Raw genomic sequence first — 71,808 nt, 5'->3', positions numbered from 1 at the left:
CGGCCGCTACTCCGTGGCGTGGGGCCCCCGTGCCCGGGGCAGACCTGTTTGGTGTGCGCTGTCGTTTTCCTGCCGGGACCCTGACCGACACTGGGCGCAGTGAAGTTTTGAGTGTGGAAGAGCGGCTATTAGTAATTATGCTGAGAGGACAGACGGGTTTCCCCGGGCTCTCCTGAGCGAGCTGCACACTTACCAGAGTGTTTGGTGGAGCGGCTAAGGAGAAAGAGGCCGAGGGCAGAGGCAGCAGGGAGGAGGGGGCCTTCTCGGCAGAGGCGACAGAGCGTGTGTGCAGGAAGGAAGTATTGACGCAGGACTCACAGGGAGCGGGGCAGAGGGTGAAGTAGGGCACACTGCAGGCCTGGGCGGGGTGGGGAGGGACATGGGGGGTGCGGGGAGGGAGAGAAGAGCCGAACATGGGTGCGGGCAGGTCCTTGGCGGCCCAGTGAAGGTGGGAAGATGAGGCCTTCCCTCATCCTCTTGGGAAAATATGTGATCAAATATTTACTGAGCACTTACTCTGTTCCAGGCAGGGCTAAGAATGGGGTGAGGCAAGCGAGGCTCCCAGGGCGCCAGCAAGGGTGGCGTGGGCACTGGACAGTGAGTGCCTCCTTGGGGTCTGGGGCTGGGCGCCTCATCTGCCTCACAGGCGCTGAGGCACTACTGAGATAGTTCTAGCAATGGAAGCAATCGTAGCACTGCTGTGGAGACAGGGGCCACGGGGGTTGCTGAGGGCAGGGAGAGGGAAGAGGAGGGGGAATGTGGGGGCATTTTCAGGACTTGGAGGTGTCCTGAATGATATTGCAGGGACAGATGCTGGACATTATATATCCTGCCATAACCCTCTGAATGGACTGGGGGAGAGTGTGCACTACAATGTAAACTATAATCCATGCTGTGTAGCAGTGTCCAAAGCGTATTCACCGAATGCAATGAATGTGCCATAATCATGAAAGAGGTTGCTGATGTGGGAGGAGTGGGGTGGGGTGAATGGAAGCCTTTCATACTATTTTAGTGTAACATTCTTTATGACCTATGTATCTTTAAAAAAAAAGGCAAGTAAATAAAAAAATTAAAAAAAAAGAAAGAAAGAAAGAAAGAAAAGGAGCCTGCGGTCTGGGAGAGCCACCTTGAAAGTGCAGCAGCACAGGAGGGGGCGTTCGCTGGGCTGCAAGGGTGAGATGGGTCAGGCTTCCACAGAGGGAGAGGTGCTTCTGCTTCCTCTTTAAGGATGGCCAGTTCCAGAAGGGTCCTCCAGGCTTCCTCCAGGCCCTCCTGTGCTTTGGAACCCCCCCAGCCCCTCCCACGCTCCCTCCACCCCAGCCCCTCCCACGCTCCTCCTCTGGGGAGCCTAGAGGCCCTGCCTCGGCCGGCCTCCGCCCCGCGCCCGCCCCGGGCATCGCCCTTCCGTCCGCCAGGCCCCGCACTGACGCCGCTGCCCTGGGCGTGCTCTGCTCCCCCCTCCTCGGGGACCCGGGCCTCGCTCTACTCCCTACACGTCCCTGGCACCCTGCGGTCTCAGGCCCCTTCAGACGCCGGCCCTGAGCTGCCCTGCCCCAGGCGCGCCCTTTCCTCCCTGCGCAGCCTCCCCAGGACACCGCCCTGACCTCAGGCGCCGGGCTCTCCCGGTGCGCTCACGTGCCGCGTCCTGCTCCCGGGAGGCCACGAGCGGTGACCTCGTCTGTTCTCGAGTAAACCGCCGGCGGCCGAGCGCCTGGACAGCCGCCTCCGCGGCAGCGCCCCCCTGCCCTGCCCCCGCAGCAGGGACCACCAGCCCCCGGCCCTCCCCGAGGACACTGGGCGCGCCTGGACTCGCCCTGGACGGAAGGAGGCTGGGGCTTCCCTCGGACCTTGCCCCAGGACCCTGGAGTCCACCCACAGAAACGCGCCTGGGGGGCCAGACGTACTGACACTGCACCAAGCCAGGACGTTTCTCTCCCAGCTGTTGGATGAGGACAGCTGACTGCGGAGCTGTTGTTTTGTGAGGGAATCCAAGGCATGGACAGTATCCAAAATTCCTTCTGGCCAGAACTTCTGCCTCCTATATTATTACAAAGGCGGCTCAGGGGAGGTCACCCGCTGGCTCTGCCACGTGCCCAGACGTCACATCGGCCGAAACCCCAATGTCCCTTTTGTGTAGGGGTGGCCACTTGCCCAGGACCGTGTGATCGGCCTGACCGATGTGCCTCTTTTTTTTTTAAGATTTATTTATTTATTCCCCCTGCCCCGGTTGTCTGCTCTCTGTGTCCATTCACTGTGCTTTCTCTGTGTCTGCTCGTCTTCTCTTTAGGCAGCACTGGGAACTGACCCGGGACCTTCCCGAGTGGGAGAGAGGCGCTCAGTCTCTTGTGCCCCCTCAGCTCCCTGGTCTGCTGCGCCTCTCATTGTCTCTCCTCTGTGTCTCTTTTGGTAGCATCATCTTGCTGTGCCAGCTCTCTGCATGGGCCAGCTTGCCGCATGGGCCAGCACTCCTGCGTGGGCCAGCTTGCCGCATGGGCCAGCACTCCTGCGTGGGCCAGCATGCCGCTTGGGCCAGCTCGCTGCTCAGGTCAGCACTCTGTTCTGGCCAGCACTCTGTGTGGGCCAGCTCTCCGCTCGGGTCATCTCACCACACGGGCCAGCTCGCCTTCACCAGGAAGACCCAGGAATCGAACCCTGGACCTCCCATATGGTAGATGGGAGCCCAATCGCTTGAGCCACATCCACTTCCCCTGATGCGCCATTTGCTTTGGGGTCTTCGCCTGCCTGGGACAGTGTCCTTGACCCTGACCCTGGACCCCACTTGGTCATTCACCATGTGCTCACTGTCTTTCTCCTAATTACACCGTGAGCGCCCAGAGCGGGATCTCACCCGCTTGTGGTCACCACTGCACAGGTCCCGACATACAGTGAGTGTTTGGTTAATGCTTGAAGCATGGATGGAGGAAAGTTAATCTTTATAGCTCCACAGCGGGAAGTGATGGAACCTTATCTTGGGAGTCAGTAAGCTCAAGGGTGGGAAGGGCAGGGTCAGGGCACAGCGGGCTTTAGGCCCCCTCATGCAGGGTCCAGGGGTCCTCTGGGGATGCATGGGAGGAGTCAGGTGGGAGCAACGTGACCAGATTCCATCATGGGCTCCACCAAGGCTGGATGGGGGCCGAGGGGCTTCAGGGCACCGGGCAGCTTGTGTGCCCCAGGCCCTGCGCAGACCTGCGCTGTGGAAGGGAACGAGGCGGCGAGGGAGACGGGGCTGCAGGCGGGGGGTGAGCAGCAGTGAGCACGCGATGGCAGAGAGGGAAGATGGCGGCTGCGTGGGGGAGCGCGCTGGCAGGGGGCGAGGGCTGGCCTCCGCGGGTGCAGCAGCGTGTTCCCTGAGGCTGCGTCCGGTGCCCCCAGTTCTGACGAGGACTGCAGGGGAGGTGTTGGGGTGGCGGTGGGGGACCCTGGGGACTTATACCCACTCCCCTCATTCTGATGCAAAGGACTCCCCCTAAAATGTCTGCACAAATGGCGGTCTTGTTCCTATTGACAGGGAATACTTTTTAAAAAAATTATTAACTTTAGGGAAGTGGCTGTGGCTCAATCAGTTGGGCTCCTACCACATCGGAGGCCCTGGGTTCACGTCCTGGGGCCTCCTTGTGAAGGCAGGCTCGCCCGCGTGCTGTGGAGAGCTGACACAGCAAGGTGACCCAACAAAAAGGGAGAGAAGCGAAAAACACAGAAGAGTGCACAGTGAATGGACACAGAGAGCAGACAGCAAGCAAGCTGCAAGGGGGGGTGGCGGGGATAAATAAAAAAAATTATTAACTTTATTTCAGATTCACAAAACTGAAAGAACAGAAAAAGGCAGCTCAACAAGTTACGGAAACATTACTCCAAAAAATTCTTTCAAAGGCACTTTTAGCTCATCTAATTCCAACTGCTAATTCAGTTGTTCCTCTAGTGTTCAGAAAGTTACACAGATGAACACAGATTAGTTAAATGATAGTGAAGATCTCTTTATTAATGAAAAAGAAAATGAAGAGAAAAAAATCCTTAATCATATTCATAACTCACAAAACCAAACCCCATATTCTTTTTTTTACCTTTAGAATTAAGAAAGTTCCAACTTTGCTTTTACTACAAAAAACATCACAATGTTGTTAACTATGGTCCATAAATTACATTAGTTATATTTTCCCATGTATCACCACATTCTTAACACCTGGTAGTAGAAGCACATTCTTGTTTTTATATTATTAATTGCAGAGAATGTTTTTGAGGGCTCTATTTGCTCAATTATCTTTATAAATACTTGACAGTTAATTGCTTAGTCAAATTTTTTGAAAGTTTTTTTTTTTGTCTGTAACAAAGGTCTGTGGGGGCTGCCTTTCTAAATAATATGCTTTGCCATTTAACAGAATATCTCCCCTAAGAAAAAACATCGTTGGTGACATGTCTGCTGTGGGAAGTGGTTTACTTGATGGGGGATCTGATCACCTGGCTGGCTTTGCTGACTGTTGCTTGAAGGTTGTGAAATTTAGCAAAGATGAGAGCTTTGGAAGGAATCAGATTCCTTACACTTGAAGCACAGTGTATGCTCGTCTGGGACTTAGCAAGCACTTAGAATTGGAGCCACAGGCAGCGAAGGTCCTGTTGACACCATTTCAGATGAGGAAGCAGAGACAGGGGCTCGTGGACTTGACTTCAAGCACACAGCTGTGAGTGCGCATCAAATGAGGAGGCGCCGACACTCCCCAGGCGCTTGCGCTGTTACACATCCCTGAGGGCGTCCACCACCCACAGCAGAGGTTCTTGCAATTGTGGTGCAATTGAAATATTAGAAATTGAGACTCTAGAAAATTTTCATCAAAATGGTTAAAACTAAACTTTTTGGTGCATAAGAATGCAAGGGCCAGTTGTTTGGGTATTTTTTATGTGCATCAGCATACAGACTTTTAGGCGTGAAGGTATACAGTGTGTTCTGGGTGTTGCACGGGGAACGGTGGTTAAAGCGTTTCCTGACTGGTGCTCACTTTTATAGCCTGTTCAGAACCTGGCCATCAACCTCAGGAGCTCACCGACCTCACACCCAGAAGGTTGCAAGGTCGACCGGGACTAACAAAGTTCACAGAAGAGCCTGGCTCTCAGAGGGGCCAGTTACTGGTGTGCTGTGAGGACTGCGACTACCAGATGCTCATGTCAACACGATTCGTGCGTTATCTTCTTGCAGACGAGTTATGAACAGAGTCCCAAGCGGCACTGGATGAAGGAGGCTTAGAGAGCTTGAGGCCTCATGTCACTTGGGGGCTGACAGAGGATCTCCAGGGCTGATCAAGTGTCGTGTCCCAGAGACGGCTCGTTGATGGGCACAGCCAGCATTCATCTCTGTGGCTCGGAGCAACCCTCTCGTGACAAGAGCCTTTCTACAGACTCCACTTCTGGAAAAGAGGGAGTAACAAGGACTGGGTTTATCCTCTTGGCTGGAACAACTGAAAAAAGGAACATATTATTGAAACAACGGTTCTCATAATATTGGGCACCAGGCGATGAAGGACAGTGACTCATGAAAACTGGGAAATTGCTCAGCACAACACCTGGGAAAAGGCTTCTAGCCTGTGGAGAAGGTAAGGAGAAGCCAGGTGAAGCCCAGAAGACTCCCTGAGGGGAAAGGGTGGAGCTGGAGTCCAGGGAGTCCAAGGCAGCTGGAATGTTCGAGGTAGAGGATCAGAGAAGAGAGAGCTGTGTGCAGACAGAACAATGGAGATCTGCAGAGGGTCTTCAACCAGTGTTCAGCGAGTGCTGATGAGGAGCATGTGTGTGAGGAGCGGCCTGAGGCTGGGAAGGAAGCTCCTAGTGCTTCCCTGTACATCTAACAGGCCTGGGAAAAGGGAGTGTTCTACCAGCCAGATTTAAAAAATTCATGGGGTGCTGCATAAAGCACTTAGAAGGGTTTTTGCTCAGTGGAGGACAGAATTAGTCCTGGGTAAATGCGTCTCTGATCCCAGTTAACTAAGCATAAATAAAGGTTGAACTGTGTCAGAGTAACTTGCACACACCCCAGAAAAAAGCTCAAGGATATGCACAGTAATATAAAATATCCAAAACTCAAAAAATTCAAAGTGTCTGGTACAAAATAAAAACCTACCAGGCTTGCAAACTGGCAGGAAAAAATGAATCATAATTAGAATAACTATCAACCAATTAAGAGTGATCCAGAAATGGCAAATGATAGAATTGATAAACAAGGACATTGAAACAGTTATAATAGAAGTGTTTCATATATTTCGTACAATGGAGAAAAGATTAAACACGTTAACTAGAGAAAAGGAAGATTTAAAAAAGATCCAACTTGAATTTCCAGAGATGAAAACTACAACGTGTGAGATGAAAAATATGCAGGATGAAATTAATGACATTTAGATGCTACAGAAGAAAAAAAACAGTGAAATTGAACACAGGGTGATAGAATCTATCAAAATTGCAAAACACAGAGAAGATGCAAAACAGAGAAACAAAAATTGAAAACAAATGGACAGAGTATCAATGAGCTGTAGGACTACTTCAAGTAGTTGAATATTCAAATGCAGAAAAATATTTGAAGGAATAAAATTTTCTTCAAAATTTCCAAAGGAGTTCAATAAAAACCAAGCACAAGAAACATGGAGAAAACAACACAATGGCACATCATAACCAACCTTCTCAAAAGCAGTGATAAAGGGAAAATGCTAAAAATGATCAGAGGCGGCAATTAAAAAAACAGAAATCAACAAATGTTGGAGAGGATGTGGAGGAAAGGGAACCCTCATCCACTGCTGTTGGGAATGTAGAATAGTGCAACCATTGTGGAGGATTGTTTGACGGTTCCTCAGGAAGCTAGCTATAGAACTGCCAGCAATCCCACTGCTGGGTATATACCCAGAAGAATTGAAAGCAGGGACATGAAAAGATAAATGTACACCAGTGTTGATAGAGGCATTATTTACTATTGCCGAAAGTTAGAACCAAACCAAGTGTCCTTCAACAGATGAATGGGAAAGCAAATTGTGGTAAATACATACAATGGAATATTATTCAGCTGTAAGAAGGAATGAAGTATTGACACACGGGGAAATTTGGATGAACCTTGAAGACCTTACGTTGACTGAAGTAAGCCCATCACTAAAGGACAAATATTATATGACCTCATTAATATGACCAAAGCAAATAGAGCAGACTCAGAGAGCTAGAGTCTGGAAGATGTTACCAGGAGACAGAAAGGGAGTAGAAAGTGGTGAGCTGGTGCTCCATATGTGCAAGACCTGTGATAAGGTGGAAGGTGGGTGGTGGTTTGGAGTAGATGGGGGAGATGGTGCAGAGACATGAGTGGGGTAGATGGTGCAGGAGCTTGAGGGTGAGTGGGTTTGGGGGCATTGGATCGGACTATCCATGGAACTGCAGGGAGGGCTGGAGGAAGGAACGGGTGAACTCTGGGGACTTGTAGGTCTGTGGTTAAAACTACAATGGTGGGAATGTTCTTTTAGCAAATACGGCAGGGGAGTTATTTGTGCAGGGCATCAGGGGTGGGCGTTATGTGGGAAAAGTCGCACCTGGGGCAGGCTTCTATGGAATATGAAAGGGTTCATCCTGTCATAGGGTGTTGTCTCAGTGGAAGGAGGCCCACACAATAAGCAAGAAAAAAAAAAAAACTCCCATCCTGGGAGTCCTGCTAGGTTCTCACAGAGGGGCAAGAGTCTCTAGAGAACATAGGCAGTACCTAATAAAAGAAGATGGACCAATATATCAAGCCCTCAATATTAATGCATACAATTATGAACATTATTCTTCAAAAATTGCAACCTAGTGGTTACCATGAATTCTAGGGGAGGAGGGAAGAATGGATGAAGCATGGGGGCATTTTTAGGGCATTGAAATTGTTCTGTGTGATCTGGCAATGTATTCGTATACAGGCCGTTATGCATTTTGTTAGAACTTAGAAAAGTGCTTGGTACATAATGTGAATGACAATGTAAACCATTGACCATGGTTAGTGGTAATACTTCAATGTTTGTTTGTCAATTGTAACAAATGTACCATACTAATGTAAAGTGTTATTAATAGGGGATAATGTGAGAGGGGGAAGACATAGGGTATATGGGAATCCCCTATGTTTTCTATGTGACTTTTCTGTTACCTAAAGTTTCTTTGAAAATAAAGTGTGCAAAAAAAAAAAAAAAAAAAGACACTGGAGGAACGTACCTGAGAAATTGTACATAAAAGTTAAGAGAGCTTACAGGAATGAAAGATACAATGAAACAAGATTTTAAAAAATTATATATATATATTTTAATTTTAATTATTTTTATTTATTTTTGGCTCTTTTTTGGATTGCAGAAGAGTAAAAAAAAATGGCAGAAGAGGATCACTGGTGTGGGGTGTTGGTGGTGGGGGGATGTGTGGGGAGTGCTTCATCTGGGCAAGCCCCTTTGGAATATGAATGTGTTCAAGTGGGCATGGGGTGTTGTCTCAGTGGGTGGAGGCCCACACAATAATCAAAAGAATATTGAATTCCCATCCTAGGGAGTCCTGGTACATTCTCTAATAGAGTGGCAAGAATCCCTAGAGGACATGGCAGTGCCTAGCAAAGGAGGACAGACCAATATGCCAGGCCCTTGATACTGATGCTTGTACTTATGAACGCTGTTCCTCTGAAATTAAATTTAGCCTAGCATTATTTTTTTAATATTTTTTGTCTTTATTCATTTTTTTAACATTACATTAAAAAAATATGAGGTCCCCATATACCCCCCACCCACATCACTCCACTCCTCCCCCCATAGCAACATTCTCCTCCATCATCATGAAACATTCATTGCACTTGGTGAATACATCTCTGAGCACCGCTGCACCTTATGGTCAATGGTCCACACCATAGCCCACACTCTCCCACAGTCCACCCAGTGGGCCATGGGAGAACCTACAATGTTCGGTAATTGTCCCTGCAGCACCACCCAGGACAACTCCAAGTCCCGAAAACGCCTCCACATCTCATCTCTTCCTCCCATTCCTCACACCCAGCAGCCACCATGGCCACTTTCACCACACCAATGCCACATTTTCTTCAATTACTAATCACAATAGTTCATGAATAGAATATCAGTAAGTCCACTCTAATCCATATTCTATTCCTCCATCCTGTGGACCTTGGATTGGTTGTGTCCACTCCACATCTGTATCAAGAGGGGGCTTAGATTCCACATGGATGCTGGACGCAATCCTCCTGCTTTCATTTGTAGGCACTCTTGGCTCCATGGTGTGGTGGTTGACCTTCTTCAACTCAGTATTAGCTGAGTAGGGTAAGTCCAATAAACCAGAGTGTAGGAGTTGCAAGTCTGTTGAGGCTCAGGGCCTGGCTATCATATGGTCAGTCCAGAGATTCAGATCCCCTGGGTATATCTTAAACCCCAGCACCAACTACAATTCTGGTAAAGTAGCAGGAAAGGCTTGTGAAAAAAGATCACATCTGAGTCCAGCTCCATCACACATAAACACAAACTCTAAGGAAGGGCCAACTGACATGGCACTGAACTCCATCTGTCATGACTATAGAAACTGTGGGTCTCTGTAGCCCTCAGAAGAACCAATACCCGGGGTTGTATCTACTTTATCTGTCTCTGGGACTCTGCTGAGGTGTACATAAAGGCAACCCCTCTGATAACCTCCCAGCTCTCTTTTGGAGACTCATAGCCATATAAACTTATTTGTCCTTTTCATTTCCCCCTTGATTCAGGTCAAAAAGCATTTTTAACTCCTGTTATTATATGTAGACTGAGATATTCTGCTGGCCTGAGTTGACCCTTTTATTCAAGGTCCTTTTCTAGTCACATCATCAGCTGGTACTTGGTAGTAATCCCTCGGCACCAGGGAGGCTCATCCCTGGGAGTCATGTCCCACGCTGGGGGGAAGGCAACACATTTACATGCTGAGTTTGGCTTTGAGATTGGCCACATTTGAGCAACACAGAGGCCCTCAGGTGATAACTCTTAGGCACACTGCAGCTCTAGGCCTTGTTCTTATTTCAGGTGCACAGGCTCACAAGCATAGTCATTAGTATCAAGAGCTCTTTGTTGGACCTTCATTCTTTTTTGGTCTTTGCCGTTGCACTTGGGGGATTGTTGCTGTTCACTTTTAGGGACTGTGATAGAGCTCCCCTGGCTAGGAACTCAGCACTCCCTCAGTTGTTGTTTTTAATTGTTTCCACTATGAAAATATCCAAACATTTTTATGTACCCTGGATGTATGCCCTGTAGAACTCCCTGCCAACCATGTGTCGCCTGTCAATAACATCCCACACCAGTATTTAGCCTAGCATTATATATTGCCTAAAAGTTACTTCCTGAAAACTTGCTTGTTGCTCTAATATGGCCTCTCTCTAAGCCAAACTCAGCATATAAACTCACTATGTTCTCCCTTGCATGAGACATGATTACTAGGGATGAGCCTCCCTGGCACTGAGGGATTATTACCAAACACCAAGTAGTGATGCATTTTGAAAAAGACATTGACAAAAGTGGGGAAATATTAAATACAAGTGAGTTTTTATGGTTAAGAGGTTTCAAAGTGAATTGGGAGTTCATTCCAGAGTTTACACTTGTGCACATCTTAGGAGGCTCTTACTGACTGTCACCGTAAACATTGCCTCAAGCAGGAGTGCTTCTGTGGGCTCTAGAGACATCTAGACACTGTAGGCAGGGCAGACAACCCCAGGAATTTGACACTTTGTCAGTAGACCTTACTTTGGAATACATGATAACCTATCCCACCAAAGTATTGGAGTTGGACTCATTTATAATTTTACACATGGTTCTTTTTTTTTTATACTTTATTTTATTTTATTTTATTTATTTATTTCTCTCCCCTTCCCCCTCCCTCACCTACTTGTCTGTTCTCTGTGTCTATTTACTGCATGTTCTTTTTGTCCGCTTCTGTTGTTGTCAGTGGCACAGGAATCTGTGTTTCTTTTCATTGCATCATCTTGTTGTGTCAGCTCTCTGTGTGTGGGGCGCCATTCCTGGGCAGACTGCAATTTCTTTCACGCTGGGCAGCTCTCCTTACGGGGTGCACTCCTTGCATGTGGGGCTCCCCTACGCGGGGGACACCCCTGCGTGGCACGGCACTCCTTGCGCGCATTAGCACTGCACATGGGCCAGCTGCACACGGGTCAAGGAGGCCCGGGGTTTGAACCACGGACCTCCCATGTGGTAGACAGATGCCCTAACCACTGGGCCAAGTCCGCCGCCTTTTTATACTTCTTAAGTTAAAGTTAATAGGTCACAAAGAATGTTACATTAAAAAACATAAAAAACATAAGAGGTTCCCATATACCTCACTCCCCATCCCCCACATTGTTTTTGTAAATTGTGTTTTTTTGAAGATATATAAATCACAAAAAAGTTACATTAAAAAATATAAGAGGTTCCTGTATACCCCCAACCCCTGCACTCCACTTCTCCCACACCAACAACCTCCTCCACCATTGTGGCACACTTATTGCACTCGGTGAACACAATTTGGAGCCCTGCTGCACCACAAAAATAATAGTTTACCCTATAGTTCACACTCTCCTCCAGTACATTCAGTGGGTTATGGTAAGATATAAAAAGTCCAGCATCTGACCCTGCAATATCATTTAGGACAACTCCAAGTCCCAAGAATGCCCCACATCACATCTCTTCTTCCCTCTCCCTGCCCTCAGCAACTACTGTGGCCACTTTCTCCACCTCTGTGCTACAATTTCTTCTATTACTAGTCACAATAGTTTTATAGTAGAATATCAGTAAGTCCACCCTAATCCATATTTTATTCCTCCATTCTATGGATCCTGGGATGGTAATGTCCATTCCACCTCTGGTTCAAGAGCAGGCTTAGATTCCACATGGATGATGGATGCAATTCCTCTGCTTGCAGTTGTTGGCACTCTTGATTTCCTGGTGTGGTGGTTGACCATCTTCACCTCCCTGTTAGCTGACCTGGGTAAGTCCAATGAACCAGAGAGTAGGAGTCACAACTCTTCTGAGTCTCAGGGCCCAGCTGCCACATGGGACAGTCCAGAGATTCAAGTCCACTGAGTATACACCATCCCTAGCACCAACCACAGGTTTAGTAAGTGATGAAAGAGGCATGTGTAGGAAGGGCACATCTGAGTCCAGCTCCATCACACTCAGGAGCACAAATTCCAAAGTAGGACCCTCTGATATGGCACAGAACTCAAAATCCATCTGCCATGACCATATACCCTGTGAATCTCCATAGCCTTCAGGAGAACCAGCACCTAGCATTGTATCTACTTTGTCTCTCTCTGGGGTCCTGCTGAGGTGTGCGTAAGCGTGACCCCTCTGATGATCTCCCAACTCTTTTTGGAAAACTCTTAGCCATATAAACTCATTTGTCTTTGCCATTTCCCCCTTTTATTCAAAGTTGAAAAGCAGTTTTTAACATTTGATCCAACATGTAGGCTGAGATATTCTGCTGGTCTGAGGTGACCATTTTATTCGAGGTCTCTTTCTAGTTGCATCACCAGTTAGTGATTGGTGGTAATCCCTTGGCACCAGGGAGGCTTATCCTCAGGAGTCATGTCCCATACTGGGGGGAAGGTAATGCATTTACATGCTGAGTTTGGCTTAGAGAGTGGCCGCATGTGACCAACATAGAGGCTTTCAGGAGGTAACTTTTAGGCACCCTGCAGTTCTAGGCCTAGTTTATATTTCAGGCACACAGGATCCTAAGTCATCAGTATCAAGGGCTCATTACTGGACCATCCTTCCTGTTGGTCTTTGCCATTGCACTTGGGGGATTGTTGTTGTTCCACTGGGGAATGTGACAGAGCTCCATTGGGTAGGAACTCAGTACTTTCTCAGTTGGCATTTGTAACTGTAACTACTATAAAAATACCCAACATAGTTGAACCTATAATTAACACTATACCCATTAAATATATGTCTCAGACTTAAACTTTCTGGCTGTTCACATTCCAGTTGAGCCCTGAATCTCAACAGAGTTCAAGTCAACACCTACCCCCAATTCTCTGGACTCACTCAGGACAACTAACTAAGGTATGATGATGGACAATGCCCATGCCCCCAAAACTGAGAGTATCTACAGTGTAAGCAAAACAGTTACACCTATCTGCCCCATGGGATCTAAGTCCCCTCTCAATCAGAAGCAGAGTGAGCATAATCACCCCAAAATCTTCAACATTGAGGAATAGACAAACATAAGGGGGTTTGCAACTATGGGCTAAATTAGACTTATTATTATTCTAGTCATGGAAGAATTTGTAACATTGATATAAAAGCAGTGGTCTGCAGAGGTCCTGAGGGGAGGAGGTGGGAAGAATAGATGTAGCATGGGGCATTTGTGGGACATTGGAATTGTTCTGCTTGATATTGCAGTGAAGGCTACATTTTTCCAAACCTATAAAATTGTGCAAAGTGTAAAGCATAATGTAAACTATAGACCATGGTTGGTAGCAATACTTCAATATGTGCTCACCAATTGTAACAAATGTACCACTCTAATGAAATATCTGTTAATGGGGAAAAGTGTTGGAGGGGTAGAGGATGAGGGATATGGGAATCCCCTATATTTTTGATGTGACGCTTATGTAATCTAATGCTACTTTAAAAAATAATAAAAAAATAAAAAAAGACCAAAGGAAAAAAGAGACATTCCTTACAGAAGATCAGAGATAAAGATGACATCAAATTCCTCATCAGAAATAATGCAAGTGGTATGGTATGTGACTATATCTCAATAAAACTACTTAAAAAAAGAAATAATGAAGAGAGGGGGTAATGGAACAACATCTTTAAAGCACTGAAAGAAAAAATTGTTTACTCAGAAAAAATATTTTTAAAAAATGAAGCAAAGTAAAGACTTTTTTTCCAGACATATAAACACTGAAAGAATTCATCATTAGCAGACTTGCACTCCATTCAGCTAACATGGAGTTGAAGAAGGTCAACCACCACACCATGGAGCCAAGAGTGCCTACAACTGAAAGCAGGAGGATTGCATCCAGCATCCATGTGGAATCTGAGCCACCTCTTGATATAGATGTGGAGTGGACACAACCATTCTAAGGTCCACAGGATGGAGGAATAGAGTATGGATTACAGTGGACTTACTGATATTCTATTCATGAACTATTGTGATTAGTAATTGAAGAAAATGTGGCATTGGTGTGAAGAAAGTGGCCATGGTGGCTGCTGGGTGTGGGGAATGGGAGGAAGAGATGAGATGTGGGGGCGTTTTCGGGACTTGGAGTTGTCCTGGGTGGTGCTGCAGGGACAGTTACTGGACATTGTATGTCCTCCCATGGCCCACTGGGTGGACTGTGGGAGAGTGTGGGCTATGGTGTGGACCATTGACCATGAGGTGCAGTGGTGCTCAGAGATGTATTCACCAAATGCAATGAATGTCTCATGAGGATGGAGGAGATTGTTTCTATGGGGGGAGGAGTGGGGTGAGAGGGATGGGAGGTATATGGGGACCTCATATTTTTTGAATGTAATATTAAAAAATAAATAAAGACAAAAAAAGAAATATTAAAGGAGATCCTTTGGGCAGATGGAAAATGATATCTTGATTTACACAAAAGAATGAAGAGTAACAAATGTCAAATACAAATACATTTTAAAAACTTATTTGAAATATAATAAACTGTTTATAGCAACAATAATGACACTATTTTGTGGAATTTACAACATATGCAGAAATAAAATGTATGACAATAATAATACAATGCCTAGGAGGAAAAAGTGGAAGTGTAATATAAAATTCATATACTAGAGTTGAGGTGCTGTAATAGCACATGAGGGTAGATTGTGAAAAGTTAAAGAAGCGCACTGAAAGCCCAAGTATATCCCCAGATGTCCCAGAACAACAAAAGTTGTTAATCTAACCAAAGAGCTAAAATGACAATGTAAAACATGCCCACTTAATCCAAAAGAGTGGAAAAAGATGAACTAGAAAACAAAGAGAAGATTAGATAAATATAAAACAAAAGAGAAGATGTTAGATTTAAGCCCAACTAAATCAAGAATCACATTAAATGTAAATGGTCTAAAAACCCTTATTTATTTATTTATTTTTAAAGATTTATTTTATTTCTCCCTCCCCCCATTCCCCTGTTGTCTGCCCTCTGTGTCCATTCGCTGTGTGTTCTTCTGTGTTTGCTTGCATTCTCATTAGGTGGCTCTGGGAATCAATCCAGGGATCTTCCGGAGTGGGAGAGAGGTGATTACTCTCTTGTGCCATCTCAACTCCCTGTTCTGCCTCGTCTTCTTATTTTCTCTCCTCTGTGTCTCTTGTTGCATCATCTTGCTGCACCAACTTTCTGCATCAGCTGTCTTTTCTGCGCGGGGCAGCTTTCCTGTGCTGGGTGGCATTCCCACACAGGGTGGCACCTTTGCATGGGGTGACATTCCCATGTGGGCCATACTCTGCTTTTCCATTTCTACAAACAAAGCTGTTAAAATTTTGACTGGGATTGTGTTGAATCTGTAAATTGATTTAGGTCTTCTTTGACTTTTAGAATGTTTTTTAGTTTCTGTGTACAAGTTCTGTGTTCAGATCTAACCATTCTTGGTTAGATTTATTCCCTACATATTTGATTCTTTTATTTGCTATGGTAAATGCATTTTTCTTGATTTATTCTTGTTCACTGCTTGTATATAGACACATCACTGACTTTTGAGTGTTGATCTTGTACCCTGCCACATTGCTGAGTTGTTTTACTAGCCCTAGTAGCTTAATTGTGGATTTTCGGGATATTGTATATATAGGGTCATGTCATCTGCAAATAGGTAAAATTTTGCTTCTTTCTTTCCAATTTGCATGCCTTTTGTTCTATTTCTTATCTAATTGTTCTGGTGTGAAACTCCAGTACAATGTTAAATAGCAGTGGTTACAGTGGGCATCCTTGTCTTGTTCCTGATCTTAAGGAAAAAGCATTCTGTCTTCCACCATTGAATATGATGCTACCTTTGGGTTTTTCATAAATGCCCTTTATCATGTTAAGGTTGTTTCCTTATTTCCTAGTTTTTTGAGTGTTTTTATCAAGAAGTGGTGCTGGATTTTGTCAAGTTCCTTTTCTGCATCAGTTGAGATGATCACATGGTATTGTCCTTAGTTCTGCTAATGTGGTGAATTACATTAATTGCTTTTCTTATTTTGAACCATCCTTGCATTCCTGGGATAAATCCCACTTGATCATGGTGTATAATTCTTTTAATTGCTGTTGGATTTGGTTTTGCCCGTGTTTTGTTGAGGATTTTTACATCCTCAACAACAGTCATGAGGGATATTGGTGTGCCATTTTCCTTTATCTGGCTTTGGTATTATGGGGATGCTGGTTTCCTGGTATAAGTTGAGTAGTGATCTCTCATCTTCAGTTTTTCTTTTTTGGAAGATTTTAAGCAGGATGTTGTTAATTTTTCTTGGAAGGTTTGGTAGAATTCCTCTGTGAAGCCATCTGGTCCTGGGCTTTCCTTTGTTAATAGTTTTTTGATTACTGATTTAATCTCTTTACTTGCTATTGGTCTGTTGAGATGTTCTGTTTCTTTTTGGGTCAGTGTAGGTAGTTTGTGTGTTTCTAGGAATTTTCCAGTTTCATCTAGATTATCTAATTTTTTGATAAGCAATCTCTCATAGTATCTTCTTATATTTCTTTTTGTTTCTGTGGGGTTAGTAGTAATGTCTTCCCTTCATTTCTGATTTTAGTTATTTGCATCCTCTCTCTTTGTTTCTTTTATCAGTCTAGCTAAAGTTTTGTTGATTTTATTGATCTTTTCAAAGAACCAACTTTTGGTTTTATTTATTCTCTCTATTGTTTTTCTATTCTGTATTTCATTTCTCTCTGCTTAAACTGTTGTTTCCATTTTTCCACTCAGTTTGGGTTTAATTTTTTTTCCTTTTCCTAGTTCCTCCAAGTCTGATCTGAGATCTTTTAAAAAAATTTTATAGCATTTAGAGCTATAAATTTGCCTCTGAGCACTGCTTTTTTTTTTTTAAAGATTTATTTATTTATCTATTTCTCTCCCCTTTCCCCCCTCCCCCACCCCAGTTGTCTGTTCTCTGTGTCTATTTGCTGTGTCTTCTTCTTTGTCTGCTTCTGTTGTTGTCAACGGCATGGGAATCTGTGTTTCTTCTTGTTGCATTATCTTGTTGTGTCAGCTCTCTGTGTGTGTGGCACCATTCCTGGGCAGGCTGCACTTTCTTTCGTGCTGGGCGGCTCTCCTTACGGGGTGCACTCCTTGTGCTGTGGGGCTACCCTATGCAGGGACATCCCTGCGTGGCAGGGCACTCCTTGCATGCATCAGCACTGTGCTTGGGCCAGCTACACTACACACGGGTCAAGGAGGCCTGGTGTTTGAACTGCGGACCTCCCATGTGGTAGATGGACACCCTAACCACTGGGCCAGGTCTGCTTCTCATCTGAGCACTGCTTTTGATACATCCCATTAAGTTTTATGTTGTGTTTTTAGTTTCATTCTTCTCAAGACATTTTCTGATTTCCTTTGTGATTTTTCTTTCCTATTATTTATGAATGTGTTGTTTAATTTCCATATATTAACTGCCATTCTTTACACATATATTATTTATGAATGTGTTAACGCCCATATATTTTATATATTGTGGATTTTCCAGTTCTCCCTCTGATATTGGTTTCTAGCTTCCTCCATTGTGGTTGGAGAAGATACTTTGTATAGTTTCAATGTTTTAAAATATATTGAGATTTGTTTTTTTGAGATTAGTTTTATGACATAACATGTGGTCTATCCTGAAAGATGTCATATGCCCTTGAGAAGAATGTGTATTCTCCTGTTTATGTGTGCAGTGTTCTGTATATGTCTTTTAGGTCAGTTAATTTACAGTATTATTCAAGTTCTCTGTTTCATTATTTATCTTCTGCCTAGATGTTCTATCCATTGATGAAAGTGGTGTATTGAAATCTCCAGCTATTACTTTAGAGGTGCCTTTTCTCTCCTCAGGTTTGTCAATGCTTGTCTCATGTACTTTAGGACCCAATAATATCCTTTTGAGCCTTTTCTCCTCCATTATAAGTTCCAGTGCAGCATCATGTATTGTATTTGATTGTCATTGGCTAAATAGCCATTTGGTTCTTTCTTTTGAAATTGTGGGGCATATATAAAATGTTCCTATGTCCAGTCGGTTTTGATAAACGGTCTGACGCAGGCCATGTTTAAGTTCAGATGGGGGCATCCAAAGCAGCATGAGGGGCCAGGGGAGGCTTCCCAGAGAAACGGGTACAGGACCCTCAAGGAGGAAGACCGGAGGGGAGTAGGCGTCTTAGGTATAGAAGGCAGATGAGGTTGAGGGAGGGGGTAAGATCAGAAGACGGAGCTCAGTGGGTGGAGCTGGAGGAGCCCCAGATGGGAACTAAGAAGAGAACACGCTGGGGAGAAGCTGAGCGTGGGAGTAACGTGAAATCCCAGTGGGACTTCCACACTATATTTGGGGACTATGGTTTCATTGTCAGGGCAATGGAGAGCAACTGAAGGATTTCTTTTTAAAAATTTAATTACTTGAATATGCACATGGTACAAAACTCAAGAGATGCAAAAGTACACGGTGAAAAGCGAGTTTCTCTCCATGCTCCTCTCTGAGCCATCTGGCTTCCCTTCAGAAGGCAAATGAGCATTGCCACCAGTGACTGTATTCCCATCTGGAGATACCCCATACAAATAGATAAAAGCCAGAGCACAGACCTTAACACAAGTGGCTTGTTCTACAGACTCCACCACACCGTGGGCTCACCCTTCAACAATCGGGGTGGAAACGTCCAGTTCTCAGCCCTACCAGGTTCTCTCCTCAGGGAAAATGGGAGGACTATACTTCCTGGCTGCCTTAGAGGTAGGCAGGGGCACGCGATATGTGTGAGAGATCCTTCCATACCCAAACTTAAAAACCATGCATTCTTCATTTCTTTCTGTCAAGCTCTATAATGTGAAATAAAACACATATATAGAAAAGTGCTTAAAACATAAACGTGGAACTAAGGGAATTGTTATAAAGTAAATCTTGTCCAAATATCTCCCCAGTCTAGACAAAGAACATGGACAGCTCCCCAGGGGGCCCCATGGACCCCTCTCCAACCACAATCTCTTCTTACATTGTAAAGTTGATCATTAGTCTATATTTATAGCAATTACTTCCTTGCTGTTATTTATACTTTTCCTTTTAAGAAGGCATCCCCTTACACGATGGATGTCTGTAGTGTGTCTTTGAATAAAAGAACTCATATGGTATGTTTTCTTTGTGACTAGCTTACCATGCTCAATATTACAATTGTGAGATTTGTCCACTTTGAGCGTAGTTTACTCCTTCTCTTTGCTGTTTAATAGTCCTTCAAAATCTGCATGCTGCAATCTGTCTATCCATTCCTTTCTTGACGGGTGTTGGGTGCTCCAGAGGTTTTTGCTGGTTTTTGCATCTGCTGCCATGATTGTTCTTGTGCTTAGGAAAGGGCAAGGTGGGGGCTGAGGGATGCCAGCATAGACCTGGTTGAGGCCAAGCTAGCCAGTCGTCCAGGGGGATGGCGCATCCCCAGGAGACGTTGTGTGCTTGTCTCCTGGATCCTGGAGTGTTGCCATTGCCAGGGCACCACGCCTCCCCCTATGCAGCCGGAGCCTCCAGCGCCCAGATCCTCAGAACAAGCTGGGTCTCCCAGAACTCTGAAAATTAATGACTAAGGAGAGCCTAAGTGAATAAACATTTACAACCAATCTTCCAGGGAAGGCTTGAGTCAGGGCTGTAAAATCACCATAAAACCTGGGGTTAGGTCGTTCTGGTAGGGCAATAGGTTAAAAAAGCCGTCTTTGGCCATAACTCTGGTCTTCTCTGGAAATGTAAGAATCTGGCCCACCAAAATGCTCACATAGGTGCACGAGAGTGTTTTGTAAAGACATTCACCCTCTGTTAGTGATAGCTGCAAAATCAGAAACAACCTAAATGTCCATTGTTAGGAGAATGTCTAAACAAAATCATGGCCTGCCTGTGCTATGAAACGCTACACAGTCACTGTGAAGAATGAGATAGCTCTATGGGTACACTCATGGGGACATGCTGAAGACGTGTTTGAGTGGGAAAAGCAAGTTGTTTTCATGTAATCCACACAAATTATATATGTGTACACACACACTAGTGAGCAGCTGGAAAGTTCCTTGTGGGCTGAGAAGTGGGTGGTCGTTGGGGAACGCGTTGGGAGCACCCAATGTGACGTCATTTCTTTATGTCATTTGAGCCCCAGTTACCTGGTCAGGGCCTGGGACTGGCTCCCAAATCTGGGATCCCTTCTGATGCTGGCAGTTGCCCGTTAATAGGAGGAAGACGAGGGGCTCTTTCTGCTCAGGTGGAACTGAAGTGTCTTTTTTATTTCCTGAAACTCCGTGAAAGATGCAACCTCTTTTTCCTTCCATTAAACCACAGAGATTACAGTAACCCAACTTTGATGCTGGGTGACTTCACGGCAGACTAACAAAAAATTCAGAGAGGACAACAAAGCACCCACTCCGCAGGAGCCCGGGCACAGGGGCCCCCTCCACCTGAAGGGCTCGCAGGCGCTGCACACGGTCCACCTCCTCAGCTGCTCCCCCCACTCTGCCCTTCTTTAGTCATAGGGCTTATTTCCTCTGCTTGGAATGTGCTTCTCCTCTAGGCAAACTCCTACTGATCCTTCAAAGCCCCAGCTCCGGCGGCTCCTCCTCCAGGAAGTCTCCTGGACTGCCAGCTGAGTGTTGGACCTCTTCTCACAGCGCCCCTTGCACTATTTCCACCTGTCTATTGGGATCTCCACAAAAAGGCACCTCCAACTTCATCATCGAAGTCTGGACCCCTGACCGCCACCCCGGCCCCCCAGCCTGGGTCCTTACCTCCATCTTGGCTGATGGCAGCTCCTTCTTTCCAGGAGTCAGGTCAGACCTGTGGGGCTCTCCTCGACTCACCCCTTCCTCTCACTCATGTTGGGTCTAACAACAAGCCCACGATCTGCCCCTTTAACAGGTCTCTAGGACAAAGCCACTTCTCAGGCCAGTCGCCCGCCGTCTCCCTCCTCCCAGCGGTCGTCGCTGCCGCCCTCCTCCACCCCCACAGTCCCCGCCAGCCCGTGCGGGCCCCGAGACGCCAGGTTTCTGCTCAGACCCTTTGCGGTGGCGAGAATCACCCATTGCACCCGGTGTTCAGTATTCCTCCTTTACTGACCCCAAATGAAACCCAGCTACATACACAGACCACGACCTGTGTGCTGCCAAAGAGAAAAGCATGGAACAGTTTAGTGAAATAGTAGGTGCTTCATTAAGCGAATGCCCAGGCATGAACTCACTGGGAGACCCACAGGGCCAGATGACTGCACGACCTGCAGCCTCACTGCGACTGTCACAGGCCACTGGATGGAGGCAGGGACGAAGGCAGGCGGGGATGCAGAGAGAGGGAGAGGAAGGGAGGGATGGAAAAAGGGAGGGAGAAGGAGAGAGGGGGGAGTGGGGAGAGGGGGAGGGAGAGAGGGGGGAATGGGGAGAGGGAGAGGGAGAGGCTGCCAAATGTAAAATACCAGAAATGCTGTGGGTTTTAAAATGGGGATTTATCTGCTCTAATGCTCCCAGTTCTGAGGCTGTGAAAATGTCCAAATCAGGGCACCATCAGGAGATGCTCTCTCCCCAGGGATTGGCTGCAGGCGACCCTGGAGTCTGCCACATGGCAAGGCCCACAGGCATCTGCTGGTCTCAAACACGCTCTAGCCATTGCCTAGGGAAGTTAAACACGCACCTACCCTATGATGGAGCAATTCTACCTCTAAGGGTTTACTCAAGAGAAATGAATTTCTATGTCCACACAAAACCTTAGGTAAGATTATTCATGGCAGCTTTCACTTTCCGTGTAAAGCACAAACCTAGAAACAACCTACATGTCCCCGGGCAGGTGACTGCCTGAACAAAATGATGGCACATCCATTCATTGGAATACTAACCAACAATTTAAAAAGTGAACATATAACAACAAGGATGAATTTCAAGTGCATGATGTTGTGTGAAGGAAACCAAGTCCAAGTGATAATATGCTGTGTACTTCCACGAAGTTAGAGAACAGTAGAAACTGATAAAAATCAGAGGAATGGTCATCTTGGGGGGCCTTAGGGGGCAAGGGAGGGACAACGAGGGGCTTTCAGAGTGTGGGTGCGCTCCATCTACGACTTGATTTAGGTCATGGGTGCAGGGATGTACATATGTATCAAAACTGAGTGAAATATACATTTCAGATATATGTAAAATATGCCTCAATGAAAAAAATGATCGTGCCAACAAATGCATGTTTTAAATGAACCCAGAAATCTGGCTCTCAGAAGCCAGCTGAGGTGAGGACGCTGTAGCAAGCCGCCCTCCCACATGATCGGGCAGGTCCGGCTGGCAGATGCACACTGAACGAGGTTGGTTCACCTGCAGAGGGTGGGTGTCTGCATAAGCTCTTGCAAAGCGTTTCTTCCTCGGTGGATTTTGAAAGGGGTTCATGGGTAGAGTGCGTCCTTTTAGGGAGCTCTAGGATCCCAGCGTTGGCCGGGGAGTTTGTTTCCACCAAGGAGAGACCTTGGTGCAGCTGAGGCTCTGGCTCCCTGGCCGTCGGGCGCCTTCTCCCTGAGCCCACCTCGACCTCCAGGACCGATCCCCAGAAGAGGCTGGAGAACCTGGGGCTCCTCCAGCCGTCCCCTCCTGCACCCCCAGGCTGGTAACGGGAACCTCGTCTCGTTCCCTGTGAGAGCGTTCTCGGGAGACCAGTAGCAACAACAGCAGGGCCAGGGCAGGACTTGGCCTCGCGTGAGGCTCACCTGACCGCACCTGGCAGCGCGGGACCCCAGCTGAGGCTGCAGAGAAGTCAGCTCACGGCAGCCCTTGGTGAACTGCGGGTCTACTGGGGCACTGGGCCTCCTCCTCTCACTCGCTGCTCTTTCCCTTTGTCCCAGCACCCTTCGCTTCTGTCTCTGCGTGTCAACGCAAATCCCTTCCAAACCCCCTTCCTCTATTTCCTTATGTGCATGGCTGAGTGTGGCCACCCGAGACGAGGTCTCAGCTCCGACTTCAGGTAGTCAACAAGGGCAGACCACACCTTTGAATCCCTGTTCCATATTTCAGAGAGACAGAGGGAGAGAGACAGACAGGGAGAGACGCAGAGAAGCAGAGAGAGACAGAGCGGGAGAGAGAGAAGCAGAGTGAGACAGAGAGGGAGAGAGAAAGATACAGAGAGGCAGGAGGGACAGAGAAGGAGAGGGACTGCGGGCGAGGGACTCTGCCAGGCCGCCTGGGGCCGGCCGCCTCCACTGCTGGTTTAATCAGCTCTAGGCAGGGCAGAGGCATAGGGCGGCCCGTGGGCAGGACCTCCCGATGATAATGCGATGATTGCAGCACTGACTGAAGCCGTTGTTGGTTCACGCTATGAGCCCAACGCCTTCGTGTCTTATCTCCCTGACTTAGTGTCACAACCAGCCAGGGAGGCACCTTTCATCCTCATTCCGAGGTGTGGAACCTGGAGCTTAAAGAGGTGAAGAAACTTGCCCTTGGCCCCAGAGGCGGCAAATCTGCAATCTGAGGCCCCATCACTCCAAACCCCTCACTCTAGGAGATGCCTTGGTTTTTCATGTTTAGTTGGTTATAAACTATAATTTTAACTAGGTTAAAAAAAATGACTCTCATGCAAATCTAAAATGAACATATGTCCAAGAACTTAGCTGATCAATTAGTGGGGGCACACGTAAAGTAAACCTGTTTAAAGAGGAGGTGAGGACCTGGGAATTCGTAGGCAATGTGAAAATAGAATTAGGGATGAGTTCGCTGGGCTGTAAACTGTGCCCTTCAGGTAAGTTTCTGCTTTCACTGGGTTCATCTTGGTGAGGAGCCCTCTGCCCCCAGGGTGTTTGGGTCCCTGAGCTGGTCCTCTCTGTGATGTGTTCAGGTCTAGAGGCGGCCTGAACCCCACGCCCAGGGCTCGGGAACATCCCCTCGTACTCTCCCCTTGCCCCTTGCTCCAACTGGACACAGCGTGCAGGGATTTGGGGGTGGGGGCTTGGTGGAGAGAAATAAGATTTGTGAAAGCTCCGCCATGTGGTGATCCTCATCCCCCTTTATGGAAGAAATGAGGGCAAGGAGCGGGGGGGGGGCTTCAGTCGATGGCGTCTGGCCGCGTCACTCCGCTTTTCTGGCCAGAGCGGGACCGAGAGACCTATTTCCCTTTTCCCCATAAAGTTCATCCCCTAAGTATATAAAGTCACGTAAGGACAGCACGGTGTCCCGATGAGCGGGTCGGCCCTCCACCTCCAGGGATGTGCTTTAGCAAGTCCGAGGGAGACGAGCGGAAACGAAACGCAGACGCCCGCGGGCTGGGACCGCCGTCAGCGCAGGAAGTGGGGAATGCCCCCTGTCCGCTCCTCGCTCCTGCTGGCCAAGTCCAAGGTCCGCTCCTACCGTCCCCATCCCCTCTGCCCTCCTCAAGCCTCTCCTGCCCTTACGGGCACCCAAGGGCCGTGTGTGCTGCCGTGCCTGGAGGCCTCTCTCCCTCGTCTGCGTTTCTCGCCGTGTCTGTCGTGATCCGGGTCATGGGCCGCGTGGGCCGTGGAAAGGGCTCGGACTTTGGGCTCAAGTTTCTTGGGGTGAGAGCCCAGGCAGGGCACACGCTCGCTCTGAATCTAGGTTTCTTCTCAGCAAAATGGGGCCAAGGAAAATGACAGCTCCCAGGCCATGAGGCGCTCAGCAGGATTTGGCTGCTGCCGGCATTGCTATTGTGTAATTTTACACTGTGCCAACAATGACAAGCTGCAGCGCCTGGTTGTAGAGGGGGGTGGCCTCCATGGGACACCTCCCCAAGGCCTTGCGTGGATCTAGGGACAAGCTGGGAGGAAACCCCTCCTCCAGCTCCCGGAGTTGGGGGCCACGAGCCTGTACCACCCCCTTCTAGAACGTGGCTTGCGAGGAATGTGCCTGGTCTCTCTCAGGCAGGGGTGAGTGAGTGAGTGTGTGAGAAGAGAGCTGAGGAAAGAGGGAATGCAGCGTGCACTGAGTGGCCCGTGGGGACAGCCTCGGTTCATTTAAAATGAGCCAGAAGGAAGAGTGTGGGGTTTGGGCAGGCTGGGCTGAGGAGCCGGGCTGGCACGGTGTCTGTGTGCATCAGAGGACGAGGCGGTCAGGACAAGAGTCTCCAGGGGAGAGGGCAGAGCCGCTCAGAGCCCATGCCCAGGAAGTGCCTGCCACGTTGCAGGCGCCTTTAAGAATGGCCGGACGAACGAAGAGTGAAAAGCGCACCCCGTGGAGGAGACCAGGGGCCCTTCCCACCCATTTCACTCTTGAGGCTGGACCATCGTGGGGTTTAAAAATCAAGAAGTGACTCTGTCTTTGGGGTCGATATTCTGGAAGTCAATCCCCGTTCTTTGCACAGCCTTGGAAAGTGACTTAAAATCTCAGTGCCTCAGTTTCCTCATCTGCTGTGCGGAGGGCTGCGGTGAGAAGACCCCCTGGAATCTCGAGGTGCAGCCAGGGGCCCGGGCTTGCAGCTGGGAGCCTTCCCTCCCCGTCCCTCCGCGCCCACCGCTTCCCTGAGGCTTGTCTTCTTCCTCCGGCCTGTGCCTTCTCTCTGTCTCCCCATCACTGTCTCCCCAGCTGGGTCGCGGTCTCTTTCTGTCTCTCTGAGTCTTTTAGTCTCTCTGTCTCTGTCTTTGTATCTCTCTGTCTTTCTCTGTCTCTTTGTGTCTCTCTGTCTCTGTCTTTCTCTCAGTCTCTCCCTGTGTCTGTCTCTGTATCTCTGCTCTCTATCTCTTGGTCTCTCTGTCTCTGTGTTTCTGTCTTTCTCTCGGTCTCTTTCTGTCTCTTTGTCCCTCTGTCTCTCAGTCTCTGTCTCATGTCTGTGTCTCATCTCTCTGTGTCTCTGTCTTTCTCTCTGTCCCTCTGTCTTTCTCTCTTTGTCTTTCTGTTTCTGTGTCTCATCTTTCTGTGGCTCTCTTTGTCTTTCTCTCAGTCTCTCTGTCTTATCTCTCTCTCTTTGTCTTTTGGTCTCTCTCTGTCTTTCTGTCTCTCTGTCTCTCTCTGTCTCACTGTCTTTCTCTCAGTCTCTGTGTTTGTCTCTGTATCTCTGCTCTCTGTCTCTTGGTCTCTCTGTCTCTTTCTGTCTCTATGTCTCTGTCTTTCTCTTGGTCTCTCTGTCTCATGTCTGTGTCTCATCTCTCTGTGTCTCTGTCTTTCTCTCTGTCCCTGTCTTTCTCTCTCTTTGTCTTTCTCTCTGTCTCTGTGTCTCATCTCTCTGTGTCTCTGTCTTTGTCTCTGTGTCTCATCTCTCTGTCTCTCTCTCTTTGTCTTTCTCTCGGTCTCTCTCTTCTCAGTCTCTGTATCTCTGCTCTCTGTCTCTTGGTCTCTCTGTCTCTTTCTGTCTCTGTGTCTTTCTCTCGGTCTCTCTCTGTCTCATGTCTGTGTCTCATCTCTCTGTGTCTCTGTCTTTCTCTCGGTCTCTCTGTCTTTGTCTCTGTGTCTCATCTCTCTGTCTCTCTTTGTCTTTCTCTCGGTCTCTCTTTTCTCTGTCTCTGTGTCTCTGTCTCTCGGTCTTGCTCTCTGTCTCCCTCTCCGTCTCTCGGTGTCTCTGTCCCACCGTGTCTCTCTGCGCCCTCTGCTCTCCACCCAGCTCCAGGTCAGCCTGACCCTGGAACCGCAGTGTCCTCACTGCTTCCCCCTCCTGCTCTGAGCTGGGGGCCAGCGCTCCTTCTGGGCTGGGCCCGGCCTCCAGCGCTGTCCAAGGGCAGGGGCTGATCTGGTGGTCCTGCAGGCGGGCGATTCCAGGGACGGCCTGCGTGTGCAGCTCCCAGCCGCAGCGAGGCCCGGCTCACGAGGGAGGTGGGCTCTGTCCCCGGGGCTTCGCCTCTGAGCCCACAGGCTCGGGAGCATCTTCAGGAAGGTGGGGCGGTCCGTGGCCCATTCACCCCACCACTTTGGGAAGTTCAGGTCTTGAGATGACCAGAGCCTGGCGGCGAAGACCCAAGAAGCCTCGTTTCCTTTCTTTGCTGTTGTGTTATCTGCTCGGTGCTATTGCAACCGAATTTATGTGTTTAGTCATTTTGAAAAAATCGAAGGCAGATTTTTCATATCTGCAAACATTTCCCCCTGTACTTCACAGTTGCCAGCTGCTTTGGCACCGTGGCTCTTCAGCTGCCAGAAAACAAAGAAGACAAAGCAAAACAAGCCCCCAAACCACAAGGCGCTGATATACAAGGTGAGTTGATGGGATTCTAATCTGACCTTGGTCTTTTATCCAAAGTCAGAATGTGTATCAGAAAATTCAAAGACGAGATTAAATTCAGGCCCCCAGGGAGGTGGAGGGAAAGGGACGTGTGTCAGAATCAGACAACGCTGAGATGAGAGAAATGCAGAAAGAGCAAGAGATTCGCAGAGAAGCCACGTCCATGCAGGCTGGAGAAAAACCTGAGTTGTGGAGTGGAGGCGCCTTCCTCGTGGTTGGGTGTCAGGGCCAGTCTTAGCCCAGCCCGAGAAGCTTTTGGGGGCCTGAGGTTCCCGTGAAGGGCCCTCCCCAGACTCCCGTCACCGCTTCTTGAAGTCACCTGTGCTCTGGGCATGCTGGCCGTTCCGTGCCAGGTCAGGGTGGGAGCCTGCCTCCAAGAGCGAGAGCAGAAGGGGGGCTCTGGCAGAGAGCGGGCCGGGGCCAGGGGCCAGGGTGGAAGGAGCGTTTTCCTGTCCGAGCGCGGGGGTGGCCGGTTCCGAGTGCCCGCAGCCTGCCAGGTGTGCGCCCATGTTTCCAGGCAGGGGGCCCGTCCAGGGTCCCAAGTCAGGGCTCGGGGGCCTGGGCTGCGGGCTCAGGGGCTTGGCTGTGGGCACTGGTGGTGGCTCAGGGAGGCTCCTGCTCCCGTGCAGGGCCGGCCGCACCTAGAGCACCAGCCACGTTCCCTTGAGGGAGGGTGTCCGGCCACCGGTCCTGGGAATGGAGGGGAAGAGCTAGGGCGAGGGAGCGCCTGCAGGAGCGATGGAGCGTGGAGACCAGGGCCCTGCTGGGGATGGCGGCCCCGAGTTGCCGCAGGGCCGGGCGCCTGGACAGGGATGGTCCTGCAGAGGGGCTTCCCACTCAGGCCGGCAGAGGCAGCTCATGGCGGGGGCAGCTGGGAGGGCGCCATCGTGCACAGGGAGAAGCTAAGGCTAGGAAGGGAGCGTGGACGGGGGTAGGTGCCCCAAGACGAGCCCCGCGCGCTCCCTTCTACCCCACGGGCTCCGGGCTCCGGGGCTGAACTTTGCCATGCGTTGGGCAGCCCCTCTGAGGAGAGCGAGGGTGAGTTTTGGAGACAGATGCACCCGACTCTGAGTCACATCAGCACCACGGCCTTCTCTGAGCCTCAGCTTCCCACACCACCACGGGGCCAGCTCAGCCTGCTGGCGGCCGCTAGTTTGTAAGGCATCGCGCTGCTTTGGGCTCCCCTGGCCGGCCGCTCTCCCCTGCCCTTCGGAAGGGCTCGCCTGGCCTCCGCCTGCCTTTGCTCTTGTTTCCTGTCTTGGTCTCTGACTCTGCAGCTGTGGGGGATGGCCTGGTGCCAGGGCTGGCCAGCTGCCCCCCACCCAAGTCCAGGAATCCCGGCCCTTTCTCAGGGACCCCAGGGGAGGGAGGGAAGAGCCGGTCTGGGAATCTGGCAGGCTCCACCCGCCCTCCTGGGGCTGGACGTCACCAGCGCTGCGATCCACGGCTCAGTGTCCTCCCCACGCCAGGAGGGAGTCAGTATTATCAAATGACCACGCGCCTTCACTCAGCAGGCCTTCTGTCAGCTTCTGCTGGGGCTACATCAGGCAAGTTGGGGTAACGAAAGGTCAGAGGATTTCAGATGAGACAGATAAAGGCCGAATCCTGCTAACTGCATGCCTTAGAGTGGGTCTCTCCATCTCACTGAGACTCAGTTTCCCCACTTGTGCCCAATGAGCGTGGCGTTGTTGCAAAGCTCCCGCATACAGCGAGTCCTCTCTGCCCCCCAGCCCCACGTGAATGCCTCTTCTCTTCCCTCCAGCCTTTCTAAGGCCGAATCGCCTTACCTAGGAAGTGCCGGCAGTGCCAGTCAGAGCTTTGTCCTTGGGCATCCCCTCCCACCGGCCCTGCCTCCCTCGCTTGCGTATTTGCTGAGTCCAGGCAGCGAGCCTCTCTCATGCTGTATGAGACCCAGCGCGCAGACTCGACAGATGCCGCTGGAGGTCGCCGGGCTGCCCGCAGCGAGAAGAGAGGGTCCCCTGTAGAGCACACGATATTTCACTAGATGCCATCGAGGACCTCCTGTGACCGTGATGGAGCAAGACAAAAGCAAGACTGCTCCTTAATCCCACCTGGACGGAGACAAAAGCCAAGGCACCAGGCAGCTCCACAATGATCACACGCGCTGCCGCGGCCAGAACCCAGAGTCACCCACTGTGGCAGTTTGAGATGATTTATGAATCCCCAAAAGAGAAAGATTATGTTTGTAAACTATTCCTCTGGGTGTGATACTCTTTGATTGTATTAAATTCAAAGGTTTTATGTTTGCTTGATAAAATCGGTTCAGGGCTTTGATTTGCCTATATGGTAATGCATGACTCAAGCTGAGTCCCCGCCCCTTGGACACTCCCTCAAGAAGACACACGAGAAGAGAGAAAACTCTGTCATGTTTGATCCTGGGGCCCCACGGAGAGAGGACAGAGCAGCTGAGCAGCTGAGAAGACCTGGTAAGAAGTGAGCCCTATGCCGGAGACGGGTACAGGAAGCCCCGAGAGCCAGGCAGAGGCGTCCGCCATCTTGCTTCGACACGTGGCAGCCGACTGGGAGAAAGCAGCTTTGAGTTGGACTCTTTAGGGCCTTGTAACTGTAAGTTTTTACCCAAATAAATACCCTCTATAAAAGCCAAAAGATTCCTGGTACTTTTCGTCAGTACCTCTTAGGTAGACTCGTACAACTACCCTGAGACCGAATCCTAGGCTAAGCCCCTCCTGGCCCCCAGTCATGGGATGTGACCTCCCCTGCAGCAGCAAGTAATGGCCCTGACCTGGGTCTTGGCGGTCCTTGGCTGGTGAGCACTGACAGTTCAGAGGCCTATCAACACCTGCTGCAAAGGAAGGAGCTTATTTATTCCTCTTCTGAGCCAAAGGACAAAGCTCCACAGAGGAAGGCTTCAGCCGTGCCGCGAAGATGACTGCAAATGCAGCAGGTGCAGGCCAGTCTGGGGAAGCCCAGCGGATTCCAGTCAACAGAGTTCTAAATCAAAGGGACTATTCTTGAAGGCTCCCTCACTTTAGTTTGGTAAACTTGAAATGACCTTCACCTGCCTCAGAAGGTGATTTGCCAACAAGCAAATCCAGAATAGCAGTTTTAATCACGTGTTTATTTGCTTTCCACTTAGCAGTCATAAAAAGTTCAACTGGGGAGCTCATAGCACCTTGTGGAGTCATTCCCACCAGCCATACATCTGTCCTTTAATTACCCTTTAGTATTTATTCCATGCAGAAAATATTTTGACTCATATGCCTGATCATCCTAGAGCAGGGAAAAGCATTAACAAATAAGCAGAAACATACAAATTTGTCAACAGAGGGATTACAAAGGAATGCAATTATATGCAGAATGCTTTTGCTTTTAAAAAGCATTCATACATAAATTAGTCTGTCAGGAAATGTATGCGACTAATTGCACAAGAAAAAAATTACGCCCTACGATAATATTATCCACATATAGTCACATCTAGCAAAGTAAGAGTGATTGGGTATGTTATTAATGGAGCAGAAGTCAAACTGCACCCATTAAATTGCTTTTTTGAGGGAAGAAGTCTTTTAGAATCCATTTTTTTAATGTATTTACCCCTTTTTACAATTTAATAAGTATTTAATTCTTGTTTTCAGACCAACTAGTATAATGATTTTGCAGTTTTTGGAGTAAAATTGAAAACAGAAAACAAACCTAAATAAGCGTCGTCTATTAGACCAGGCAGGGATGAAGGGGCTCAGTTTCCTGTTTCCAGTGGACAACCAGAGGCAACGGACCAGTGGCCATAGTGAATTAGCTGCCGTGCCCTGAAGGGACCCTGGAGTCGACTTGATTAGAACAATCAGATTTTGACCTATGGAGAAGAATAAGAAAATTCAACAACCTGGACTGTGAATAACCACCATCCGTTACACGGCATTGCCACTGTTTGTTGCAAATCAGACTTGTCTCCAGGATGTGGGCTCTTTGAAGCCCAGACAGAATCTTCTAATTTCTGGACCTCGCACATAGCAAGAGCGATTTAACTGTGTTCAGTGCAATTCATGCCAGCAGTCCTGGTCCCTGAGTGCCTCATCCTCCCCACCAGGCACCCCTGACCGTGGCAGGATAACGCAGGAGCCAGGCACTTAGATGCCCTGAGGACTTCTAAGCTGTGTGACCTTGCTGTGAAGTGTGGGAAACACCAGTGCCTCCTTCTCAGGATTGCTGCGCGAGGATTAAGCTAACGTATAGAACACCCTTGACCCTGGGTCTGAGGGGAGATGTTGGTCCATTCATGTCATGGCCCTGTGCTAGGGCTGCATGGACCTGGCTCCGTATGGGGCCAGTCAGAGCACGGTGTCTTCTGGGGGGTTTCGTGAAGAGCAGCGCTGTGGTCACAGGGAAACACTTGCTTACTGTTTTATGTTTTCTAAGCACTTTTATGTCTTTGCTCTTTGACCCTCTATGAACAGAGAAAATTGTTTCTTGAGGATATTACCCCTCAAAAGAGGCTGACTTTCAGTTGCTCGGAGCACTCTTCGGACTTAGGATGGGATGGACAGAACCTGGGGTCTGCTGGTCTGGGACATGCTCAGTGGCAGGGACACATTTCTGCTCATCTCAGTGTCCCCAGGGCACAGGGAGGGGCAGTTGGGGTGGGAGAGAGCCTCCAGGGCAAAAAGCAAGGAGGTGGGAGCAGCTGGGTACATCAGGAGACTTCACTGGAGCCCAGGACTGGAGTGAAAGCTTTGCAGGGTGAGGATGGGAAGTGTGGTGAGAGATAAGCTTAGAAGGTAGTCTTTAAGGATTAGTGAGCTACATATGCCCAGACTTAGGCGGGATTGGCCAGGTGGGTACCCCACAGGGAGCCCCACACCAGCAAACAAGGCTGCATGAAGCTGTGTCCCCTGCGTCTGGGAGAGGCCTGAAGGGCCCATCAGGGTGGAGGACTCCAGTGTGGACAAAGCCTGGTCCTGGTCCACGTCTGCAGTGATTCCTACACTGCGGCAGCCCACACTGGAGCAATCCCTTCCTCTATGGCCTGGGAATTGGAATTGTGTTGATGAGTTCTGGCCCCGCAGTGGTTAAAAGTTTATAAAATGAATCCAATGCCTTGCCAGGTTTTAGGTCTGGGTGTTATTGTTCTCTGAGCATGGCAGCCACTCTCTGTATTTTTATTATATCTAAGCCATAAAGCGTACCCTGGAAAGTCTTTGAGAAGACTTGCTGAGCTGGCAGAACAGCTTCTCTGTGGATAGAAAGATCAGCTATTATTAAAATGAACCTATTAACCAAGATGTTTTATAAACTCCAGATGATCTCTTTTCTATTATCCTCCAAGAAGATTAACATTTTTAGTATTTCTTTTATGATGTTTTGGGGAAAGACAAATAACCCAAGGTTAAATGGAAACTCCTTTTCCTGTCCTATCTAGATATGATATCAATTTCCTTACTTAAGAGCCTGCAGTCAGAAACAGGGAGCTCACTTCTGAACAAATCTCTTGTACTCTCCTAGTCCTATGATTCATTCATTCATTCAACAAATATTTGTTAAATGACTATCAAGTACCAGGCAGAAAAACAGGGGTAGGTAAGGGAGAGCAGAAATGTGGGGGTGGCATGTTGCAAGTTTAAATCGATGAGGTAGGATAGGCCTCATGAGAAGGTGAAATTTGAGCCAAGAGTTTAAGGAAGCAAGAGGCTAACCTGTCCGTTCTGGATTGGTTTTGATTGCTTTATCTCTTCCTTTTGGGTCATATTTTTCTGCTTCTTTACCTGTCCAGTGATTTTTGATTGGATGCTAGACATTGTTAGTTTATCTTTTTGGGTGCTGGATAGTTTGTACTCTCTACGTCTTGAACTTTTTTCTGGGAAGAAGTTAAGTTACTTGGGAACGGTCTGATCCTTTTCTTTGCAGTGCTCCCCTTTCCACTACTCTGCTCTACACACTTTTGCTAGTCTCCCCAGATTCCTAATGTCATCACCTCAATTTGAGTCCACTGAGCTCTGGCTGCCCTTCCTTTTGCTGTGACCTGGAACCTCTCTCAAGGCAGGAAGCTGAATCATCACAAGGCTCAGTTCAGGGATCCCTGTTCTTTGTTGCATGATGTACAGTGTCTTGAAAACTATCGCTTTGTTTATCTGTTTTTTTTTCTTCTCTGTTCCAGGCAGGAAGTTAACTCTAGTTCTTGTTATTTAATTTTGGCTTGGAGGCAGAAGTTTCCTGTTAATCTCATTTTACAGCTGAGGAAATTGAGGCTCAGAGATTTTAAGTAGCTCTCTCAAAATGGTAATTGCTGGAACCAAGATTCAAACCCCATGCTTTTCCTAGTATACCATGCCATGCTGTCTTGGACTAATTATCTTTATTTTATTTTTTTAAAAAAGATTTATTGATTCCCTCCCCCTCCCGCCCCCCACTGTTTTTGCTGTCTGTGTCCATTCTCTTTGTGATCTTCTGTATCTATTTCTCTTTTTGTCTTCTCTTCTCATCTTTCTCCTCTAGGATTCACTGGAATTTTATCCTGGGGAATCTCTGACCTGGAGAGAGGTTCCCTGTCAGCTGTGCCACTTCAGTTCCTGGTCTATGTTGCACTTCACCTTGACTGTCCCCTTCATCTCTCTTTTTTGTTGTGTCATCATCTTGCTGTGTGACTCAGTTGCATGGGCACTGGCTCACCACGCAGGCACTGGCTCACCATGTAGGCACTGGCTCATCACGCAGGCACTGGCTTACCATGGAGGCACTGGGTCATCAAGCAGGCACTGGCTCACCACGCAGGCACTGGCTCACCACGCAGGCACTGGCTCATTACACAGGCACTGGCTTACCATGCAGGCACTGGCTCATTACAGAGGCACTGGCTTATCACGCAGGCACTGGCTCATTACACAGGCACTGGCTTACCACGCAGGCACTGGCTCATTACACAGGCACTGGCTTACCACGCAGGCACTGGCTCTTTACACAGGCACTAGCTCATTACACAGGCACTGGCTTACCACGCAGGCACTGGCTCATTACACAGGCACTGGCTCATTACACAGGCACTGGCTTACCAAGCAGGCACTGGCTCATTACACAGGCACTGGCTTACCACGCAGGCCCTGGCTCATTACACAGGCACTGGCTCATTACACAGGCACTGGCTCATACACAGGCACTGGCTTACCACGCAGACACTGGCTCATTACACAGGCACTGGCTCATTATACAGGCACTGGCTCATTACACAGGCACTGGCTTACCACGCAGGCACTGGCTCATCAAGCAGGCACTGGCTCATTACACAGGCACTAGCTCATTACACAGGCACTGGCTTACCACGCAGGCACTGGCCCATTACACAGGCACTGGCTCATTACACAGGCACTGGCTCATCAAGCAAGCACTGGCTTACCACGCAGGCACTGGCTCATTACACAGGCACTGGCTCATTACACAGGCACTGGCTTACCACGCAGGCACTGGCTCATTACACAGGCACTGGCTCATTACACAGGCACTGGCTTACCACGCAGGCACTGGCTCATTAGAGAGGCACTGGCTTACCAGGCAGGCACTGGCTCATTACACAGGCACTGGCTTACCACGCAGGCACTGGCTCATTACAGAGGCACTGGCTTACCACCCAGGCACTGGCTCATTACAAGGGCACTGGCTCATTACACAGGCACTGGCTTACCACGCAGGCACTGGCTCATTACACAGGCACTGGCTTACCACGCAGGCACTGGCTCATTACACAGGCACTGGCTTACCACGCAGGTACTGGCTCATCAAGCAGGCACTGGCTCATTACACAGGCACTAGCTCATTAAACAGGTACTGGCTTACCATGCAGGCACTGGCTCATTACACAGGCACTGGCTCATTACACAGGCACTGGCTTACCACACAGGCACTGGCTCATTACACAGGCACTGGCTTACCACGCAGGCACTGGCTCATTACACAGGCACTGGCTCATTACACAGGCACTGGCTCATTACACAGGCACTGGCTTACCACGCAGGCACTGGCTCATTACACAGGCACTGGCTTACCACGCAGGCACTGGCCTATTACACAGCCACTGGCTCATTACACAGGCACTGGCTTACCACGCAGGCACTGGCTCATTACACAGGCACTGGCTCATTACACAGGCACTGGCTTACGACGCAGGCACTGTCTCATCAAGCAGGCACTGGCTCATTACACAGGCACTAGCTCATTACACAGGCACTGGCTTACCATGCAGGCACTGGCTCATTACACAGGCACTGGCTCATTACACAGGCACTGGCTTACCACGCAGGCACTGGCTCATTACACAGGCACTGGCTTACCATGCAGGCACTGGCTCATTACACAGCCACTGGCTCATTACACAGGCACTGGCTCATACACAGGTACTGGCTTACCACGCAGGCACTGGCTCATTACACAGGCACTGGCTCATTACACAGGCACTGGCTCATTACACAGGCACTGGCTTACCACGCAGGCACTGGCTCATCAAGCTGGCACTGGCTAATTACACAGGCACTAGCTCATTACACAGGCACTGGCTTACCATGCAGGCACTGGCTCATTACACAGGCACTGGCACATTACACAGGCACTGGCTTACCACACAGGCACTGTCATTACACAGGCACTGGCTTACCAGCAGGCACTGGCTCATTACACAGGCACTGGCTCATTACACAGGCACTGGCTCATTACACAGGCACTGGCTTACCACGCAGGCACTGGCTCATTACAGAGGCACTGGCTTACCACGCAGGCACTGGCTCTTTACACAGGCACTGGCTTACCACGCAGGCACTGGCTCATTACAGAGGCACTGGCTTACCACCCAGACACTGGCTCATTACACAGGCACTGGCTCATTACACAGGCACTGGCTTACCACGCAGGCACTGGCTCATTACACAGGCACTGGCTTACCACGCAGGCACTGGCTCATTACACAGGCACTGGCTTACCACGCAGGCACTGGCTCATTACACAGGCACTGGCTTACCACGCAGGCACTGGCTCATTACACAGGCACTGGCTTACCACGCAGGCACTGGCTCATTACACAGGCACTGGCTTACCACGCAGGCACTGGCTCATTACACAGGCACTGGCTTACCACGCAGGCACTGGCTCATCAAGCAGGCACTGGCTCATTACACAGGCACTAGCTCATTACACAGGCACTGGCTTACCACGCAGGCACTGGCTCATTACACAGGCACTGGCTCATTACACAGGCACTGGCTTACCACGCAGCACTGGCTCATTACACAGGCACTGGCTTACCAAGCAGGCACTGGCTCATTACACAGGCACTGGCTCATACACAGGCACTGGTTTACCACGCAGACCCTGGCTCATTACACAGGCACTGGCTCATTATACAGGCACTGGCTCATTACACAGGCACTGGCTTACCACGCAGGCACTGTCTCATTAAGCAGGCACTGGCTCATTACACAGGCACTAGCTCATTACACAGGCACTGGCTTACCACGCAGGCACTGGCTCATTACACAGGCACTGGCTCATTACACAGGCACTGGCTTACCACGCAGGCACTGGCTCATTACACAGGCACTGGCTTACCACGCAGGCACTGGCTCATTACACAGGCACTGGCTCATTACACAGGCACTGGCTCATACACAGGCACTGGCTTACCACGCAGACACTGGCTCATTACACAGGCACTGGCTCATTATACAGGCACTGGCTCATTACACAGGCACTGGCTTACCACGCAGGCACTGGCTCATCAAGCAGGCACTGGCTCATTACACAGGCACTAGCTCATTACACAGGCACTGGCTTACCACGCAGGCACTGGCTCATTACACAGGCACTGGCTCATTACACAGGCACTGGCTTACCACACAGGCACTGCCTCATTACACAGGCACTGGCTTACCACGCAGGCACTGGCTCATTACACAGGCACTGGCTCATTACACAGGCACTGGCTCATTACACAGGCACTGGCTTACCATGCAGGCACTGGCTCATTACACAGGCACTGGCTTACCACGCAGGCACTGGCTCATTACACAGGCACTGGCTTACCACGCAGGCACTGGCTCATTACACAGGCACTGGCTTACCACGCAGGCACTGGCTCATTACAGAGGCACTGGCTTACCACGCAGGCACTGGCTCATTACACAGGCACTGGCTTACCACGCAGGCACTGGCTCATTACACAGGCACTGGCTTACCACGCAGGTACTGGCTCATTATACAGGCACTGGCTCATTACACAGGCACTGGCTTACCACGCAGGCACTGGCTCATCAAGCAGGCACTGGCTCATTACACAGGCACTAGCTCATTACACAGGCACTGGCTTACCACGCAGGCACTGGCTCATTACACAGGCACTGGCTCATTACACAGGCACTGGCTTATCACACAGGCACTGGCTCATTACACAGGCACTGGCTTACCACGCAGGCACTGGCTCATTACACAGGCACTGGCTCATTACACAGGCACTGGCTTACCACGCAGGCACTGGCTCATTACACAGGCACTGGCTTACCACGCAGGCACTGGCTCATTACACAGCCACTGGCTCATTACACAGGCAGTGGCTCATACACAGGCACTGGCTTACCACGCAGACACTGGCTCATTACACAGGCACTGGCTCATTATACAGGCACTGGCTCATTACACAGGCACTGGCTTACCACGCAGGCACTGGCTCATCAAGCAGGCACTGGCTCATTACACAGGCACTAGCTCATTACACAGGCACTGGCTTACCACGCAGGCACTGGCTCATTACACAGGCACTGGCTCATTACACAGGCACTGGCTTATCACACAGGCACTGGCTCATTACACAGGCACTGGCTTACCACGCAGGCACTGGCTCATTACACAGGCACTGGCTCATTACACAGGCACTGGCTCATTACACAGGCACTGGCTTACCATGCAGGCACTGGCTCATTACACAGGCACTGGCTCATTACACAGGCACTGGCTCATTACACAGGCACTGGCTTATCACACAGACACTGGCTCATTACACAGGCACTGGCTCATTACACAGGCACTGGCTCATTACACAGGCACTGGCTCGTCATGCAGGCACTGGCTCACCACGCAGGCACTAGCTCATTACACAGGCACTGGCTTACCACACAGGCACTGGCTCATCAAGCAGGCACTGGCTCATCATGCAGGCACTGGCTTACCACGCAGGTCCTACCTCATCACGTAGGCACTGGTTTACCATGCAGGCACTCATGTGGGCACTTGGCTCCCATGTGGGCACTTGACTTGCTGCGCAGACACTGGCTCACCACACAGGCACACTTTCTCCTTTTTTTCACCAGGAGGCCCCAGGGATTGAACCTTTGTCCTTCCATACGGTAGGTGGAGGCCTTATCTCTTGAGCCACATCTGCTTCCCAGACTGATTATCTTTACACCTCAGTTTTTTCCTTTGCAAATAAGGCTGTGATGAGACAGAACAAGTAAAGCCCCAGCCTCACACCTAACTCATGGTTACCACTTGTTTCATAGTTTCCTCCTGCCCTGCAGATAAATGATCAATACATCAGTGAGGTTCTCACTGCCAGGATGAGATGTCCAACCCTATGTGGCAGTTTGCCTGTGGAAACTCTGCTTTTCCCTCCACAGCACCCAGTAATTGAGCCTTTCTAAAGGATCACTTTCTGAAGCTTCCACAGGTCCTAATATCAACACACAGTCATCATTAGTGAAAATAAACCTTGGCATCAAATTGGCATCTTCATAAGACCAGATGGAGAAGTGACTCCTCAATCTCTGCTGTGTAACAAGAACCCTAACTGCTGTGTTTCCAAAGGAGGTTTTAGGGTCAGGAATAAGGAAGGGTTTCAGAGTTGTTGCAACAGCTGTTGATGTTATCAATCTGTCAGAATCCATACACAAAATCAATCTTAACTGACTGAGTAGGTCCTGTTAACGGTTTGTGCTGTGAAGAACTCATTTGCTCTTCTAGTGGGCTGGGTAGAGCAGCAGGCGTGGAATGCCTGTGCTAACAGGGTAGCTGCAGAGACAAGCACAGGCTGGTGGCTGAGCTTCATTTCAGGAGGGTAGGAAGAAACCCAGGGAGCTTGTCTTTAGGCTGGCACCCCAGATCTCACAGCCCTGAGGGAAGAGGTGAGGGCTCCCAGCAAGCCTGCTTTCCTGCCATCCTCATCTGTCTGCTGTGGAGCACCCACGAGATGGCAGGCACTCGGGCTGGTGCTCTCTGACCCGCACCGGACCTGCCAGGTCAGAACTGTGCAAGGACGTGGACGCTCAAGGGGCTGGGGAGGGACACAGCTTTAGTGGGCCACATAGCTCGTGGCTGGCCAAGCTGGGCCAAGGACTGGGATGTCTGACTTAGACTCTGCTCTTTTAGACTTTGCTTGCATTTTAGACGATGGCCAGGCAATTTGGTGATTGGCAATCACACTTGAGGACGTGTGAACCAGCCCTGCCTGGAAACTGAGTGGTCAAAGCTATAGGTCAGCTGAGCCGATGGGGGCAGCAGGTGGCCCTCCCCACGCAGGGAGCTGGCGACCCGCAGGCCTGTTGGCCAGTGCAGGGGTCAGCATTTGGGGAAGGAGCAATGAGGTCCTGATTGGGATGATGGTGACTCTATGAAACCTGGGGAGAGCTGACATGGTCACGTTATTGAGACCTCCACACTATGAGGATGCTATATTGTTTATTTTTATGTCTTTTTTACATTTCCTCTTGTTTTAGTTTCTTGGCTACTAAAACAAATACCCTACAATAGGTTGGCTTAACAGCAGGAATTTATGGCTCACCTTCTGGTCGGCAGTAACTGGGGTGCCTTGGCTTTTCCAGCGTGCTGCAGTGCACGTCGGTGCCTTCTTCTTTCTTCTCCAGGTGTGACTGACTTCCAGTTTCTGGCTTTCCCCCGGGGTTTCTCTCACTGTCCAATTTCTTTTGCTTTCAGGCATATTGAAGTGAGGCCCACCCTCATTCAGTTAGGGCATGTGTTACCTAGTAACATTGAAGGTCTTATTCACGATGGAGTCCACACCCACAGGACCAGGGGCCGTGCCTTTTGGGGGGGACGTGGTTAATTCTCCAATGCCCCTCAGTAACATTTGGTGGTTTTCTGCATTGAGGACTTGTCCTCGTTTTGTTAGATTTATTCCTTGGTATTTGATGTTTTGGGCTGCAATTAAAATTGAATATCCTGTTAAGAATTTCATTTTCTATTTTTTTGCTGGTATAGAGAAATATAACTGACAGTTTTATTCCTTCCTTTCCAATTCTTAGAACTTTTATTATTTTTTCCTTGCCTTAGGCATCAGCTAGGATTTCCAGTAAAATGTTAAGTATATTTGGTAATTAGTGGGCATCCTTTCCTAGTCCTGATTTTAGGGGCATAAGTTTTCAGCGTTTCAATATGTGTGACATTTGCTGCAAAGGATTGTTTTTTATCAGATACTATTTATTAGAGTAAGGAAGTTACCTTCTACTCCTAGTTTGATAAGGTCCTTTTTCCCAAATGGATGCTGAGTTTTATGGAGAAGATTTTTCTATATCTGGTAAAATACTCCATCACTTTAATCCTTTAATCTGTTAATGTGGTGAATTATACTGGCTGATTTTTGAATTGTAAACCAAGTATGTTATCTCAAAATAAACCTAAGTTGATCCTTTTTTATATCCCTGGATTTGATTTGTTAATATTTTGTTTGTGATTCTTGCATCTATGTTTATGAGAGACAGTGGTGTTTGATGTTCCTTTCTTGTAGTACCCTTGTCAAGTTTTGCTTAGGAAAGTTATGTAGTTGAGACATGGTTCATTCTTTTCCATTATCTAGAAATGTTTGTGTAAGATTTGTGTTATTTCTTCTTAAATAATATAATTTATTGGCAAAGCAATTTGACCTGGAGATATCTTTGTGGAAATAATATTAATTAATGATTCAATTTCTTTAATAGATATATCATTCAGAGTTTCTTTTAGCATCACTTTTGATAAGTTGTGTTTTTCAAGGGATTTGTCCATTTTATTTTTATTTTTTTATTATTCTTTTTTATTGTCTCTTTTTTTCAAAGATACAAAGATCACACAAAATGTTACATTAAAAAATATAAGAGGTCCCCATATACCCCACTCCCCACCCCTTCCACATCAACAACCTCTTTCATCAGTGTGGAACATTCATTGCATCTGATGAATACATTTTGGAGCACTGCTACACTGCATGCACTATAGTTTACATTGTAGTTTACACTCTCCCCCAGTCCATTCAGTAGGTTATGGCAGGATATATAAAGTCCCCCATCTGTCCCTGCAATATCATTCAGGACAACTCCAAGTCCTGAAAATGCCACCATATCACATCTTTTCTTCCCTCTCCCTGCCCTCAGCAACTCCTGTGGCCACTTTCTCCACATCAATGATACAATTTCTTCCATTGCTAGAGTCACAATAGTTCTATAGTAGAATATCAGTAAGTCCACTCTAATCCATACTTTAATCCTCCATCCTGTGGACCCTGGGATGCTGATGTGCACTCCACCTCTAAATCGAGAGGGGGCTTAGATCCCACATGGCTGATGGATGGGACTCTCTTGCTTGCAGTTGTAGACTCTCTTGGTTCCTTGGTGTGGTGGTTGTCCATCCTTAATTCCCTGTTAGCTGACCTGGGTAAGTCCAATGAACCAGAGAGTAGGTGTTGCAACTCTGCTGAGCCTCAGGGCACCATTAAATTGTTTATAAAATTCTTTCAATATCACCCCCCCCCTTTTTTTAAAGTAAACTTTATTTTGATTTCAAAAAATGAAATAACAGACAAAAGGTAGTCCAACAAATCATTGGAACATTACTCTAACAAATTCTGTCCAGGTATATCGGTCTCACCCAATCCTAAAAACAAACTCAATTATTTCTCCAGTGTTCAGAAAGACACATAAGTGAGCACAGACTGGTCAAGGGACATGGCAAAGGTCTCCTTGGTAATAAAGAAACTGAAGAAAAAAATGCTTAATTGTATTCATGTCTCATAAAACTAAACCCCATATTCTTTATTGGGTCTTTAGCATTAATAGAGTAACTTATTTGCCTTTGCTACAAAAGTATTACAATATTACTGTTAGCTATAGTCTATAAGTTACATTAGTTGTATTTTCCCTGTATAACACCATTTTCTTAACACCTTGTAGTAGAACATTTTTTTATATTATTAACCACAATTCTTATCTATCACCCAAATCACTAAATTATACAGTCCTTAGATTATCCTCTAATTGTCTTTCAATTAACATTAACCTCCCTAGACTACCCTTTTTAGCCAAAATCACATTTATAAATCAGCAGTGTTTGTTATACTCATTAGAATGTCCTACCATTAACTCTATTCATTACCATATATTTACAAATGACCTTAATAAACATTCTATACACATTCAGTATCAGCTTGCCCTTCTCAACCCATATTCTGTCTCCTAACAATCTAAACTCTATAATTTAACTCCATAAGTTTAATCATTGTATTTATCTCATATCAGTGGGAACATACAATATTTGTCCTTTTGTGTCTGACTTATTTCACTCCTCATAATGTCCTCAAGTTTTGTCCATGTTGTCAAATGCTTCCCCGGTTCATTTCTTCTTACAACTGAATAGTATTCCATCATATGTATATACCACATTTTGTTCACCCATTCATCAGTTGAAATGCACTTAGGTTGTTTCCATCTTTTAGTAATTGTGAATAATGCTGCTATGAACATTGGTGTGCAAAAATCCGTTTGTGTCTTTGCTATCAGTTCTTCTGAATATATTCTTAGTAGTGGAACTGCCAGATCATATGGCAGTTCTATATTTAGTTTCCTGAGGAATTGCCAAACCACCTTCCACAAAGATTGTACCATTTACACTCCCACCAGCCGTAAAGGAGTGTTCCTATTACTCCACATCCTCTTCAGTACTTGTAGTTCTCTAATTTTAAAATAAGGGTCTTTTTTTTTTTTCTTTTCATTTAATGATATATTTTGAGTTTAAATCAATCATAATCCTCTTTTATTTGGTGTTGTCCTACTTATTCTGTGTTCTGTTTTCTTCATTTTCTTACTGTCTTTTGGAGTTACCTCTTTGGTAACCTGTTGGGTATCCGTGATTTTACTGTTAATTGAGTAAATTTAAATTACTACTCTTTCTATTTTCTAGGAGTGTTTGGGCTTGAGAGCATTCTAATTTTGTTTCCTCCCTCCCAACTTTTATGATATTGGTGACTTATACATAAATTCTGCATATATTTTAAACCTCATATGATATTGTTATTTTTGTTTGTGAAGCTGATATCATTTGCTCACATATTTAACCTTTCCATCCCTCTTCACTCCTCCCTGCTTAGCCATGTTTCTGCCCAAAGAACTCACTTTAGCTCTCCTTTAGGGTGGGTCTCTTGGTGATGAAGTCTCTGTTTTTGTTTGTATGAAAAATGCTTTTTGTCTTTGCTTTTCAAGGGTCTATTTCCTGTGTATAGAATAGTCAGTTGATGGTTATTATCTTACTGTACTTTAAAGATGCTATTCCATTTTTTTTCTGGCCTCCATTGCTTCTAAGAGGGGTTTTTGGTCAGTCTTGTCACTCATGGAGGTACTCATCTTTTTCCTCCAGCAACATAAAGAATTTCACTTTGGTTTTCGGTGCCTTCACTCTAACATGCCTAGGTGTTGTTTTTAGAGTCTAGAACACTTTTGTACCTGTGGCTTGATGCCTTCCATCATGTTTTGGAAGATTCTTTACCGTTGTCTTTTCAAGTTTTATCTTTAATTCCTTATCTCTCCTCTATTTTGGACTCTAGTTATACAAGACCTTTTCAACTCTGTCTCATATGTCTCTATGCTTGTTTCTTATTTTCTGTCTTTGTGTTTTGGTTCGCATGGATTCTTTCTTCATTGGATTACTGAGTTCTTAATTTAGTTCTATTTTTAATAAAAATTATTTGATTTTTTTTGCTAAAGTGTGCTATCATTTTGTTTATTGAACACCTTAATCACAATTATTTTAATAACCCTTTCTAACTCTAATATTTAGTTTCCAGTGATCGCTTTCTACTGACTATTTTTTTATTCTTTTTTTTCAGTCAGTTCTTGTCCTTCTTCAGAATTGTTTTTTTTTTCTTATGCAATGCCAACATTTTGTATAAAAACATCACAGTATTATTTGAGGCTCTGGAAGTTGCTGCACTCCTCTAGAGAGGATTTATGTTTGATTATGTTAGGCTTTTAGTGTAGGCGACTTGAAGCTGGGTCTCAGAGTTTGTGAAGTAAGCCCTTTCCCAGTCCACCTTTCCTCTGAAGCTGTGCCTCTTCTGATGTGTTTACCCAGATACTTTTTCCTTGGTGTGCCCTGACCACTGCTCTCTAGCCCTCAATTCCAAGAGATGTCAAAATTTTGTTTAGCTTCTTGGCTTGTTGGCAGCTGCCTTCTAGGTGGCCAGTGGTTGGATGGTGTGATGGTTTGGAAGTGCAGGTGCCCAGAAAATCATGTTCTTAAACCTGACCCATTCCTGTTGGTATAAACCTGTTGTAAGTAAGACCTTTTGTGTGGCTACTTCGTAAGGCATGGCCCAGGGTGGATTTTAATCCTCTTACTGGAGTCCTTTGTGAACAAGATTAATACAGAGAAAAAGAGAAAGTCATGGAAGCAAGAAGCTGAAATGAATGAAATCAGGAAGAGAAGGGAGAGACCAGCAGACGCCATTGGCAATCAGTCTTTGGGAAGAAAGCATCACCTTGATTTGAACAATCTCATGGCCTCAAAAACTGTAAGCTTGTAAGTTAATAAATTCCCATTGTTAAAGCCAACCCATTTTATGGCATCTCCTTCAGGAGCCTAGCAAACTAAAGCAGATGGGGATAGAGCTGGAAAATATCAGACCCAGCTCTCTGCACTTCCCATCTCTTTGGTCTTTGTGTCTCAAGTTCACCTGGACCTGAAAGGACTCTGGTTCTTTCCCAATTTTCCAGTTGTTATCTGAGACTGCTAGGTGAGCAAGAAGTCAAGGTGCCATCCTCTGCAGTGGAAATCTGATCATTTTTAATCTTTCATTTTCCCCCACTATTATATTAGAAGTTCCACAGTGTATTTTAAAAAACTGCAGTCAGAGCATGTCTCTGCTCATCTTAGAACCTTCTAATAGCTTCTTCCTCTTCCCCTTTCCAGTCAGAGTACAGCTTAACCTCCTTGCACACATTTTTATGCCACTCCTGGTCTGACTTCACGGTGAACAAACTGCTCAGTTGACCTGTAGGCTGTGGCCAAACAATTCTGCTTTATGTGCCTCCAGTGCCATGCTGTCCTTCCTGCCCAAGACTTTCTGAAGTTATTTCTCCATTTTGAATGACCCCTGCACTTTCCAAGCTCCTATGACGTTGGACACCCGATACCCCACAGGCCCAGGGATAGTTGGCCCTGGCTTTGGGCTTCCCCTGCACAGCCTTCATCACTGTGATCTGCACCCTCACCACCTGATCACCTCCTGGGTGCGGGGCGCCTACCTGGAGCATAGCAAGTGCACTCTCCTATACGGGCAGCAGGGAGGCCTCGATCGGGGTGTCGTTCCTGAGCATGGCCCAGGACAGTTTGAAAGAGTAGGTGAGAGGGTTTCCCTGAATCACGTCCAGTGTTCCCCAAATCATGCCATGTGACAGCCTGTTAGTGTCCTGCCCTTTGCCTGCACACTGTGGAGTCTTGGATGCCCAGTAAAGATGGTGATGATGATTGCTGCCAGGTCCTGGCCCCGCTTGTACCTGGCCTCTGTCCTCGCAGGGCCCATTAGCTTCGCGGCAGTCTCAGGAGTCAGTTACTGTGCAGACATCTCAGGTGAATGTCAGGCGTCCCCCGTGGTGAAGCCTGGCCTGGTTCTTGTCCCAGCCCTGAAGATCCAGCTGCTCAGGGGAGCAGGCTCCAGATCAGAGGGCAGAGCTGTCGGCAGCAACTGCAGAACAGCCCCAGGGCTGGCTCTGTTCGGGGAGCGTATGTGAATGTGAGTGTGAGCAGGTGTGTGACTGCATAAAAGGGAGGGTGGGGAGTGAGTGTGAGAATGTGTGTGAGTGAGAATGTGTAAGTGTGTGAGCATGTGTGAGGGTGCGGATAAGTGTGTGAGTGTGACCAGGTGTGTAAGTGTGTAAGAGAGAATGTATGCACACAAATATGTCAGTGGGGAGGGTGTGTATGAGTGTGCCCGTGTGTCTGAGTGTGATTGTGTGTATGCACATAAGTAAGTGTGAGAGTGTATGTAAGTGTGTCTGAGAGTGTAGGTGTCTGTGTCTGAGTGTGATTGTGTGTATGCATGTGTCTGAGTAGGTGAGAGTGTATGTGTCTGAGAGTGTATATGTGTGTGTCTGAGTGTGAGTGTGTGTGCGCGCATGTTTGCGCATGCCCGCATATGGCTGGGTGAGTGCGTGTGTCTTCGCCCTCTCAGGGTGGGGGTGCCTGAATTCTGCCTTCCTGAGGCCGGGGCTTTCCTGTTGAATCCGCAGCTGCTCCTGGGAGGGGAACGACACCCTCAGGCGCCCCAGAGCGAGCGAGGGAGACTCTGCTCTGTCCACTGCAGGGAGGCCCCGCCTGCCGAGGCCGCCCAGCTCCTGCCTCTGCCGCTGCTCGCAGGCTGTGCCTCCCAGGAGCTAAGGAGCAAGGCCAGAACCACAGCTCCTCGTTGCTCGCGACAGCTCCTGCCGGGCTGGATCCTGGGGGCGCAGTGGCTGGGGGAGGCAGAAAAGCGCCCCTGCGTGGGAAGGCCACGGGCGACGGGCAGCAGACAGGAGGGGTTCTGCGGGTCCTGGGGTGCTCAGACCTGGGGTGGGGGCGGAAGAACAATGACGGGGGTGCTGCACCTGCACCCCGTCCCTTCCTCTCCCTGAGTGAGGAAAGCGGTTCTCTTTTGTTTTGTTTTGCTTCTTTCCTAAATTGAAATTAAGCTGAGATTGAAGAGGCTGTGGGAAGCCTACGCTTGCGCTGTTTTGCTGTTTTGAGAGTGGGGTTTAATATGTTGTTCCAGAAGTTAGTTTTACAGCTCCAGAGCGCTGCTTGCTTCGGGAGTGCAGGGCTGTTCTCAAGCCTCGGATTTCTGGGTGTGTGCTGAGCCCTGGAGAGTGTGCACAGCAAGGGGATGGCATGGAAGGGAGCGCCCGGGGGCTCGCTCCGCCGAGGCGGGCGGCAGTACCCGCTCCATCCAGGGCAGAGCCTCTGCACTCCCTGCCCTGGCGGGCCATCCAGTGGACCACGGAGGAGAAACGTGATGGCCGCTCTTCAGAGGGATTCTTATCTCCATCATCTCTATTAAATCTAATAATAGTGATTTAGGGGCTCATATTCTGTACGTCTCTTTTTTCTTTCTTTTTTTTTAAAAAAGATTTATTTATTTTTTTATGTCTCTCCCCTCCCCCCCCACCCTACCCCAGTTGTCTGTTCTCTGTGTCTATTTGCTGCGTCTTCTTTGTCCACTTCTGTTGTTGTCAGTGGCATGGGAATCTGTTTCTTTTTGTTGCGTCATCTTGTTGTGTCAGCTCTCCGTGTGTGCGGCGCCATTCCTGGGCAGGCTGCACTTTTCTTTCGTGCTGGGCGCCTCTCCTTATGGGGTGCACTTCTTGTGCATGGTGCTCCCCTACGTGGGGGACACCCCTGCGTGGCAGGGCACTCCTTGCGTGCATCAGCACTGCGCATGGGCCAGCTCCACACGGGTCAAGGAGGCCTGGGGTTTGAACCGCGGACCTCCCATGTGGTAGACGGACACCCTATCCACTGGGCCAAGTCCGCCCCCGTCTCTGTTTTTTCATTCATTTGCCAAGTGTGTTATTTCGCTGTACTTTGCTAATGTGTCAGCCTGTGGCATATTGGAATTTAGTGAAACTCGTGCTTCCCTGTTCAGTTTCGGAGGCTGCTCAGGCAAGTACCATGAGAAGGGTTGGCGTAAGCAATGGGGACTTCAGGGCTTGTGGTTCTGGGGCCGGGAGGAGGTCCATCGGGGCCGCGTCGCGGCGATGGCTTCTTCCCGAAGACCGGCCTGCTGGGAGGCAGCCGCCATCCTCGGGCCCGGGCTGCGCTGCCCCTCGGCAGGCACACGGCGGCCTCCCGCTCCGGTCCCTTGATGTCCAGCTTCCCGCTTCCCGCGGCGCTCTCTGTCTGAACTTCATTCTCTTACGAAGGACTCCGGGGTTCAGACTCCTGACTGAGCTGGGCCGCACCTTGGCCGGTCACCCCACCCGAAGGTCTTATTTACCAGGGCTCACCCCCACGGGATTACGTTTAAGAACACCCCCCCCCAGGGGACACATGCAGCTCCAGATCCAACACCCGCAGCCTTCTGATCCAGACCCGCGCGGGCGTGTGTGGGGCAGCTCTGAGGGCTCTCGCGCACGCCCGAGGGCCTGGCCGTGGCGCGCTGGCCTCCGACGCCGCTGCTCAGCGGCTGCCCTCCACCACACGTTTGCTCCTGAGCAGATCGTGGAGCCGTGCGTGAGGCCACGTCGGGAGACGCCGGAGTGCCTGAGCTGGCTGTGGCCAGGGTGGGGAGCAGAGAGCACGCTGAGGTCCACAGGTCACGGAGAAGTGGGCGGACTAACGTGGCCTGGAGAGATGCGGGTAACTTCCTTGTTAGTTAGACTTCAAGGGGTGGCAGGAGTCCAAAACGCACCTTCCTTCTCCTCTTTCTAAGCTCTGAATCAAGCACGTGCCGAGATAGGAGGCGGCCAAAACAGAAACTTTATTTCTGATAAAAACCAAGTTTTCTAACACTAAACCCCGACTTTAGACAGACCCGCTCCCCAGTTCTAAACAACTGCCGGCCTCCTCTGTGGGGCCAGAGCAGCTCCTGTTCTCCTTGCGTGAAGTGGGAAGACGAGCGCCCCGTGGGGGAGAGGAAGAGCTGACCGTGGAGCTGTCCTCTGCCCCTGGAGCTGACCGACCGGTGGGAGCAGAGCCCAGACTCGGTGCTGGAGGAGCGCCTTTCCAGGCAAGCAATCGCTTCCTCCTAACACAGACAAACCAAGGTATCTCAGCCGCATCGCAGGTGACACGCTTCCCACAAGCCTTTGTACCCCGGCCCTCGGCGTCCTCTGCTCCCGCCGCTTTAGTCAGCTCCTTTCTTGGGCGTTCATTCACCACACAGGTGCGCCAAAGTGTGCAGTCAGTTAAATGAAGCTTCGCAAGTATTTGTGTTTCCTTTCTTTCCGGAAGGCAAGAACAAAAGGAAATCAGTTGTGTGCATACCGTTAAGTTGAAAATGATTGAGAAGCCAGAAATTCAAGAGATGAAGATTCCATGGCATTGTTAAATGCTCAGTTACGGGCAGGAGGGTTTTTTCGTTCCTGGGGTGGGGGATGATAAATAAACCCTTTTCTAGCCCAGGAGAATCCCGGGCGGGACACCGTCACTTCAGCCCAGTGCCCGTGGGGGGCTGGTGCGCAGCAGCTCCCGCAGTGCGCGCTGGGTGAAGGGATGGAGGCGGGAGTGGCCTGACCTCCCAACAAGTCACCCTTGTCCTGAGAACGGCTCTCCGGCTCGCTCCAACTTTGTTCTCACAGGCCCTCTTGTCCCGGGCCACAGTCATCAAAGCTCCTAAGTGGGCATTTTACCCCAGTCAGGCCGATGAACTACTCCCCTCAGATCTTGGAGAGTGGTGCCTGGGGAGTAGAAGGAGCTAGTCTCTCTTTGGGAGACAGCATTATTTGGGAGGGGTTCTTGGTTGTTTCTCATATTAAGAAGAAAACTACTCTGAGTGAAGGGAGAGGCTGCAGCCCCTGTCCTGAATTACCCCTGCTCTCTCTTTCTGGAACTTCTATGAGCCCAACGTTAGACCTACTGCGCTGATCCTTCAATTTCATGGGTTTTGTTTTCTGGGTTTTTTTGGTTTACATTTACCTATCTATCTATCTATCTATATATATTTTTAAAGATTTATTTATTTAATTTCCCCCCCTCCCCCGGTTGTCTGTTCTTGGTGTCTATTTGCTGCGTCTTGTTTCTTTGTCCACTTCTGTTGTCGTCAGCGGCACGGGAAGTGTGGGCGGCGCCATTCCTGGGCAGGCTGCTCTTTCTTTTCACGCTGGGCGGCTTTCCTCACGGGCGCACTCCTTGCGCGTGGGGCTCCCCCACGCGGGGGACACCCTTGCGTGGCACGGCACTCCTTGCGCGCATCAGCGCTGCACATGGCCAGCTCCACACGGGTCAAGGAGGCCCGGGGTTTGAACTGTGGACCTCCCATATGGTAGACGGACGCCCTAACCACTGGGCCAAAGTCCATTTCCCTATCTATATTTTTCATAGAGATTTCCTTAGCTGTGCTTTCTAACCTTTCTTGTGGTTTTTTAAAAAATTTCATGTATATTTTAAATTTCCAGTAGTGTTTTTGTGTTTTCATGTTCTCACATTCCTCTTTAACATGACTCTTCTTTCTCCCCAAAGGTAACCATCATCCTAACTTCTAACACCATAGATTAGTTTTCCCCCTTTTTGAAATTTATGTAAATGGTATCATACAGTATGTACTTTTTGTGTCTGGCTTCTTCTGTTCAACATTTGCGTGTGAGATCCAACCATTTTCTTGCGTGTGGATGTAGTTTACTCATTTCCACTGCTTTGCATTATCCTCTTGCTTATCATCTTTTATCACTATTGATGGACATTTGGGTTGTTCTCAGGAGTTAGTTATTATTGCAGATGACTGTGATGAACATTCTTGCACACACGTCAGAGGACATCAATGTGGCGACTCTTAGGAGCAGCACATCGGGGTGAACATACTCCACAGTGTGCATCCAACGATCATTTCACAGTGGCCGCAGCCTGGGCAAGACTCCACCATGCGTTTTGGTGACTTTCCTTTTCTGCTGGGAGGATAGTGGCCGTTGCACACCTTTCCAGTTTTAGCTCAGCCTTGTGTCCAGCAGCACTGAATAACCCATGCCACCTGAATTGACAGGACTCTCTGAAGCCCCTGAGCTCAGATGCATGAGAGGGGCAGGCTGTGTGCCTATTGAGATGTTGTCTCTGAGTCAGGTGCTACTGGCATGAACCCAGCCCTGTAACTCCTGATCTCTCAACGGGGCTCACACAGGGGCACTGGGACTCCCTGAGGATAAGTCAAGGGATATGCAGCCTGTGGCATAGTCAGCAGGAACACAGTGAGTGCCTACTATGTGCACTGACTGCCTACGCATGCAATGAGTGACTGCCAGCTGAAGAGAGCTCCTGCGATACATGCTGAGCATCGACCTCATGTGCTGAGCTCCTAACGCAGGCACTGAGCTCCTGCCCAGCACACACGCTGTGCTTCTGCATATGCACTGACCCGTTACACAAACAGAGCTTCTAGTGCATGTACTGAGCTCCTACTAAACAAACAGAACTCCCACTCCATGCCTGGACCTTCTGCTACATGTAGTAAGTGCCCACTACACACAGTGAGCTTCTAGGACTTGTGCTGAGTGCCCACCCCAAGCTTTAAACTCCCACTACACACACTAAGCTCCTGTTACATGCACTGATCTCCTGCTATACACCCTGAACTCTTCCTACACGTGCTGAGCACCTGCCACAGACACTGCTCCTGCTACACGCACTGAGAGCCCACAACATGTGCTGAGTGCCCACTGCACACTGAGCTCCTGTTACACACACTAAGCTCCTGTTACATGCACTGATCTCCTGCTATACACCCTGAACTCTTCCTACACGTGCTGAGCACCTGCCACAGACACTGCTCCTGCTACACGCACTGAGAGCCCACAACATGTGCTGAGTGCCCACTGCACACTGAGCTCCTGTTACACACACTAAGCTCCTGTTACATGCACTGATCTCCTGCTATACACCCTGAACTCTTCCTACACGTGCTGAGCACCTGCCACAGACACTGCTCCTGCTACACGCACTGAGAGCCCACAACATGTGCTGAGTGCCCACTGCACACTGAGCTCCTGTTACACACACTGAGCTCCTACTACGCTACCACATGCACTGTGCCCCTACTACAGGCACGGAACACCTACATGTGCTGAGTGACCACGACATGCACTGAGCTCCTACTACCAAGTCGAGCCCCTACTACATGCACTGAGCTCCTACTGCATGCACTGTGTCTCAGTCCTATGCTCTGAGCCCCCACTGCACAAACTGAGCTCCTAGTACATGCACTGAGCTCCTAGTACATGTGCTGAGCTCCTACTGCATGTGCTGAGTGCCCACTACACAAACTGAGCTCCTAGTACATGTGCTGAGTGAGTGACCAGTACATGAACTGTGCTCCTACTACACACTCTGAGCTGATATATACACTGAGCTCCTACTACATGCACTGAGCTCTTACTGCATGTGCAGAGTGCCCACTACACACATCGAGCTCCTACTACATGCTCTCATCTCCTACTACATGTGCTGAGTGGCCACTACACACACAACTCTTAATACACATGCTGAGTGCCCCCATTATGTGTTGAGCTCCCACTACACAAACTGAGCTCCTGCTACATGCACTGATTTCCTGCTACATGTGCTGAGGGCCCAGCAAATGAACTGAGCTCCAACTGCACACACAGAACTCCTAGTACATGCACTGAGCTCCTACTTATGCACTGAGCTCTTACTATATGTGCTGAGTGCTCATTACACACACTGAGCTCCTAGTAAATGCACTGAGCTTCTACTACATGCACTGAGCTCCTACTACACATGCTGAGCTCCTACTACATGCACTGAGCTCCTACTCTACATGCTGAGCTCCTGGTAAATGCACTGAGCTCCTACTATATGGACTGAGCTCCTACTATATGTGCTGAGTGCCTCCTGCACACATTGAGCTCCTTCCACATACACTAGGCTCCTACTGCGTGCACTGAGCTCCTACTACCTGCACTGAGCTCCTACTGCATGCACTGAGCTCCAGCTGTACCTGCTGAGTGCTGACAACAGGCAGGGCCTTGGGCCAGGGCCTCATCACCTGAGACCACACAGCAGACATCACCTTACGGGGGTCAGGGTCCAGCAGAAGAGTTAGGTGCTTCACACACTATCATCTACGCTTAGTGATGTGACAGCAGAGGCTGGAGGAGAGGTGTGGTGCTTTGGAGCCCACCAGGCCCCCAGGGCCCGGGGCTGGTCTGGTGCCTCTGTGGGTCTGTCCTCGGTGCAGGGCGTGCCCCCTGCCAGCTCTCTTACCTTCTGTCAGGACTCAGCCCTGAAGCCCGGGCATCCACACTTCTAACTCCCGCACCCCACCATCCCTCTGGAGGTGCTGTGCCCTGACCCCAGACCCTGCAGCTGGGTAAGGGGCTTCCCACGGCCCTCGGGAGGTGGGCCTGGGGTGGGGAATGGGCTCTGAGCAGCTAGTCCCGGGCTGGACCCCAGACCCAGCCAGGAGTGCTTCCCGTGTGTTGCCGCCCGTGTGCGCTTGTTGATGTGCACAGGGCTGCTCCGGGTTCTCCTGTGGCTTTGCCTTTACTGGGTTGCTAACTAGGTGCAGTCTTCTGCCAAGACAAAGACTAGTGAAATGGGTTGGGGAGGGATCGATGCCCAGCAGCCTGGGGCCTGGGACGCCGTGGACCCCTTTCCCCCCTGGCTGAGTCAGGAGGAAACCTTGTCCAGCTGCTGCTCCCTGTGGCTCTCCCGACCCCAGGAATATCCATACTCCCAAGGGCGTAGCCCCAGGCTTGCTGTGAGGTCCGCAGGGGATGCCTGCTGGCCCCTTCCTGCCCCAGACCCAGCCTTGAGGGAAGCTGTGTGAGGCACGGCAGAGCGACCTTGTTCAGGAAAGGAAAGGGGGTCCAGGGGACACCAGGAAAGCTTTGCAGAGAGGGGATTTGAAGGACTCTGGGGCAGGGTGAAGGGGAGAGCAGGCCAGGCTGTGTGCCCAGACCCTGCGCTCAGCCGTGGGCTTCTCACCCCCCGCCAGGGAGCTTTCCCGACGGCACCTGCTCTCCTCTGCCAGCCTGCCCGGGTTAGGTTCCTGGGGCTGCTGTCACAAACTGCCACGAATGCAGTGAAGTCAAACAACGGACATATTCTCTCACAGTTCCAGAGGCCAGAAATCTGAAATCTTGGTGTCTGCAGGTTGAGCTCCCTCTGGAGGTGATAGCCGGAAAAGGTGCTTATTGAAATTTCTTCACTTTGAAAATTCTAAAACTAATTGAGCTGGTTTTCTATTAACCTAACTTTAGAAGTTTACTCTTTGCACTTAGTTCCCTGAAGAATATAGACCAGACATTCTCGGTTTTGCTTAAAGAATTAGAGAATGTCTCAAAGCAAGACCAAACAGAAAGGTGTAAATCTGTAGCTTTTCTCAGAGACAACGAGCTTGACATTCTTGAGTGGTTGGCTGAGAAAGGAGCCACGAAGGACTTTCACGGCACAACAGCAGCTAAACTCTGGCTGTTTAGCTGCTGAATTCAAGGACAAGTTGGATGTGCTTGAGACAACACAGGGCTGAGAAATGGCACAAACCCTCCTCACAAGAGCCCTGGCACGGCTTTTTTATTACTTTTATTTTTTTATTTTTTACTTGTTTTCCTTCTCAACTATCCCTTTTCTTTTTCTCGTTTTCCCCTATAAAAACCCTAGCTCCCACTTTTACTAGGAACTAGTTTGGGAATATTTCCACAGCTCCTTGCTTATGCACTTGCAATAAATCCCCTCTCTGAGACGTTTGTCCTCTGTCATGGGGTCGGGCGGGCCCGTCGACTGGAAACAGCCGCTGTTGGGGAGCGGAGGCTCCCGGGGGAAGCTGCTCCAGCTTCTCGCAGCTCCTGGGGCCCCCCGGCCGTCCTGGGCGAGAGGCGCACCCTCCACCCTCTGCCTCCATCTGCTCATCACCTCCTCCTCCTCTTTGTGTCTCTCGAACCCCCTTGGGTCGACCCAGATAACCTGGAATAATCTCCACTTCTCAAGGTCGTTAACTCAGTCACATCTGCGAAGTCTTTTTGTTGTTTTATTTTTGCCGTGTACGTGTACGGCAGCACTCACAGGGGTCAGGGGTCAGGCCTGGGCATCCTTTCGAGGGACCATATCCAGCCACCCCAGCCTCTGAGCTGAGGCCCACGTGTCTGGTGCTTGGAGTCCCCGGCCTGGGGCTTCCGTGTTTAAGGGGGTCCCTGCCGCTCACCCCGCTCCGTCCACCGGCTGGGTGGCCTTGGGTCAGCATCCCTCTGAACCTATTTCTCACCTGGAAAGCAGGGACAGTCACCAGCGCACTTCTCTTGAGGAACAAAAGGAGCAAGGCCGTGTGTTTCTTATGCAAGTACTGCGGAGCACCCAGCGCTCCCACCAGGCGGGCCACCTCCTCCTGGTGTGGCTGAGCTGACCTGAGGGTTATTATTTCCATTTTCTTTAGCAAGAGAAGCAGTCAATTTATCCTAAGGCAATGACTTCCTCTTGTTCCCATAAATTGTGACCCAACAGGCAGTGCACAAACAGTTTGGTTTGATATCTCCCATTAATCTTTGCTGTATTTTGTAAAACGAACTTCAGTGCAGTGAACTGGGTTTTAATTAAATCTTGACATTTCCGGTATTTCACAACTCACTCTCACATTGGGCTATAAAAGGAGGAGTCCGTATAATTTCATGGGGAGCAATTTCCTTTACTACAAATATGCAAAGTAGAGCTTGCTTCCTTCAGCGTTCTTTCCCTCCGGTTTTATTTTCCTGACTGTACCTGCTGGAACTTCCCTCCGCTTTCCGAAGTGAGCAGGGCTCATCTTGAGGACTCTGAGAAGAGGGATAAAAATGGCAAACCCCCTTGCCAAGGAGGGGGTGGCATTTCAATGTGGTGCCGCGCAGGGCTTGATGGGTGTGTCTCAGCAGTGTTGAGGCACATCAGCCACAGCTTGCCCCTGGGGAAGCTCAGGTGCGACAAGCATCTGGGAGCTCTTCTTGCATCCATCTGTGTCATATCTTCCTTCTCTCTACCCACTGTTCCATCTGGGTTTTACGCTGCATCCCATCATGCCAGGGTCTGTGTTGGGCATTGGGGATACTGGAGCAAATCCTACACAGATCAGTCACTGCCCTTGGGAACATTAGGTTTTAGGAAGAGATGAGGAAAGACAGGCCATTGCCGTGGTGAGTTATCAGTGTCCTGATGGGGCATGCTAGGGCACCTCTCAGGAGACACTCGGGAGCTCCCAAGCTCCCCATGGAATGTTCTTGCATCCAGAAGGGTGGGACTGTTGGGGCCAAAGGTAACCGCTGACAGTTCCAGCCACAGCAGAGTGAGCTGATAATAAGAGTCATGATTCTGTCATCACAAGTACCACAAACTTTTCAGCAAGGGCAAGGAGAACAAAGAGGGATCATGTCTTCATCCCACACCAGGAGATGCCCCACCTCAGCACGTGAGTCATGCAAACCTGTATCAGGACTCTGCTGGAGACTGCTTGTCCCGTCTGGGGCTTGCTCAGCTGGAGCTGCAGCTTGAGTGTGGTGCCTGAGCTCTGCACTGTGGAGTCTGTTTGCATGTGCCTTTTTGTGCAAAGGTCTCAGTGCATCTGCAGGGGCCGTCTTACAGGGAGTCCACTCTCTGGAGGAGGGGACCTCAACTTCTGCTCTTCCCACAAGGGGGACCCACAAGGGCAGATCTAAAGTGCTTAGGTGTCCTTCTTCTTCCCAGCTGTGTCCTGCTTCCTGCCATACTCTGGTCACTCCAAAGCCTCCGGTTCCACCCCAGTCCCCAGTCCTGGCTTGGCTGTGGCCATCATAGGCTAAATGGTGGCTCCCAAAAGAGTGCCTGCCCTAACCCCTGGCTTAGCTTGCTAAAGGCTGCCAAGGCTAGATGCGAGAGTGGGTTGGCCTGTCCATGGGGATTTGTTAACTTGCAGGCTTACAGTTCTGAGGCTGTGAAAGTGTCCAGATCACGGCCTCATCAGGCTCACTTTCTCCCTGAGCTGTGGCGTGGGGATCAGCACACGGCAGTGTCTGCTCGTCTCTGCCTCTCCTCTGGGCCTTGATGCTTTCAGCCTCTGGCTTCAGTGGCCTCCTCTCGGCTCCTGTGCTCTTTTGAGTTCAGCTTCTTGCTCGGGGCCGTCTCTCTCTGCTTCTAAGAGTGCTTTTCCATGTCTTGCACGTTTCTCCCATTTATAAAGGACCCCAGTAAGAGGGCCACGCACTCTCATCAGAGTAATGCAACCGAAAGGTCCCACCTACAGAGGTTTCCGTGTACGGGGATGGATCAACATGGACATGACCTTCGGGGACGCACCCAGCTTCAAACTGTCACATTCCACCCTCTGAACCTCAGAAAGACACGTTCCGTCTATGTGCAAATACGTTCATTCCATCGCAGGACCTCAGAAAAGCCTTACATCGTTTCAGTAACAGTAGTAAGAAGGAAATCTCATCAAATCAGTTGCAGGTCTGCAGCCTGTCAGCCCGTGGCTAGGACCTTAGCTGGAAGAAGTGTCTGTGCAGATGCGATCAAGTGGAGGGCCTTGAGAGGAGGTCACCCTGAACTGCTCAGGTGGGCCCTAAATCCAAGGACAGATGCCCTCATAAGAGAAAGATGAGGAGAAGACACAGAAGAAGGAGATGTGAAGACAGAGCACAGACTGGAGGGCGGCAGCCCCAAGTCACCCGGAGGGGGGTGAGGAGGGTCCTCCCCTAGAGCCTCGGGGTGGGGGGCCCAGCCCCACCACCCCCTTGATTCCAGTCTTTCAGCCCCCAATCTGGGAGAAGATGAGTTTCTGTTCTTCTGAGCCACCCAGTAGGTGGCAGCCACAGGAAACTAATGCAACGTCCACCCCTCGGTCCCTAGTAAAAATTTCCCCTTACTCTCCCCATCCCTCTGTTCCCCAAGGGGCGGTCTTAGACGAGTGTCAGGAGAATAGCAACTACGACCCAAATCATTCTCATCAAAGAGGGCTGATGAGAAAGGCAACGTGGTGTACTGGCTGTAAGCGGGGACTTTGGAGCCAAGCAGCCTGGCTCTGCCACTGACCTGCTGTGTGACGTGGAACAAAGGACTGAACTTCCCTGGGCTTCTGCTTTCTCACTGTGGGACAGGGCTAATGCCTACCCATGGCAGAGGCAAGGATACCCACGCAGCCTTCCCTCTGCTCCTGCACGCTTCCCAGCCCCCTGGCAGGCAGCCCGGAACAGGTGACCAGTTCTGTCACTTGTGAGCCAAGGTGTGAAGGAGTCAGCGCACGGCCCTCCTGCTGGCTGCTGCCTTCTGAAGCAGCCGGGAAAGCCCTGCTCCAGGTGATACAGCTGCTGAAGGGTGGAGCCTCCTCCAGCGTAGGCCCCTGAGAGGGCGTTTGGCGTGGAGCCCTGTCCCCAACAGCGTGTGGCAAACAGATGGCCAGGTAGCACAGGTGGAAAGGAAGCCTTCGTGGGACCTGTTGTCCTGCCCCAGCACGCCCTTTGGAGAGTCTTCACATTAAAAGACAGAGATCTGGGAATTAACAACGTTCCCCGTTGCCAGCCGGGACTCTTCCCCGCAGCCTGCAACCTGCTCGTCTTTCTGCTGGCCCCGTCTCTGCGCACCCAGTGGCAGAGGCCAGGGCCATCATCTCAGCACGGCACACGCTGGGGTGGGCATGGAGCTGGCTGCTCAGCTGTGGGGGCCCGGGGCCGGGGGGGTCAGCAGCTGCCTCCAGCCGTTGGTTCCTTCTGGTTCTCGTCTATCGCCTGGAGAAGCCTGGTCGCTTCAGCCCAGTGTGTGCAGCTTGCACTGCAGGTGAATTCCCCCTCTGTCCTCTCCCTCCCCTTCCTTTTCACAGCATCTTCTACCCCAGACTTTGTTAACATCTGCTTCCATTTAATGGTCAAGGAGCTAGATATCGCTCACATGCCCACATTCCCTCCCTTCTACCATCTACTTTTGGATCTCTGTCTTCCTGAAACTTCTGCAGCAGCATCCCCTCTAAGGGGCCTCCCCGCCCCACTGGGTCTGCGGGAGTCTGGCTTCTGCACTGTAGTGAGTCTTCTCCTTCTAAGATTCAAGCTGACCTCCTCATGCCCTGGGTTAAAGATGCCCTGGTAAAGTGTAAGCTCTTCCCCCTGGGAGGCAGGCCCTTCCAAATCTTGGTCCCTACCCATCTCTCCAGTCCATCTTTCCCTAAGCTCTGGTCTTAGGGAGTGTAGGGTCTTGTGTTCTGGGCCACATAATTTTTCTGGTTGAATTGAGCCCATTGACTGCATGGGAAGCCCACCTGTTTCCCAAGTCTCAGAGCAGGGCCACCTGTCCCCTTTGCCTCCAAGACCCTATTGGGTGCTTGACTCTTGGCCATCCTGCTTTCATCTGCACTATGAGGTTCTTGAATGCAAAATGTGGTCTCATTCATCCTATAGCCCTGGGGTAGCTCCAGAATTTCTACAGTGTAAGGGCTTGGGGTGGGGTAGGGGCTATCTGGTAGGGAGGCTAGGTACACTTCTGAAGCTGTGCAGATGTGTTTGGATAGGCAAACACATTTCTTTTCCTTAGATTGCAGTAATTTAGAGTGGTTTGGGGCTGGTTTAAGCCAAGCACTGGTGCCAGGCTGCATACCGTAATGCTCAGGAATGAATGGACAGCATGCTACACCATGAATGAAAGGATAGAAATATGGAAACAGGGAAATGGACTTTGGCCCAGTGGTTAGGGCATCCGTCTACCACATGGGAGGTCCGCGGTTCAAACCCCGGGCCTCCTTGACCCGTGTGGAGCTGGCCATGCGCAGTGCTGATGCGCGCAAGGAGTGCTGTGCCACACAGGGGTGTCCCCCGCGTGGGGGAGCCCCACGTGCAAGGAGTGCGCCCGTGAGGAGAGCCGCCCAGCGTGAAAAGAAAGAGCAGCCTGCCGAGGAATGGGACCACGCACACTTTCCGTGCCGCTGACGACAACAGAAGTGGACAAAGAAACAAGACGCAGCAAAGACACAGAAAACAGACAACCGGGGGAGGGGAGGGGAATTAAATAAATAAAAATAAATCCTTAAAAAAAAAAAAAGAAATATGGAAACAATGAAGGTGACAGTCATTCTAGCAAGCTTGGATGCAAGGGCAGGGCTCCATGAAGACCTTAAAGGATGAGAAGATGTTCTGGGGTGGGGTGAGGACACATTGGTGTCAGCCTTGTTTGGGTGTGTGTGTTGGGGGATAGATGAGGTGGAAGAGGTGCTGAAGGAATTGGCATCCAGGTCTTTGGGCCCAGCAGCAGGCTTGCTGGATCTATCCAGAGCACTGATGTTTAGTCCACCTGAACATGTTTAGTGCCCACTGAAGTGGTTTGGAGCTGTACGTACCCCAGAAGCACATGCTCTTAAAGTCAATCCACTCCTCTGGGCGTGGACCCACTGTAAGTGGACTTTTGGATGAGGTGACTTCAGCTAAGGTGTGCTCCCTTCAATCACAATGGGTCTTAAGCTGACTATTGGAGTCCTTCGTAAAAGAAGGAAACTCAGACACAGAGAGAAAGCCACAAGATTCAAGAAACTGAAATTAATAGAACCCAGAAGAGAAGCGAGAAGCCAGGAGAGGCGGCCATGTTGCATTGCCTCATGGCGAGCTAAGGACCAAGGAGCCCCTGCAGCTTGTCCCACAACCTGTCCTGGGAAGAAAGCACCACCTTCACGTGCCTTGATTTGCACTTGTTCTCAGCCTCAAAAGTGATAGCTAATAAGTTCTCTTTGTTTAAGTTAACCCATTGCATGGTTTTCGCTTGAGTAGCCCAGGAAACTAAAATGCTCACAGACTCTCTGGAGCCCAGCGGACATCCTGGGCTGGCTGCCTTCTCTCCTCCTTCTACACAGTTGCCTTCCCTCTGTTCATCTGGGGTATGTAGAAGCTTGCGTTCTCAGGAGAAATTAACACCTTTGAGAGCAGAAGCCTGTTCTGTGATTTCCAATTTCCTGTCCATACGTAGAACGTGATGGCACATATCGTGCTGAGAGACTGCACATACAGATGGACGATGACCAGGAAGCTCTGGACCACTATCAGCAGTAACCAGACCAGGGAAGTCTGGCTGTCAACCAGCAAGGATGTGCCCAGGAAGTAGGCCATTGTCTATTGCAAACATCTCAGGATGTCAAACTACAACCCCTGTATCAATCAACCCCAAACAGCCGGACTTGATCAATAACTGATAGCATCCCTGATTCCTCTCCTCACTTCCAACTTAGGATCAGCTGGAGAAAGCTGAATATACTCCCCTAATGAGTCACGTGGATGTCCCACCTCGAATCAGCCTGCCTCCAGCTTCCTGTGCCAACAGCCTTCAGTCAGACATACTGAAGCCTTCCCTTCCTTCCACTACGAAGCTTTCCACTTCTGTGCCTGCCTCTGAGCCTCTGCCAAACGCAAGTGATGGCACTGGCTCCTTCGCTGTGGCAAGCTCTGAATAAACAGGCTTTGTTCTTTCTCGTTTGGGTGTCCTTCTTTTCTTTGTACAGTCCACATGAACAAGGGAACACAGGAGCATGGTCCTTCTCAAGGAGAAGGAAGGAAGGAAGGGGACGGGAGGCTCCTGGCAGGTTCTGGTGGCCGCTGTGTCCTTGCCCAGCTCTGAAGGGAGACCTTGGTCCCCCTGATTCATAGGCGGGGGCGCTGAGTTTGGGAAGCTGGGCAGTGTTCTCGGGTCCACTGAGCAGCCAGCAACGGCCCAGCTTGTGCGCTCTGCCATGGGGGTCCAGGTGGCGGGGAGCTGGGGAAGGTTTCTCAGGTGCATGGGGTGAGGCCACCACAGGGAACGCTGACAGCCTCCTCCAGGAGGGTGTCCCACCCCACTCTGCAGATGTTAAATGGCTCACTGAATGTTTCGCAGCTTAAGAGGGGCCCAGGGCTGCGGGTGGGGGTTGGAACCAGGCTGTCTGCTCTCAAAGTCTCTGCCTTGGTTCGCCAGAGCTTCCGCGGCAAATGCCCCAGAGCAGGTGGCGTGAATGCCGGGGATTTATTGGCTCATGCTTTCCGAGGCCAGAAGGCCCCAGGCGAGGCGTCAGCAAGGCTGCGCTGTCTCTTGAGGCCAGGTGCTCGGGGCGGGCTGGCCACCATCCTCGGCTCCTGTGCTGCCTGCCTGCGTCTGCCACGTGGTGGTGCCTCTGTTTCCGCCCGTGGCTTTCTCTAAAGGTCCCAGCCACGGGGACGGAGGCCTGCCCTGATCTGCATGGGCTCCTCCTAAGTAGGGCCTGGGAGATCCTGTCCACAGGGGAGCCACATCCCCCCTGACAACACATCTGCCGAGGTCCTGCTCACACGTCCACCTGGACGCCACCAAGGCGTGGACGTGTCTGTTGAGGGGGCGCGAGGTTCGACCTGCCGTGCCCCAGAGCAGGAAACCGCGGCGCCTGTGGACATTTGACAGGACCACGTTTCCCCCTGGGCTGTTTCAGCAGAGCAGGAATGCAGGAAGGAGGGATATTAGCTTTTCCACCAGTATCACAAAGAGCAGAAGCTTTATCACCAGCGTGATTCATTATACAGAGCAGGCTTCTCTTTTCATTTTCTGCCAGAACCCCATGTTTTCATTTCTGCTTGATTATCTCCAGCTTCTCCAGAACCTCTGTCAATTAACAGCGCTCAGAGCAGCACTTCTAACAGAATTACACTTCATCATACTATCTGGGCGAAGAGGCCAGGCTGGAGGGGCCTGGGCGCCACCTCTGAGCTTCAGGTAATTAAAAATCCAATATTCTCCACGCAGGGAAAACAGATCCAGAATCATGCTGGTCTAAAAGTAAACATGATTAAAAAGTCTTCCTTCCAGAAGAATTAATATTTAATCCTCATTCTCCTGCCCTGTGTTTAGGTGGGGAAGCTATTTCTTCCCTAGTCTTGGGCTGAATGTCAAAATTTACATTTAAATGGGGCTCTTTTGTACAGAGCCTGTAGCTTCTAGGGCCCTAATGAGTGTCTTAATTTATATAGTTTTAGATGTGCAGACTTGATTAGAGTTCAGCCTCAGAAAACGGGTCGAGGCAGGTTTTCGAAGCAACTAGGTTCAGACCCCTGAAACAGAAGTGCCTCTGCCCAAGAGCCGAGCGTGGTGCTCGGAAGGGCACTTTCTTTGGGATTTAGCGGTTCCTGGAGTCTTAGTTGCATTTTTCTCTGCCTGCAAACCCAGGGACAGCCAAGCAGGTGAAGGAGAAGGGCCGGTGGCGCCGTCATGCGGCCAAGGCAGCTGCCTCACCTGCCGGCTCAGGGACCCGGGGAAGCCGGGTGCATTTAAGCCCCCCCAGGGGGGACTGGCTCGGCTGATTCCCGAGGCTTGAAAATCCAACGATGCTTTAAAAAGGAAGAGCGCTTAGAGCTGAGGGTGATGAGCACCGCTGTGATTCACTGTTAAGGGGCTGTGGACTGGGGCAAGAAAAGGGCAATCCAGTGGAGGTTTTCGCGTGGCGCGTGGCTCGGGGCAATCCAGCGGAGGTTTTCGCGTGGCGCGTGGCTTGGGGCACACACCTGCGAGGGTCTGGGGGATGGCCCGGGGGTCTGACACAGGATCCTGAGGACTGGCGCTCTCCCCAGCCACGACTCAGGGCGCCCTGCAGTGGTCGGCGGCCCCCAGGCCTGGTGCCGACTGAACAGCAGCCAGGCAAGCTTTGTGATGGCCCCTCTCTGGCAGGAAAGGAAGACGAGGCCAGAGGGGCCATCGGCTGCCCCCAGGGCCCCCTGAACCAAGAAGGGCTGACCCCGGACCCCCGCGTGGAGCTCTCTGTCCAGGAGCCTGCCCGCTTCCCAGGGAGAGTGAGGGCCGTTGCGGTGGTGCCCGTCAGCTTCCTCCTCCCAGCCCGCTGCCCACTTGCATCCGTGGCCGTGCTGCTTTTCCTCCCTCTGTGATAGCAGGGCACACGCCCTCGTCTGAGAGACCAGCCTTCCACTTGGCTCTTCCGTGGCCACCTGGCTCTCACTCTTGACTCTCCAACCTCACTCTTCCTACCCTCATGGCGCCGTCTCTCCTGTATTACACAGGCAACACCAACCGACCCAAAGGGGAGGCCGGCTGAGAAGTCCTGTCCTCAGAGCCCAGCGCCATGAGGAGGGATGCTGAACTGCGCTGGCCAGGGCACCGCAAAATCCACTTCCCCCCAGAACCTCCGAACCTCACCTGCTTGGAAATGGGGTCTTTGCAGAGGTAATTGGTTAAGATGCGACTGATGCGATGAGAGCCGTCCATAAAAGAAGAGGACACACAGACCCACACACGGAGGCGGCTGTGTGACAGTGGAGGCAGAGACGAGCGTTTCCGCCCCAAGCAAGGGAGGCTGAGATTTCCAGGAGCAGCAGAGCCGGGCGAGGCAAGGAGACTCTGCCCTAGAGCCTCAGAGGGAGCACGGCTCTGCCAGCACCCCCGTCTTAGACTTGTGCCTCCAGAAATGAGAGGGTGAGTTTCTGTTGTTTCCGCCCACCCGTTGGTGGCACTTTGTTACAGCATCCCTAGGAAGCTAAGACTGACCCTGCCCTCAGAGTCACCACATTCTGCTCCCACCAGTGCCCACCCCCGACCATGCCCACCAGAGCAGTTGACTGCGGAGACCAGAGACCCCAGAGCGGACGTCTTCCTCTCACCTGCGCCCAGGCCCCTTGCCAGGCCCAGATCTAGCTGCTACCTTGGAAGCCCAAGACCACCAGGGCGTCTCGTTAAATCCCTCCCTGCCCGTCTCGGAGCACCCTGTCTGCCCTCCGGGCTAGGCTCCTGGAAGTGCCAGCCTTGCGCTACTCGCCCAGCAGGAGCAGGGTGCCTTCTTCAAGGCCACCCATCCCCACATGACTGCCAAGCCTCCTGGAGCTTCCTGCACAAAGGCCTGGCCAGTCTTGTCTCTGCTCTCCCACCACCACTGCCACCACCCTCGTCCTAACGGCCCGAGTCTGCTTCAGCGAGAAACGGCAGCTGTGCCTTCCCGCACGGCCTTCACGTAACTGCTCGTTTCCCTGCCCCCCTCCAGTCTGCTCCCTGCGTGCCCTCCTCCCCCGGCCCCTCCTCTTTGTGTGCCCCCTGCCATCTCTCCCTGCACTGCCCTCCTCCCATCTCTCCCTGCTCTTCCCTCCTCCTCTCTGTGCCATAGTCTGCCTTCCTTCCCTCTCCTCCCCTCTGCCCTCCTCCGTCTCTACCTGCTCTTCCCTCCTCCTCTCTGCTCCTTGCACAGCCCTCCTTCCCTCTGCTCCTTGCTCTTCCCTCTTCCCTCCTCCCCTCTGCTCCCTGCTCTTCCCTCCTCCCCCTTCCCTCCTCCTTCTTCCCCCCTCCCTCTTCCCTCTTCCTGTTTCCTGCTCTTCCCTCTTCCCTCCTCCCCTTCATCGCCCTCCCTGTCTCGACCTGCTCTGCCCTCCTCCCCTCTGCTCCTTGCACTGCCCTCCTCCCCTCTGCTCCCTGCTCTTCCCTCTCCCTCTTCCCTCCTACCCTCCCTCTTCCCTCCTCTCCTCTGCTCCTTGCACTCCTTCCTCAGATCTTCCCCTGCACTGTCCACCCCCCTTTTGGTCTCTGCCCTGCAGTTCCCACCTGCTCCCCAGACTGAGTTTTTGAAAGTTTAGCTCTGAACTCCGTAGAGCTCCTGGGGTTCGGTAACGTGTGCCTAGCTAGGGAGGCCCTGCAGGCCCAGGGTCACCTGCCGCCCCTCCTCTCCGCTCTCAGTCACATGCGCATCTCCGGGGCCCTAGCCCTGCTGAGCTTGAGCTCGGCCCTTGCAGGAGCTCCCTTTGTCTCCCACCCCCTTGCCAGTGGTTATTCAGGCTTCACACCCAGAGCTGGCCGTTTGGATGCTGGCGACAGGACCGCCCGCCTGCCGCGGTGCCGCTCTCAGCCGGGCGAGCTCCCAGCTCTGGGCCCAGCTCGTGCCTGGGCGTGCGCGTGAGCGGTTCTCTGGAAGTCTGGCTCCCTCCGTGGCTCCAGGGCCCAGGAGGCTGGATCTCAGGTGTGTGCACCGTCGTGTGCTGGGCCCAGCTGGCCAGCATGCCTTGACCATGCCACTAGAGTACTGATGACTGCATCTGCAGGTTCTAACTCTCTTTTTCCATCTCTCCTCATGTTCCTACCCCTTGCAAGCACAAAGTAGGCAATCAATTAGTGTTCCCTGAATTAATAAAGAAATACATAAAGGAATACACGAATGAGTTACCTGTAATAAGCCATGCATATTCTATTTTTTTTAAGGAGATTGAACCCAGGACCTTGTCCATGGGAAGCAGAGCTACACATGCTCCCCAGCCATGCATATTCCAGCTGTGAGTCTCCTCACCTTCACTGTGGGGGTGACAGTTTCCTTCCATCTTCCTGGTATCCCAAGAGCAGTGGCCTTCAGAGTTTAGCAAGCGTCAGAATCATCTGGAAAGCTTGGCCCCCATGCCCAGCTTTCTGACTCAGCGTACCTGGGGTGCGGTCTGAGAACTGGCATTTCTAGCAAACTCCCAGGCCTAGGTAGAGCTGCTGGCTGGGGACCCCCTCGAGCACCGCTGCCTGAGAGGATCAGAGCAGACTTGCCGAAGGACTCTCTCGCAGTCCAGGGCTAGGAGCACTGGAAGTCTGCACCGACTTGCAGGTCTCTCCAGAGGCCCTCGAGAAACCCCATGCTCACGGTCCCCCCCTCCCTTAGCAAGATGACCCTAGAACCGCTTATCTGTCACCGTGCCAGGAGAAGTGCAAAGACACTGGAACAAATCACTAGATGATCAATGTACAACTGGCTGGGAGAACAGACACTATTCTGTAGTTGTCAACATGCTGATGTGGATGGCGAATCACGTGAGAGTGAGGGGCTCCCTCCCGGTGGGATCCCACTCCCCCGGCAGTGCTCCAAGAACAGGGGCCCCTACTTGTAGACCTGGCTGCTCTTTAGCTTCCTTGCCAGCTCTGCCCTGGCTTCCTGAGTCCCTACTATGTGCTGGGGTTAGAGATGGCCCTGGGCGGTCCCATTTATGGAGCCAGGCCAGAGACCAGCAGATGTTGGACGGGGTGGGAATCAAAAGAGGCGCCCTTCGAGTGCATGCCATGCCTGCTCTGTGCCAGGCACTCACAGCCTGCATTTCTCTTGTCTTGGTAGCAGGCCTGTGAGGTTGATGCCGTGCCTTCCCCTAGTACTGTGAGAACTGAGTCCCAGAGCTCAGGGGGCATGTCCACCACAGCTCAGCCAGCACGTGGCAGCCTCCACTGTCCAACCACGGCCATCACGGCCTCAGATGCTCTCTCTCCCTGATGCACCGCTGTCTGCTTGGCCAGAGCATCTCATCTCATAAGCAAATTCACTCAGGCACAGCTGTCCTCCAACTTAGGTTCCTGCCATTTCACACTTCTGGGCCAGGCACAGGAGTTTAAAGAAAGCAACGTAGTCTCCGAAGAGCTTATGCTTTATTTTGGGACACAGAGCTCTGCTACAGAATCAAATGATTGTTTCTACTTTAAATTCAGATGGACTGACAGGGCTAGTCTCTGAGTTCCCCCAACCCATGTGAGGCTGAGATACTGAATGAAGGAGAACCGTCCAGTGAAAACTGCTGGCCTTGGAATGGGTAAAGTCATTTGCAACGAGCAGTAGAGTGGATGCTAAAGTAACATTTGGAAGGTAGGTTATGGGGCAAAGAGGCCAGGTTAACTTACCTGTGGAGAGAGGTGTCCAGCTGGAGTCTAAATTGAAATGTCCAACTGGGCTGTTGACAAAAACAATCACTCCAGATCCATTTTTTTTTTGTGAGAAAATTAGTGGGGTTCCCACTAGACACCATGAATACAACAATGAATGCCTAATGCTGTGTGTCTTGGAATGGGAGTGTCACTTGAAATATCACGCTTTTACATCAGGGACTGTCGTAAATCTTTACATATATTAATATGCTCATTCAATCTTCACAACAACCCTATGAAGTGAGGAATATTGTTCCTGCCATATTACGGAGAAGGAAACTGAGGCTCAGAATGATTAAAGAACTCCTCCAGGGCCGCCCAGGGATCAAACATGCTTAAAGGCTTTGGAGAACTTGCTGAATGCTTGAGAAAGAATATGAAGAGTATGGGGTTTCCAAAATGTGGTAACTGCCCCAGTGTCATCAGCGTCACCATTCTAATCCTCCGGGAATGTCACTGTGCTGTATTTTAACAACCCCTCCAGGTGGTTCTGATGCGAGCAGCAGGGTGAGAATCACTGGCTTGGAGTATGTAGGACTGGTAAAGAAGATGCATGGGAACAAGATTGAAAGAGAGGGGAGTTCTATCTTCAACACACACTGCCACGGAATGTTACGTGTTCGGCTCGGAAAACTGCCTCTTCCCATCAAATCTGACAGCAGACAGGGCAAAGCCAGACCGAAGTAGGTTCCCATGTTGCTTGACTGGCTGACCATCTGTTTTCCAGGGGAAGTAGATTAAAGGTGAGTGATATGGAAAGAGGTGGGAAAGGAGAAGCAGAAAGATTTGCAGAAAAATAGCGCTGTCTGCTGTCACCATCCTTCTGTACCTTGGTTTCAAACCATGCAGCTCCCTTTTCTACACTTTCTACCATTGGGCTGTTCTCTTGGCCTTTGCTGCCCACATCCTGTAAAGCTGAAATTTGCTCCTTCCTGGAAACGCTTTCTGATTTCTCTTGGTGTTCCAGCTTGCCTTCCTTTTTAGCTTTGACTGGCATGTCCCCTTGGTCAAAACTTTCTTTTCTGGAATTATCAAATAATACTCCTTCTACCTGGCCCCCTTCTGGCAATCCTCTCCCCCTTTGCGTCCCCCAAGGACAGCTCCTTTCCTGGATCTTCCCAGTCTTCTGAGACTCTGAGCAAACTGGTCCTGATGAAAGATGGAGAGATGCTGTCACACTAGACGCAAAGATTCCAAGTTCTTTTCCTGCCGAATGTAAAGGGAGATCAGAGTCTGAAAAGGGATTGACACCTTCATCTGCCCTATGCACGGCTGTGCTGCTCACTCGCGAGTCCTGTGTGTGTGTGAGCGCTAGGGTGTGCACACACGGGTGATGCTAGCCTGTGGAGGCAGAGTCACGGGGAACCCAACTCCGACTTCTATCTCGCAGACCGATTAAGTTATGAAGTGTGTTTCAAATGGAAAATACCATGCAAGAATTATTCCTGTCATCTCAGGGATGTTCTGTAATCTGGAGCCATCGTCCCATAGACGTCCTGCAGGGAAGGCATGACTTCACCAGGCCCAGAAGATGCCACCCTGCTGCCTGGCAGTGGCCACACCTGCCCAGCCACGGCCAGTGTTGACGTGCGAATTACACATACGCAGAGGTCTCACCTCTTCCGGCCAAAGGAGCCCAGAGACTGTCGTTCCTTTTCTTCTTTTTTAATCTTTCAAAATCTATACTTAATAGGAATCAAGGGTTAACAGACAACTACAAAGGGGTTATTGGATTTTTTTCCTTAAAAATTTGTTTTCAAATAATTTCAAGTTTACAGGATAGTTGTAAAAATAATATAAAACCCATACAGAGAACTCTAAAAAAACCTCTGCCCCACATACCAGATCAAACAGCTTTAAAAGTTTGACATATCTGCCATCATTTATGTATTATCTATCTATCTATCTATCTATCTATCTATCTATCTATCTATCTATCTATCTATCTATCTATCTATCCACCTATCACCTCTCATCTATCTATGCATCTATTATCTGTCATCTATCTATCTATCATCTCTCTATCCATCTATCTATCATCATCTATTTTCTGAACATGTAGGAGTAGTTGGTATATATCATGCTTCCTGATGCATAATACTTCCATGTACATTTCCTAAGAACCAGTATATTCACTTATGTAACCTCCATAGGTGCAGTTATCAAGTTCAAGGAGTTTAACATTGATATAAAGCTTATAGTTTATATTCCAATCATGTCCCAATAATGTCTTTTGGGTCTTTTCTCCTTTATTATTAGATCCCACCAAGGGTGATGTATTGCATTATCTATTTAGGTGCTTTTTCTTTTTTTCTCTTTAAATTGTGGAAAATATACCTACAACATAGACTTTCCCATCCCAAACACTCCCACGCATACTATTCAGTGGGATTAATTACATTCACAATGTTGTGCTACCCTTACCACCACCCACCATCTGAACTTGCCCCAGCTGCTTTCTTAATTGCTGTGGTTTTGCTATGACATTTTAGATAATCCCATCAGTTTCCCACTGATATTTTTCCTGTGAGTATCAAGATATCTTCTAATTTCTCCAACTAACTGAACTTGGTTGAAATTCTCTGCACACCTTAGGAATTCTAGGGGTAAAGAACTTAATTCCCTAAGCTGCCCTAATGCGAAAATGCTATTATAAACTTTGAATGTTCTTAACTTTTAAAACCATTTACATGGATTATATTAATTAAGAATCAAAATTTTAAAAAACTAAAAAAATTGGGGCTTGTGGGTACTACAGTACTTGAATTCTTTTTTACTGATTATTTAATTAAAATTTGCTTTTAATTTTATTTTCATCAAAGTTATACATTTCATAATTTAGAGTCACTAAGACTTACAGTGAAAAACAGCAGGCACTTTCCACATAGCCCAATCTCGGCTCAGGGACAGGCATGTTCATTTCTTTTAGTTCTCTCTTGTGGTTTTAATCTCCATATGTAACCTGCATACACTGGTCTTTTTTATTTTTATTTTTTTAATTTAATTTTTAAATTAAAGTTAATAGATCACAAAGAAGTTACATTAAAAAACATAAGAGGTTCCCATATAACCCACTCCACACCTCCCACCCCCAACATTTTTGTAAATTGTATTTTTTTGAAGATATATACATCTCAAAAATGTTACAATAAAAAACATAAGAGTTTCCTGTATACCCCCCACCTCCCCACCACACTCCTCCCAGACCAACAACCTCCCCCATCATTGTGGCACACTCATCACACAAGGTGGACACATTTTGGAGCACTGCTGCACCACATGGATAATAGTTTACCCTGTAGTTCACACTCTCCCTCAGGACATTCAGTGGGTTATGGCAGGATATAAAGTTCAGCATCTGACCGTGCAATATCATTTAGGACAACTCCAAGTCCCAAGAATGCCCTCACATCACATTTCTTCTTCCCTTTCCCTGCCCTCAGCAGCTCCTGTGGCCACTTTCTCCACATCAATACTACAATTTCTTCCATTACTAGTCACAATGGTTCCATAGTAGAATATCAGTAAGTCCACTCTAATCCATATTTTATTCCTCCATCCTGTGGACCCTGGGATGGTGATGGCCACTCCACCTCTAGATCAAGATGGAGCTTAGATTCCTTAGATTCTACATGGATGATAGACGCAATTCTTCTGCTTGCAGTTGTAGGCACTCTTGATTCCCAGGTGTGGTTGACCATCTTCATCTCCCTGTTAGCTGACCTGGGTAAGTCCAATGAACCAGAGAGTAGGAGTTGCAACTCTGCTGCGGCTCAGGGCCAGCTGTCACATGGGCAGTCCAGAGATTCAAGTCCCCTGAGTATATACCATCCCTAGTGCCAAACACAGGTTCAGTAAAAGTGACAGAAGATGTATATCAGAAGATGTATATGTAGAAAGGTCACATCTGAGTCCAGTTCCATCACACTCAGGAGCACAAATTCCAAAGTAGGGACCTCTGACATGGCACAGAACTCAAAATCCATCTGCCATGACCATATACTCTGTGGGTCT

The 71,808-nt window shown here is 49.7% G+C and overlaps 1 long non-coding RNA gene across 2 annotated transcripts; it reads left to right on the top strand.

Annotated features, from left to right (window-relative positions):
* The first annotated feature begins 24,861 nt into the window (after nt 1–24,861).
* On the top strand, nt 24,862–64,634 carry LOC139439283 (uncharacterized). 2 transcript variants are annotated; one of them, XR_011649164.1, is made up of 3 exons: nt 24,862–25,520; nt 27,154–27,249; nt 64,155–64,634. It is a non-coding gene; the product is annotated as an uncharacterized lncRNA (long non-coding RNA). The 2 variants fall into 2 exon arrangements; XR_011649163.1 differs by lacking the exon at nt 64,155–64,634 and adding an exon at nt 29,039–29,884.
* The last annotated feature ends 7,174 nt before the right edge of the window (nt 64,635–71,808 follow it).

This window comes from Dasypus novemcinctus, chromosome 7 (assembly GCF_030445035.2).
Source record: "Dasypus novemcinctus isolate mDasNov1 chromosome 7, mDasNov1.1.hap2, whole genome shotgun sequence".
NCBI classification, from domain to species: Eukaryota; Metazoa; Chordata; class Mammalia; order Cingulata; family Dasypodidae; genus Dasypus; species Dasypus novemcinctus.
Note: the sequence above shows the minus strand (reverse complement) of the source record. Positions and strands in the feature narration are given on the sequence as shown.